The sequence below is a fragment of the Caloenas nicobarica genome, chromosome 8 (assembly GCF_036013445.1).
Source record: "Caloenas nicobarica isolate bCalNic1 chromosome 8, bCalNic1.hap1, whole genome shotgun sequence".
Taxonomy (NCBI): Eukaryota; Metazoa; Chordata; class Aves; order Columbiformes; family Columbidae; genus Caloenas; species Caloenas nicobarica.
Window position 1 is genome coordinate 9299706 of NC_088252.1, and position 72089 is coordinate 9371794.

At 40.5% G+C, this 72089-nt stretch overlaps 1 protein-coding gene across 1 annotated transcript; it reads left to right on the forward strand.

Annotated features, from left to right (window-relative positions):
* The first annotated feature begins 7725 nt into the window (after positions 1-7725).
* PXYLP1 (2-phosphoxylose phosphatase 1) lies at positions 7726-56922 on the forward strand. The gene is made up of 6 exons (XM_065640221.1): positions 7726-7807; positions 21529-21660; positions 41498-41659; positions 42585-42711; positions 51970-52109; positions 54637-56922. Exons 2-6 carry the CDS (start codon positions 21582-21584, stop codon positions 55566-55568), a joined length of 1440 nt encoding a protein of 479 aa, XP_065496293.1. The 5' UTR covers positions 7726-7807; positions 21529-21581; the 3' UTR covers positions 55569-56922.
* The last annotated feature ends 15167 nt before the right edge of the window (positions 56923-72089 follow it).

The following is a 72089-nucleotide window of genomic DNA, read 5'->3' on the forward strand; positions in this document are numbered from 1 at the left end:
ACCTGAAAAGAATCAGGCAGTGTTACTATCACAGTTGCCTCATCTGGATCTTCTCAGAATACTGTGTCTTGTCTGTTCATCATGGTGGGCTCATCCAGGTTGAATCAAACATTAAAATATGGCTTTTTTTTTCTTCCCCGCCTGAAAGCAAGTCCCCCTAGGGTTGAAGCTACTCTTAAGTTGCTGGATTTGTTCGTTTGACAAACCCTGAAGTAGTGAGAAGGAAATGAATACTTGAAATACCCTATGTGGGCATAGAAACAGAGAAGCCCAGCTTAGCCACAGCTGCTTTTCCTTTGCCATACTGAGAAAACACTACACAACTCATTCACTCTCTGTATTCTACCCACTTTCTTACTTACTCCTACAACACTGGGTAGGTGCCTTCTGTACGTTAATGCAGAATTAAGTCCTAAAAATGAGCTGTACTCCTGACATGAATACTAAATACAGTTAGCAATGAATTATATTTAAGTGTCTGGCTTTATATCTGTTTAGTACATTACTATTCTTGCCTTGGAGCAGTTGTATGTAGTAGGTGCGTGTATGTGCGTAGAAGCCTTCTGCTGATTCACAATATATCAGTCAGTGTTACTTTTAAGCAGTAAGGATTAAAAGTTTGGGAAGGTGGGTCTTACAGTACTATCTATCTTTACTTAAACTAGGATGTGGCTCCAGACTAAACATATCTTGCATTCTCAGCCAGTGGATTTGTTCACAGAAATAGGAAGTTAAGATACTTAGATACCAAAATTATTTGGTCTTAGTCATATTTCAAATAGCAATGACCTAATATTCTTATTTTAATGTTGTTTCTGCTACACCCACCCATGTTGTCTGTATTCATGTATACGTTCTTTCCTGATGGAATGTCAGGTCAGTATGCCAAATGCAGCTGTACCTGCTGGCTTCAATGCAAACCGGTGTTACTGACTATAGGCGAAGGAGACTGACATGTCCTGTTCCAGCTGAGTTTCTTGACTCCCTGGTGACAAAGGGTACAGTATAAATAATATTTGTTTGTCAACATGGGCTTCTGTGTGTGTCTCAATTAAGTATTCCAAGGCATCTCTCCTCTTCAGATTTTGGAAAGCAGTGTGGGATGTACATTTGCTATATGGGTGCCCTTGGTATTGGTTTTAATAGAAGGCCAATGAGTAAGGAGGAACAGCCATCCCTTGTTGTGTCTGGCTGGGGCTCATCAGGAGCAGGTTTGAAGTATATCAGAAAACAGGGTAATAAGGAAGTTGGCAGTGATAATGTCAGTGCTGAGAGCTTTTTTTTCTCGGCAGGTTTCCCTAATTAGACTTTTAAAGTTGGCAGTTTCCCTGAGAACTAAGTACAACAGGGAAGTAATATAGCATGCTTAAAATTCACCTGGCTTCATGGACAACTTTTTAGTTCCACCCACCAGAAGGGTGAGAAATCTTCCCTGGAAAAGTACCTGGACATTCCTCAGGTGCAGGGAAGCATTCACATACTCTAAAGCCAGTTTTGCTGGCATCTAACCATCTGGTCCCATTTCACCCAGCAACAGTAGGGCTAAAAGATGTCACTCTGAATAACTTTATTTCTTAACACATTGGCAAGTTGAGTCTGAATTTAACTGAAATCACAGCTTGCAGCAGGAATATTTATGAACTAGGAAACCCTCCTGTGAATATATAAGGGCAATTTTACATATATACATATATATATACATATATATATTTCCGCACTCCCTCCCCTTCCTCCTATTTCCATGTAAGCGGCGCAGCAATGCAGCCACCCTGGTTGCCTAGGAAGCCAATTGCTGCTCTTAAGGGATCTGTTTAAAATTCCGATCCAGATTCTAGTCAGGTTTGTGAGACCCTGGGAATGGAGCTCTTGAAGTGGTGGGTACTTTCCATTTTTTCCCCTCTGCTCAGCTCCTCTGGACTGAGAGAAGGCAGCTGTGCTGCTTTGCTAGACAGAGCAGCTGGACTTGGTTACCCCTAGAACCAATTGAGTGCTGTAAGAATGGCTTGCCTTATTCCAAGGAGACAGAAGGAGCTGTTTAGGATCATAAATGACACTGGAGAGTAGTTGTGTATGTATGCAGTTATTTTAAGGGTTGTTTTTGAGGCTTTTTCAAAGCACCTGCTGCCTTTTTGGGCATTGGACCTTTCATCTGAGTTGTTTGAAATGCAAATAAAAGCAATGATACATATTCAGACAATCTGAGACCTGTGTTTCGGAGGACTATGCAAAATCTTTTGTGGGGAGTTTCTTTTCAGAAGTTGATCCTAGTGGAAAATTACCAAATGGAGCTTTAAATAGATGAAATAATAAGCTAGCCAAATAGTGCACCTACTAGAGTGGCGAAGGTGGGTGCTCTCTCCAAGTTGGTTCCCATCTCATAGACCTACACTGCTGACTACTATTTGGAGAGGCGAAGTGGGGTGATTTAAGAGTAAAGTTCCTCAACATTCAATTTTGGTTTAAGGCTGTTGTTCAAAAAATTGTCTGTCTTGTCTCGTCTTGTCTCATTATATGTACTATTCAAACTTAGGTGTTCAGAGTAACACCTGGATAAAAATCTATGAAGAGATTAACTGCCAATGTAACCAATACTCATTAAATGAGATCTTAGATGGTAACAAAAGCTAGAGCTTGAGTCACTTGTTTATGCTCTAAAATGAGTGTAGGATCTTATTTAAAACTGCTTCGAAATGTGACTTATGAACAGGAGCTCTTTGATCAGAACTGATATATGATGTGTCATAAGGCATTGTGCCAAAAAAAAGCCTTCCTTTGCAGTGGCACTGAGTGACATGGAACTGTGGTTCTCTTATTGTGTCTTATGCTAGCATGTCAATACTCAAGAAATTTGGCTATAAAGACTACTGCCTAACCTCTGCAAAGTGGAAACAGGTGCTGGGTTTTGGGGAGAAATCAGCAATGCATGATATGGCTATTTTCTTAGCATACTTATAAAGTCTATTTATATTGCACACATTCTTTCATGAGTGTAGTCCCACACAGACTTCCTCTTTCAAAAACTTCAGCCCCAAATTTAGTTTGTGGTTTCTGCTGCTCTCAGTATTTCTACATAAAGAAGTGACAACAAGCACTTTTCTTCAAAATATGACACCGTTTGCACATTTAGAAAAAGCACAATTGGAATGTGATGTGTAATATTGCCGTTTGGTGATACCTATTGCATGAATACTAAAGCTACCTTGGTAGGTAGCTGACTTCATTGCTGCTGAATGACTTAATTAACCAGTCTTTGTTATTCTGACATGCACTGGCAATCCTCTTGTGACCATGTAGGGTCCTGTTGGAATAAAATGTGGACCTGCTGGGATGAAATGCCTGTATTTCCATCCCATGGTTGGTATGCATCCAGCTGTGTGACAGTGGGGCTTAGAAAAGGAAGGAGGATGAAGTAATGGACCAAACTAACTATTCAAGTTATATTTGTTCAGAGGCCCTAACTTTTTTTTTTTTTTTTTTAAATCTAAATCAGACGATTTTCCAAATGGAAGAGTATTATATGCCTCTTTATACTTGAGGACATAGTCACGTGCAAGCAGCAGTCTTCTGTCCACTCTGAAAAATAAACAGGGGTTTTTATGATGCTATTCAGAAGAAAGGGAAATATTGGCAAGTTCATCTAGATAAGGCATCTTCTGCTGTGCTCTTTAATACCACCTAGAAACAATGTAGAATTTGTAATTATTATTTGGGGTTTAATCAACCAGTGAAAAAGTAGAGGAAAAAGAATGGAATATGTCGTAATATTCCTAGTATGTACTTTAATTGTTGATTGCTTGATTACTGCTGAAACTGATGGCTGAGTGTGATGATATTCTCAGGAAGTTAAGCCTGAGAGCAAGAGGTGAAAACATAATATTTAACATGTACACGATACACTGCAAAATAGCATGTTTGAAGGTTGAATTGAGTGACTCCCTGCAGAGATAATTTAGATGCTGTAAAGCCATATATGTAGAAATGCCGATGAATAAGATAAAAGGCATCCTCTGAAGAAAACAGAAGCTGCTGTAATGTAATAGAAGAGTTACAGAAATCTGTGTGAGTGGCTGTGGCACTGTGTCCAGACCAGTGGTTATGACATTATTAAAATATCCCAAAAGATCCAATGAGACTTGGAGTGAGGTAATTTAATGGGTAACAATATGGTCATCCCAGAAGGTTATAGGAATTTAATGTTGAAATAAACACAGGTCATCAAGGCACCCAAAGCTATAAAACCAGGGCTGACTTTGGCAGGCATCGGATAGATATGCCACGTGACACTTGGAATGACGCAGGAACACGCACAAAGCCACTGAAAGAGGTGATGTGAGACTTCAGGTATGTGGTGGCAAAAAGCAGGCATAAATAATGGTTTTCAAAGAGGTTTCCTTCCAAAGCTGTCAGCAGTTTCTTTAAATACTTAAAAGCAGTCGGACTGAGGCACAAAGCATCCCAGGCAGTAATTAGCAAACTGAAAACACTGCTTGCAAAGAATTGGCGTATTGTCACAAGTGACCTTTTGCTAGATAGAGAGTAAGGACTCTCTAAAGCATTCAGGCATGTAGCTGAGAAATCTGGCCGAAGTCCAACAATGGAACTGAAAGAATGATTCAGATGGCTGAAACTCTTGTGTTCCTAAAAGAAGAAAAAACCCCACCAACCCACAAATGTGTAGGGCCTGAAACTGTTACGGCAAAGTAACCCTAGAACTGAAATACCATATTCAAATATTACCTTGTATAAAATACTCTCATAGTTCTAATGTACAATATCTCAGAAGCACCCGAAACCCTCCTTTATGAGCCAAACTGGCTGCAAACTTGTGTATAGAGCAGTGACTTGCCTCTCTCTTCACTCACTCATGCTCAGGTACTTGTACTCCATTGCTGCCACAGCCTTCAAGAACAGAGCTGGGATCTAGCTGGTATTTGGGGTAAGGTTTTGGGGCTTACTTCCTGATTCTCTATTAGCTGTTGACTAACCAGAAATTTGAATTATTTTATGCTGTGAAATGTAATTGGTTGTGTACTTTGTGTGTTAGAATTTGTCTGCAGGACAGCCCTGAACCAACCCATACCTTCTCCCAAGAATCTCTGATTCAGAAACTCTGGCAAACGGAAGGATGTGTTGTTGTTGTGACTCGGTGGCTAGAAATGAAGGGGAGGGATTAAAAAAAACACCTAACAGATGGAATATACGTAATTCTCAAAAAGTAGCGTTAGGACCAGGAGCTCAGAAATCTAAGTAAACCATAACATTAGAACTGTCCTCCCTAGGTGACAGGCCTGTGTTTCACCACGACCTGTCCTCTAAAATGCAGATTGCCAGTTTACCTCTTGGGATGGAGGTCAGACAGAGGAACGCTACAGTGTTTTCACCACATGTAACTGTAGATTGTCTCAGTAGCAGCCGGTGGATGCTAGTGAGCAAGCTTAGAGCTTTAGCATCTGCACATGCTCAGGCCTACTGTTTGGTTAATGCAACAAGATTTTTGTTAGTTCATAGCTGACTCACTCTACAGTAAGGACACCCCTCCAATACTTGCTGGAAGAGCAAATTCTGATGATATGAAGTAGCGCTAGCACTATGAGAAGACCATTGGATTTGTAATGGTGTGTGTAGGAGGAAGATCCAATTGACAAGAATATCAAGTGAGGTGATGTGGTGAGACTGTGCATAACTCCAAGTCTTCTCCAAAGACAGTTGTTGCAGTTGCTCTGCCCTGCAAGTATTCTGTTGGTCTCCACTAATTTCGTCTTTTGAATCAAAGTGTATGGGGTTTCTGCTGAGAAATTTTCAGGCTACTAACAACTTTTGAGTACGTAGTCTTTTGTATTATAAATATAATGACTTTAACAAAGTTGATTTCTTTTGTTGTATAGACAACTTTATTTTCCAAAGCAAAAACATTCTATGAAGAAAATGAAATCCTTTTATTGCATGGAGAACAGATTGATGGTTCTTGAATGCCAAATCATTTGTGAATTGCACTTTGTTCTGGATGCAGGTGGAACGTAACTGTCCTGCCACATTTGCTATCATGGTAAATTATTTTTTTTCTATATGAAGACAATTTTTCTGTAAAGTAGGTATTCTGCATTCTGGATAGGGAAAGGGCAGATTTCTTTATGCTAATGTTGGGCATTACGCAATCTTAAAATGCCCTAAAGTGATGTAGTGAAGGGCAGACAGAAGTCCCACTGATCCACATCTAGCATCCCGTAGTTTGTCTACTCTTCTGCAAACCATGCTTTTTCAGATGTTCAGCACTGATTTTGTAAGAAATAAGAAAATCATTATGATGGATTAGCTCTAATCTGATACGATGCTTGTGGCTGTGTATTTGATGTGCAGCTGCCATTTGCCAGGCCAGGCACCACGCTGCTGAGCATCGCTGGGTGTGGTTTGTCAAGAGCAGCAGTCGATAAAGGCTCCAGTCTTCTGATTGGCAGCTGGATGACTGTTTTCCATGCTGCTGTGTAGTCTGTTGGTTAAAACTAGATTAATTCCTGCTTCTTATCCCTAAAGAAAAGAAGATGGAGAACCTGAGCACATTTACAGGTGAAATCATACCAGCCAGGTGAAAGTACCAGTCTAACTAGAAAAACATACCCAACCATTTTACTAGGTATGTTGGCTCTGTGGATGGGCAGCAAAGTAAATTTGGCTTTGTGCTGCTATTTACAGGGCAGTGACCACCGGTCACTCTGACCAGAGAGTAGAGGCCATGCAGAGAAGTCGCTTTGCTGGTAGAGTAGCGTGACAACACAGTTGGAAGCTGGCAGAAGTATCCAGGGTTGCAAGTGGAACTGCAGGAGCACGTGAACCAAATACACAGTATTTGAGGTGACTCCTGACTGCAACAAAAAAAGCCTGCAGCCATTTGCCACAACCACAGGTGCCAACTGTTTAGTGTCAGGGCGTCTACTTTGATCACCCAGGGTTTGCATAGGTTTTGCATAGACATGTCAAAGTGGGTGTGTAAAGGGAATCGAGGAATTTCCCAAATCTGCAGAATTAATTTTAGAGTCTGGTTTAGGGATACATGAAAAATTGGTATATTTGAAAGATTATGCTGGTAGAGAAGAATGGGCTGCTATTAGGGGAAAGGCTGAAGAGCTGAGAGCTTCTTTGTTGGCAACAAATCCTGGCAAACGATTTGCAAGTTACGAAATTACTTCACTTGCACCAGCTATACAAGCGAATACGATTATCCTTTTTAAATTGAAATTTGTAGAATTCGCCTTTGGCAAGGACTTGAAATTGGCATCTTTTACGAAGGGCTGTGACAACTTCCAGCTGTATTTCCCAGTCTACCCAGGGAACTGCTGGCCACCTACTCCAAGGCTGGAAGCAGCAGGAAGGTGAAAAGCGGGACTCTCATGTGAGGAACTCGGACACGATGCCCGCTGTTGGTCGCGGAGTCTCTTGCTGGTCTCCCACAGCTGCGGTTAGGAAAGCAGCGGTCGCCAGAGGGTGAATCCGGCCGGGGACCGCATGTGCCGCGGGCAGCAGCGAGCTCGCTCTGCCCCCGCTCGCCAGGCCCGGCTGTGGGAATGCGGGACCCGCCAGCCAGCCCGTCCCGCGGCGGGGCAGCCGAGGGCGGGGAGCGGCGGCGCGGGCCGGGCCGGGCCGGGGGCAGCACCGCCCCGCGGGGCGGCAGTCACGGCCGGGCGGGGCGGGGCGGCCGCTCGGGGGCGGCGCTGGCGAGACCCGGGCGCTCGGCGGGCTGCCGAGCCGGAGCCGTGGCGTGGCGGCGGACAGTGGCCCTGGCCCGGCGGAGGCGCTGAGCGCGGCAGGGCGGGTAAGGGGGTGCGGCGGGCGGGGGTGTCCACCCGGCGGGGCAGGCGGGACGGCGCCCTGTTTGCGCTGCCGGGGAGCGCTCGGGCTGCTGCCCCAGCGCGACCCGGCTGGATCCGCGGCGCTTCCCTCCCCCCGTTAAATATTCGGCGGCTCCGGCGGGCGGTCGCTATCGACGCCCGGGGAGGGACGGGGTGCGGCCCGGGCGTTTACGGCGCGACGGGAGCGGCTGCTCCGAGGGCCGCGAAAGGTCCGTGCGCTCCCGCCTGCCCGGCGCACCGGGGAGACCCGGGGCAGCGGCGGTCTCGGCCGCGCTGGCTGAACTGGCCCGGCGGGCGGCGAGCTGCCCCCGCACCCAGCCTGGCCGCTCCGTGAGGCCTCGGCAGGATGAACTTCACCTGCAGGATGGTACCCGCGGGCACACACCCGGGGCTTGGTACTCACGGGCTTGGTCCGGTGCGTGTGAGCGGTCCGTGCAGTCCGGCGTGGCGGCGGGTGTGCACGCATCGTGCGCGGCGAGAGCCCGATGGGCTCGTCAGTCCCTCAGAGCCTCTGTGATGACAGACCTGGTGTTTACCAGCCTTGGCTGGCAGATAGAGCAGCGCTGTTGTGGAGCTGCTGTGCTTCTCCACTGGACTGACACTTTGTCATCTATTGTTGGCTGATATACTGTGGCTGGAGTGGAGTAACTTACTTGAATTGATCTTTTTTTTTTTTCCTTTTTTTGGATGTCTGTTATCTTTACTGTAGCTGATAGCAGTCCCTTTCATTTTATATACTTTAACCTAAATATTTTTAGAGCCTTGAACAGACTTCTTAGTGTATTTCTGCATGGCAGGTTCCTGAAGAATAATGCTGAACCTTTTGACAAGCACGTACTTCTCGTTGGAATTGTGTCCTGACATGGAGGTTGTCGTGGCCTTCATGCAGAATGTTGCACTTAAAAAAAAATTACGCTCTGTGAAAGTATTTTTAAAAAATATATATATATACTGGGGTGTAAGGGATTAAACAATGTATTTGTAATACTGTAACCTGAATTTCTGGACAGATCACTTTATATAAAGGCTGGGACCATGGAAATGACAGGGTTGGAAGAGTGTGTGTGATGACTTTATAAGCCTTTATTTTGTCTGGCACTGTAGTCTGAGATGAGCAGCTGGTTCAGACCTTAAATTTTCTCTTTTACAAATTTGTACAAATGTAGTTTCATGTTGATGAAAAGACTACAGATTAAGTGGCTGTATCCTTGACTAACTGCAAAAGCTGTCACATATAATAAGTTATTGTGCCAGTATTACAATAGTAATGGGATATTAAATGAACACATTTTGGCAGTAAGTAGCTGTAATACTTATGCCCTGTTTTGACGTCTGTGGAAGGAGGATTAGTTCAGACAGAATTTGTAGTGGGAGGGTGTGAGTGGGACGAAAGCAAAAGCTGCTTAATTTTAATCTTCTCAAAAAGGTAACTAAAAGTAGCGCACATGGTTAAAACACATATGCTTCTCTCTCTAATGGCTTTTAATTGTAGTCTCTTAGATATTTTATGTAAACTCAGTAGTGCTGAAGCTTTAATTTTATAAGATTCAATACAGCTCCCTGTTCTGCAAAAACCCCTCAAAATATTGAGGAATAGCAGGGTCTCATGTGAAGGTCTGACAACAACAGAGCTATAAAGCTGCTTTGGTGTAACTGCCCCCCTGGGTCTGTACCTGTGTACTCGCACAGAGGTGCACCTCTGCTTAGACTTCAGGCATTTAGTGGTATTGTTTCACTTTCATAATGGTGAACTTGCTTTCCTCTGTCAGCCTTCATTTGTCTTTTGGGCTTTTTTTAGCTTAAAAAGTGGGCATCTTGGAATTAATGCACACAAAAGGCAATGCTTGAGAATGTGCAAAAGTACTCTCCCTCATGAAATTTGCTTTTCGCAGTGGTTTTGCAATAGAGTGTACATTTTTACATATTTATCTTCCCTCACGACCTCCTTAGACGGAAGAAACGTTAGGCATCCTGTGAGGTTTCTTATGTAGGTCTTTGTTCGTTTTCATAATCTCATAGGAGACCTTTGAAACTAGACTTTGGTTGAATTTTTCTGGGTGCTTTTTCTGCTGAAGTTTCAGATTATATTTTTAATTTATTTACTCTTTTTACTTATAAAAGGCTTGTATCTTAAGTGTATCTCTGTCTTATTGCCTGAAAGATGAATTCATGTGGTCCTAAGTTTGGCTTTTATCTGGATTTATGGTCAGTTCTAGTTGCGTATTCTCTTCCTCTCCCTAAGGTTTTTATTCTCTCTTAACTAATGAAAAAACGTTGGCAATTAATATGCAAAAAACCACAATGAGATGCCTATTGCTCACAAACATACATCAAATGAATGTAGGAATTAAATGTTAAGCCACCTACTAATGTATGCTTGATGATTTAGATGGGATTAGATTGATGGTTTATGATGGATGCTACAAAGGAGGTGGTGCTACCTTAGCTGTTGGAGCGGGTGGAGTCTTCAAGTCTGCCTCTACCGAAATGGTGAAGGTTTCTCTCAAGGAGTATTGGAAAGTGCATGTGAAACATGCAGCTATTGCTTTAGGTGTTAAAGGGATTGTTTGGTGAAGAAAGTATGAGAGGATTAAAGAAGATGGAGTTTGTTATAGGTAATACAAGAAGGTTTTGGGAGTTACTGGTAGATGCACAAGATTGTTACTGATAAGATACATGACAAGACAGGATGGCAGCTCAGCTGGGCTGGCAAGCACTTGACTGGCACACACAAGGGCTGCCAGACAGCAGCCTCAAGGGTGAGGAATGATTTGCATAGAAAGAACCTCAGGGGTCCAAATGCTGGACAAACAGGGTGGTTTGGGTCAGGACTGTTCCTGCAGGGAGTCGCATCTGCGGAGCATTTGAGCGTCGCCTGGGATCTTGGCTTGCTGGGAGAGGGAGTCAGTAAGCGAGCTGTGCCTTGATTCACATTCAGAAGGTCGTATTTAAAAATACTCTAGCTTGAGTGGCAAATTATATATAAAAATGAAAACTTAAATGGTGTAGCAAAAGGGGAAGAAATGCCAAATGCCTGAGAGGAGACTTTAAATGTAGATTTCATGCAAGACTTCTACTTGCATTGGATTTAGCGCTGTGGTAATTTTACTGGAATTGTGTTAAAATATTGCAGTACTGATAAAAAGATTGTGTTTTAAAATAAGTTGTTTTTTTTTTTTCTTTGAAATGGTTTCTAGAATTCTTTCCATAATGAATGCAGGCCAATATATGGTATAAATTACACAGAAGTAGAAATAGTAATGGAAACAGTTGATTGTAAAGCCACATATAGGATGCTGATGACTGAAGGCTTATGTAGCAGCTCTCCAGAAAGATACTTGAAATGTACAGATCATGACATGCTTCATGTTCTGTTAACATCAAGCTGCACTTCGGTGAAACCCAAACGGACTCCCTTTAAGCAAGCATTTGGTTTTGCAAACCATTTAGGGTAGGAAGTTTTAGAAATGTTATTGTCTAAAAATTGTAGTGGAGGATACATGAGTCTTGACTTATATCTGCACAGGAGCATGTGAGCTTTGCCCATGTGGCTCCCTTTGTGGCACTTGGTTTAGGTTAGAATTCAAAATTAATGTTCTTGTTTGTCTTGAAAGTATGAGGTGGTCTCTGGTTACAGCTGGATGAGACATGTTCTTGCTCAGTGAAGAAATAAAGAGTGGGAAGGTGTACCGTGAGAATCAGTGCTTATGGTTTTTTTTTTAAGAAATCTGATAATGTCATTTTACTGTGTTCAGATAATGCCTGAATCATAAATGTAATGGTTCATCCTAAGCAACAAAAAAGAGCAATTTTTTCTTTGTGCAAGATGATAATAGGAACATTTGCCAGGAGGGCTACAAAGGTGAATGGTAAGTCTGTGATTATGCACTAAGTGGTTCTGATCACAGGAAATGATTCAGAGCCAGATTGACAGACTATTTTGTATTGATTAGAGAGGTAAACTGGGCATTGAAAAGCTAGATAGCTGTCCTATTTTTTAAAAAGAACTGATTTTTGGAAGCTGAAACAGTTAAGCTTATTTGTTTGTGCCACATGGCAAAGACATTGTTCAGAAATCCTGTTTGGAAATACTAGTCAGTGACTGGTTTTCAGCGGTTTCATCCAGAGTTTCTACAGCCACCTGAAAGTTTTCGTGTACCAGAAATGAAGTCAGGCTCCCATGGAAAGTTTTCATGTGATTCATAGCTTCCCTTGTAAAAATAAGAAAATTAAACACCGTAACTTTTTCTCGATGTCTGCTATGATAAATTCCACATTTACTTACGCAGTGGAAGATACCGTACTTTGTTTCCTAATACTGATAGTGTTTGGTTGTAAAAAGGGAGGTGGTGTGAATACCTGGTTTGCTCTGTTGTTAATGATGACTTTGAAAGGACCAAGCAAAGCTGACACTGGATCTTGCACTTTGCCATATTTTTCATGCTTTGTTCGTCTTCCTCACATCTATGGTTATGATGTGGGTTCACGGATTGCCCCTGAAGCAGAGGTCTGACCGCAGGCTTGCCTTTCTGTCTGTGAAGGCTTTTGGGAACCCTCATGAGGATCTTCTGTGGGGCCAATAAGTTGTGAAAACAACTAAGCACTAAGGAACTAAGCAACAAAAACGTGGGCAATGGGCCTGTCAAATGAAGTGTTAGGACATCATGTTTAATGCCAGCATTGGTTACCTAAACCTACTTTTATTTTTCCTTTTGAAGAAATAACTCTTCTGCTTGCACCTTCATGTTCAGGTTGTCTCAAACTGTGGCGTGGTGTGTTTCCAGAGATGACCTTGCGCTGCTGCCGGGAGGGCCGAGGGAAGAACCAGATGTGCCCTTTTGCCAGCAGCACGGCGGTTTCCCTGCTCTGCTGCCTGTATGAGTCCCCATTCAGCTCTGCAGGGCCGGGGCACTTGGCAGCTGTACGGAGTGTTGTGGGGAGGAAAGGGCGGCAGAAAATGCTGTCTGTCTGCTAATGCATCTGCGTAATCACCATTCTGGGGTTAGATTGCAGGAAGATGACAAAATTGCTGAATAAAGTCCGTTTAGTCTTTTTTTTTTTTTTTTTAATTCAGTATGACCTGCCAGCTGCTGGTGCTGCAATGGGTAACAGTATAACCTGAGGAGAGAAACAAAAGCCTTCCGTTTGGAAGACGGGACACGGAAATGTGTATCTACCCTGTGATTTTGAATCCTTGTGATTGTAATAGAGGTGGTTGATTATGGAAAAGTTGAGTGACCTGGCAGATGATGGTAGAATGGAACAGATCTCATAGCTGGGCCATAGGAGAAAAAATTATTTGAGGATGAGGGTCAAAATACAGCTGGAGCGCAAGGATAAAATAGAAATATGATCGGTAATGAAATAAACGTCAGCCCATCCATCCCTCTTGTACAAACACTTCTAATATCAGGTTGTTGCACTGCCATTTTTCACACGTGTAACTTGGTAAAATGGTGTTTAACTTCATGGAAAGCTCTCAGTAATGCCCAAATCATCTGAAAACGTAGCATTTTACATCTGGTAAGCAGAAGGCATAGCTTGCTGATGGTTACAGGCGTGATCATGGGTGAGTTGCTGAGGAACTCAGTGCATTCAGATTCTGGCAGTTTTCCAGAGGGTGAGGGATAAAGGACCAGCTGAGCAGGGGATGCAAGATGGGATGGTGAGTAGGCTGAAGAGGTTGGAGTAATTAAGTCAGCAGGCTCTTAACAACTTGACTGGAATTTCCCCAAATCCATTTAATTTGAATACTGTGAGCAAATCAAAGTGTGTGAACCTCTGAGAGCTGTGGGTGTGTGACCTTTCAGCATTAGAATACATACATGTGCAGGCAGGTTATAAACAGACCCAGGATAAGATCATCTGGAATTAAAAGAATAAAGACAGATTTAGGAGCTCAGGTCCTATTCTCAAATCCGTCTAACCTGAGTGGAAGGGCAGACATGCAGAGGACAATATTGTCCTTCATACTACCATAATCTCAAACGTTGAATAGGATACATTTGACCTGGTGTGGGAAAATAAACATTTTCCTACACTTGTGAGTTTCTTAACTGATCTGTTTATTGAATGTGGCTTCACTGGTTGATGGCAAATAGCTTTGAGGGCATCTCCGCAATGCTTGCGTTCAAAGTTAGTGCCAGAAGAAGGTGTTTGCAGCAGAATGCAGCCCCTGACACTGGGACAGAGGGAGCAGGTGCCTGTTCAAAGGCATGTTCTAGGGTCTGTATTGGAAATGCACGCAGAGGGGAGTGTTACAGGAGGAGAGGGAGTTCTTCAAATAATTAAACCTGTAGAAAGCAATAACAATTCAAGCACGTGAACTGCTTTGCCTTTGTGTGCTTTTTGGAGCTGTGATGTTATCTGATCAGCCACTGGCTGCGATCTGTCTGTGATTAGGATCTGTGCTGATGCAATTACAAGCAGATGGTATAGCGTTTTCAAATTGTAAGTTTAAAATAATTACATTCTGGTGCTGTTTCTTAAGAATTATTTAATTTTCTGTATGTTCTGGAATGGTTTTGCTGCCAATTAACATTCAGTTCTGGCCTGGAGCCATCAAAATCATAAGGTTTCTTTCAAGTTTCATAATAATGTTAAAAAAAGAGTTGCTCAGTTTCCTTTAGGAAGTAAAAGCACTTCCTTGTTTTTGTTTTTACTTTTCTCTGCAGTTCAGGAACGTGTATGACCCATCATTGCCATAGGGAAAGGAGTAGGAATAAGGTGACATTCCCAAAGTGGATGATGAAGAGTTGGGCTTGTGACAGATTTTCCTATATATTAAAATTTTATTTCCACAGGGCCTCCAAAATTGTGTTATGTTACATTAACTACAACACTAATGCACTAAACATAACGTGAATATAGATGTCTCTACATGACTGTGCTTATTTCCTGATTTTAAGAGTTTCATAGACTTGCAGGTTCTAATTTAAATAACAGAAATGCATTCTAGAGGATGTGAACTGAGAAAAATCAAATGCAAACCTGAACTATGTAAAAGCTTGTTCTGCTTGCATCTCTTGGCTGCTGATCTCTGAAAGAAGGTAACTCATAATGGGGATTTGAGTAGGACAGAATTGAAAAGCTGGAAACTGTCCTTTGAAGGATGTCAGCTGAAATCGTAAGCTGAAGACCGTTTTCCCAGAATTTCCGGTGTAAAACTGTATGACAGTCCTGCTCAAACCTGAAATCTGGATAAGAGAATGTTTAAAGTGTTCACCGTGTTATCTGCTTGCACACCTTGAGATTGAAAAGCTAAGATCTCCAAGTCAAGTGGACCTTTTGTTGTGAGAACAGCAGATTATCTTCAAGGTGCAGTGACATGTCAGTGTGGCTAATGGCCTCTTCATCACTTCTGGATGCTGAGTAACTCTTCACCTTTACTTATTAAATCCAGCATTAAATTTGCTGCATGGTGAAAATAATGAGTGCCATAGAGAGGGACAGAATTGTTTGAGGAAGAGCTTAGTTTGATCCCCTGGCTTTAATGAAGTGAGAGCTTGTGTTGGCTGCTCTGACAGACTGGGCAATACCGCTGTGCCATTTTCAGTAGCTTTTGCACATCTCAAGACCAGATGTGCCACTATGAGGATTTTGGAACTGAGTACATAAAGAAGAAACTTGGAATAGGAGAAAAGAGAAATTTAGATGTAGATATTTTGATGTTCCAAATACCAAAATATATTAAACTTCGGCAATTTAGCTGTGTGGTTTGTTGCGTGTGTTTTTTGGGTGTTTTTTTTGCTCTTTTTTTTTTTTTTTAAATCAGGTGCTTGCTGCTAAAATGTTAAGTAATTTGAAAAATAAAAATATCTTATAAGTAGCTATTCATTTTTACATATCAAGATGTAGCTATGCTCTGTTGGATAGCTGCTGCTTCCTGCTGTTTCCATGCGTGATTACTGTGGAGTGGTACATGTTGCCTTTTTTACCATGGCTTTCCATATCTTCACTTACACTTTTTTAGGAGGCTGCTGACCTGTTTGTACTTTCAGTCAATTTCTGTGTTTCCTGTGGTTACTAACTTCCAGATTAAGTCATGGCGTGGGTTAACATCAGTGACTTTACTGAGCAGGTTTTATTTAATTTTTTCAGTGATGAGCTGGTTTTACTTTTTTAGAAATGCAATTTTTTACGCCAAGTGATGTGACCTACTTCTCATAAAAGCTTTTCTAGAAAAATAGAATGCTTTTTTCTTTCTGATGGGAAAATGAAGACTTATGATTAACAATATTGCAGATGCTAGCTTTATTACTGCGTGATGCTATGCAAAATGTAACTGTAGTGTTGCAGGAATCATATGTCCAGTTTAAATTGCTGACATTACAGTCACCTGCAGGGATTTTGTGAGGGTTTCCTCAACGTGGTGATTACAAGCATGAGTAACTAAGCCGGTCGTGCTGACTGGAGAATTGGTTCTGCTGAGTGTTCCCATTTCCTCTCTGTTCTGCTACTGCCCATAGATCTTCGTAGTGATGGCTGATTTGGTGATAGCCACAAGATCCCAGCCACTCTTTTTCATTCCTGTAGAAAAAAAAAAAGCAAATCCTGTGAAGCACCAAAGAAAAGGTTTGGCACGCACCACTTGGTGACATGACTGTTTTCTGCAATTTCCAATTCAAGAGTATGACATTATTGAGCTATGGGACAATTTTTGGGTGCTGGACTTGTGGCTTTTAGTAGATGAAGAATGTACCGCCTGGTAGTCCGCTGCCACAGGGCTGGGGAGTAATTGATGGAGCGTCATGAGTTAAAATGAAAGTAAAGGCAGAAGCCTTCATTATAATTGTATCAGGAGCTGTCACCTTCATTTCAGATGTCTTCAAAACACGTTTTGTCAGAAAATAAGCCTGCAGATGTAGATGAAAGATAAAAGATGGATCAAGAAGCAATTACAATTAAACTCTTCTGCAGTGTAGAGACCTCAGACTAGTAAGTGGGTCCTTGTGTTCTTCCATGGCTTTTTCTAAAAGTATCTGTGAATGTTACTCCAAATCAACCTTATGTTGCCTGTAGGCTTTTTGCTTTCCCTCCTAGGTTCTATAAGATTGCTACAAAATATAGCTCTGTCTTGGGCATATAGTTAGGTACAGACTTAATGCCACTTTTCTTTTTCAGCAAAGTCACCATTTCTCTTTGCTGTTTCTTTGTGACCACTTTTGCTCACTTGTATTTCAGTAGACAATGTCATTTTGATGTACCGCATCAGATAAATACAGTCATTTTATTGAGGCAGACTTTGAAAAGTACTATTGATTATTTATGGAGACATGCTATTTTAATCAAGTAAATTCATTTAAGCTGTCATGGTGAGTCAGTGTAACAGTGTGCTTCTGCTTCATGCTAGATAGCAGGTTTGTATTCTAGATGGATACAGGTGGCTTAGAGGATCTAACAGTATCAGACAGTTGGCACAGAAGTTTAGCAGCAGTGGTTTAGTGTCGTGTCTGACCTCACAGGCACTTTGAAAGCATTGATGTCACGTTATTTTTAGGATCCAACTTAAAATAATCAAAAGAAATAGCTTAGCTACTCAACCCTGCAAAAAATATCTTTATATTTTGCCCAGGAGGAAGGGATGCCAGGGAAGGTTCCACGTGCAGCACCAGCCAGCACTGCCCAGCTAGTTCTGAACAAAAAGCAGGTTAGTCACGCCAGCTGCTCTGCTGGGAGCTGTGTGCTCAGGCTGGGCTCTTTGCAGACGTGCTGCTCTCCCAGCATTTCTAGGTAGCTGCTAATTTTTGTGGTGAAACGGCCTAAAACAGAGAATGTGACTTGACCAAGTGTTCGACTTGGCTAGTCTCCTGACTCCTGGGCCTGGCCGTCAGTCATAAGACTATTTTGACCCTTGTGCGAGCGTGCAAGAGCCGAGCACCTTCCACCAGCACCTGCGGGCACTGTCTGGTGAGATCAGGTCAGAGCTGAGGGTGCTCTAAATGCTGTGAGGCATTCTGGTCTGTTTTGATGAGTTGAGACTTTTGGATCATGTTTAAAAGAAAAAGGTAGATTCTGTGGGTAGGTAGGTATGCTGCAAAAGGCGGCTCAGAGGTAGCCTTTTAATTATATGCATTTTGATAGAGGATGCTTTATTAATGACTACACTTCAGAATATCCAGACTGGTTATGTGTGTCACGCTTATAATTAGCGTTGCTGAAATAAATTTGGGGTTTTGTAGGTCATCTTTATGAAGTTCTGCGTTCATAGAATCATTTAGGTTGGAAAGGATCTTTAAGATAATCAAGTTTAACCATTAATCTAACACTGTCAAGTCCACCACTAAACCATGTCCCTCAGTGCCACATCTACATGTATTTTAAACCCCTCCAGGGATGGTGACTCCACCACTTCCCTGGGCAGCCTGTTCCAATGCCTGACAACCCTTTCTGTGAAGAAATTTTTCCTAATATCCAATCTAAACCTCCTCTGGTGCAACTTGAGGTTGTTTTGGTCTTGAGCACAAGACCTGTTCTCAGGGATGAGCATAAATCGCTGCTTTTCTGGCACGTGTCACAAGCTGCTACCAGAATGCTGCTGCTACCAGAACGCTGCTGGTCCCAGAACGCTGCTGGTCCCAGCGCCGAGTTTCACCTCTTCTGCAGCGGTGTGGTGCTTACTCACCTTTACAAGCAATAACTACTTAAACTATTTACTTATCTCCAAAGCAAAGGACCCAGGCCCCGGTGTGGAGACGAGCGAGGCGGCGATGTCGGTTGTTGGTAGAACTGACCTTGGAGTGCTGAGCCCTTGCAGCGCGGTGACGGCGAGGCCAGGCCCTGACCTGCATTCTGCCCTGTGCCAGGGCAAACAGATAAGATCGGTGTTCTCTACACGTCAGGTCAGCAGCAAATGCTCTGTGACACCGCAGCTTCTTGCTATGTGGTGGTATATTCTGAAGACCCCAAGCGTGTTCTGCTGGGTGGTTTGTTTTTTGATCTGCCTGCATATAAAAATAGTTTTGTGGGGAGATAAGGTTGGTTAACTTTTTATTCTCCCAGGCTCAGTTTTATCTTTTTGAGCTTAGCAATGCTCACTTCAGTGAGTGCTCACGCTCCTTCTTGCACTCCCTTGGCTTCGTATGTGCTGGCCCAGTGCGGCTTTCCCTGGGTGCAGTTGCTGTGCCAGTGCAGGGGAGCAGTGGCTGCTGCTTGGTATCGAGTAGGAGCTGATGAGAAATTGCATTTACAGGGTCTTATTTACCAGCTACTCAACAGGGCTGTTCCTATCCCTCATAAGCTGTAACACAGTTAATTTGTTAACCGGTCAAAGTATATTTAAAAGAATAGTCTTCCCATGTTTATAATTTATTGAATATTGCATTTAAAACAAAATGTTTTAAAACTTCTGATCTTGCAATTAAGGTTTAAAGCTCATTAAGCTTTTTCTCTAGAACATTTTGCTAATATGAGGTGTCTATGCTGTCCTTTTTTCCAGTCTTGTAATCCTTCCTTTTTTGCGGCAACTTTTTAAAATGCAGCAACAATATTCATGAGTGTAGTCTGTGCACAAGACCTCTTATTCCTAAGAGCTTTTTAATAGATTTTACCTCATCCTCCCTCCTAAGTCTAATTTTGCTTTTTCCTGTGGTTCCCCTTCTGTTCTTCCATCTGCTTGGTTTAACTGCTTTATTATCTCCTGGTGTCTTATATACACTAATCCTTATACCTTCTACCCTTCAAAGCTTTGTTTAGTTTCAGTGGTTTAGTTTAGTTTCGTTTCAGCACACCTTTCAATAAGATGTTGCAGGATGAACTACGATTTTTGTGAAACAGACTGTTAAAATAATTCCTTCTGCCTTGTGTCTCTCTCTTTCTTTAAAACAAAACAAACCCAACAAAACCCAAATGAAACACACGCACAGAAACGAAAAAAAACCCAAATGCAAAACCAACAAAAAAACCCCACAAAAAACCCAACAAAACCCCCCAAACCAAATCAAACCAAAAAAACCAAACCCCATAACCTTTATTTTTATTACTGCTTGCACATGTCGTTTGTGGTGCTGTTGGCATTTTGGAAAAATACTGTAATGGCTCTGGTTTCTTGCTTCTCAGAATCTCCAGTTATTTCCATTTTCCCACAGTTTCCAAAAGCTGTAAAGGTAGTTATCCAAGTAAAATGAGATGGAAAGACCTCAGTCCTGCAAAACGTACATGCATAATACATTTCACTTGCTGCAAGCTCCGCTGCGTCTGTTTCTGGAGCATCACCGTTTATGCTCTGGGTCCCGTTGCTTTGTGCTGTGGAGCTCACCTTGGGCCAACTCGTCGATCCCACAACTCTTCTTACGACTAACCACAATACATGAAATAAGTTCAGTGATTCATGAGACATTTTCAAATACTGATAACAAAATGAATTAGGGAAAAAAAAAATCTGAATTTCGAGACTGTGATTTTGCATGGTTTATTAGTGTTCAGAGACAGAGATTAACATCTTGCTAAGATGCTTAGTTTTTGGAATGCAGAAGAGTTCCGATAAACAAATACCCATTAATTGTATGTATATGTAAGCCTTTTCATTCTTGAAAGCAGGAAAGAAGCAAGAGGGGTCTTTCCTTAAGCAAATAAGTGCCAGGACAAAAAGAAACAGTGGTGGGGGAAAAAATTATTTTCTCTCAACGTGTTTGAATGTGCTGTCATGAACAGACCTCAGTTCAAAGGATCTGGGAATCTCAGATGATTTCTTTCAAGGTTAACCAATTTCCTGCAACATGCTGTCGGTGCTGGGAAAAGGGATCTCTTGCATGTAAAAACGGCTGGTAGTTTAAAAAAAAATAAGAAGTGTGTGTGTGGGAGAACACCTCCCATCCCTTATATAGAGCCATTTTCCAGTGGAAAACGGACATCTGTGAAAACAGGGCACTTCAGCAAATTTGGTGCACTTTTGGATGCCATTTTGCAAGGAAAAGTGTGTTTTTTACTAATAGTGGGTATTTTCAAGAGAGGGCTGTGGTTTTTTTTTTTAAGTCTTTAACTTCTGCAATGAGTTATTTGAGTTTTGAAGTTTTATTAAATACTATTAACTTGAAATATATTGTTCTGGTCTTCGTCACAGTAGTTGTTTAAAAATATAGTTACACGGAATTATCCCAGGTGTTAAATCAATATACTTTTCCATTTTCTGCATAATGGTATTGGTAATTTTTCTTACTCTTTATTCTCTTAAACAAGAGTTCTGAACTTTTTATCAGTAAAAGGGCTACCAGTTGAGAAACTATTTTTTAACCTATATTTAAAAGTGTGTGTGTATGTGTACCTTTTTAACACCTTATGGCATTATTTTTTTTTCCTAGGGATAATTTATCAAATTGTTCTTGAGAGCCCTTAAATAACAATATTTGTGTTGTGATTTGCTTTGCACAGGGGCAAGAGGCTTCTGTTAAAGAACTGCTGACCATGTTATGACATGAGCATTAACCGTGTGTTAGCAGGAGAAAACTTAATTTTATGGGAAATGGCTTTTTTTTTTTTTTAACTAGGAAGTTTGGTCTTGTGGAAATGTAGTTAATCTCAAAAGCAGGGTGAAGAGAACTTATTGATACTGTTGTTGCCAATTTGAATTGCTCGTGCTTGCCTTTAAGAAATAACTCGACACTGTCAAAAGAATATTTGAATTTTCTTTCCTCTGGCTGATGCTTCAACATCTGAAATATATTTGCCAATATTTTGTTGTTTGCAGGAACCATTGATATATGAAGATGAAACCATGAAGAGAAAGCAGAACGAATAATAATGCTTTTCCGAAACCGTTTTCTGTTCTTGCTGGCTTTGGCAGCCTTACTAGCCTTTTTGAGCCTCAGTCTACAATTCTGTAAGTGTCCCCCTCTTTTGTTTTCTATATGTAGTGGTCTATAAGTGTGTTTAAAAATAGCCATGCTTACATGTTTTTGAAGCATTCTTTCTGTGTTTTTTTGTGTTTTGTTTTGTTTTATTTTTTAAATAGGAAAATAGATGTAAGAATAAAAAGTTTTATGTGTCGTATCTGTGTAATCTAGAGACTTTTTCAAGTCAGGCTATCTCAGAAAAAATCTTGATTTAGTAGTGCAATTAAGTAATTGAATGTGATTGAATCTTTCCGTGGAAGTAGACGAAACACATTTGCGTAAGAACTGCTGCAATTCCTATTTTACATGGCATCAGAACAGACAGGATTGAGAAAACTGCTGCGAGAGGGTTGAGCATTGGAACTTTTTATTTGTAACCTCACATTAGGAAACTTCAAACAGTTCAGTTGGCTCATCACAAGTGGCTGGTTTGTTTAAGAAAAGATAAATTATGCTGTGCTTCCGATCAGTTAATCATGGGTCAATCCAGAGGCTGGTTACGTACTGATGGCAAAGCCAGAGGGTTGTGCTGAGCGCAGGTCAGTGTGTGCTGCCACGTAAGCCTTGTGCCATATGGCTGCTTATCGCCTCCCTCGTGAACGTAAAGTGGTGTTGCGTGTAAATAGAGTATGTCCTAATACACACCCGATTTAAGTAGTTGCTCTTAGAAGGCGAGGAAAAATGCATATCTGTAGTATAGGATAACAATCTTTGTCTTGTGTCGTGTTTTAATGTAAGAGCGCAGTCCTCCTGGTCTATGCTTTTTTTGCATAGTGGAAAAAAAAAACCCAAACAAAAACCCCATAACAACCTCCCAAGAAACCAAAACCACATACACAAAACAACAACAACCCCAAACCAAAAACAAACCCGAAACCAGAGGATTCCTTTAGATTTAGAATCGGTCTTTTGTGCACGATGGACAACAACAACAGAAAAGGTGCGAGAATACAGGAAAGGGAAAGAAGCTTTGTGGTTCTGTGTTGTCAGTTTTTGTATGTTTAAACTCAGCTGCATGTAACACAGGGACCTGTGGCTCTGAATTGCTTTTTTTCAGCCTCCTATGGGTACATGCCAGTGGGTCTGATTGCAGCTCATTTGGCCCGTTAGGCTCTTTATGGCTCTGCCATTGATGTTATGTGGTTGGTTTTGAATTGTGTATAGGGTGAAGGTCCTTAAGGAACTTCAGTTGAAATATGAAACTGAATTGTTGACGAAATTGAACTTTATAGAGATGAGGAGGTGGGCATATAGGAGAGTGAATCACATTTCATCAAAGGAGGAAGTTATTTTCCACTTAATTAGAAGATAACATTTGTGCAAGAGGAATTCCAGGAGACAGAGATGTTTGAGGGGAACTTTAAAAAGCACTTAAGCTTCAGCAGGCAGCCGTCATGAAGCTTAGTGTCAATACCAAAATACATATAGAAATTTTTACCTAATAAGAACTGCAATATAGACCAGCAGGAACCAAGTATTTTAAGACATACAGGTAGCCTGATATTTTAACTTCTACCAGCTTCAGCTTATAAAGAGATTCAAACTTGGAACAAAAAACATCTCCAAAGCAAACACCAAACTCTCTTCTTCTATCACCACATAAAACTATTTTGCAAACAAGCTGGACTTTGGAGAATTTAAAAACCAAACTGAGGTCTTAAAGCCAAAACCAATATTTCCCCTCCAACTGTAAAACAATCCACTACCTGCAAAATTATATTAGAGTCTGCAAGTGCTTGATGAGCTGCTTTCAAATTAAATATAGCTGTAAATTTTTAATCTTCTTCAAACTATAGTTCCTGACTAGTTTAACATCTATTATTTGTATTCTGTTGCTATGTTGAGGGTCCTTCCTTGCACTGAATCTGCTCCTTTTAACACATGATGTAGGTCAGAGGCGTGCACGCCTCGCAATTTGGTTCTCACTGTTGCTCTAAGTGGTAGTAATGTAGTCTTTATTTCATGTGTAAAGCTTTTTTTCTGAAAACAGTATGCTTCTTTTCTTTTTATTCAGACTATAAAATTTGGTTTCCAAATTTTGGTCCCTTCTGGGCTGCCTGGAGAAATAATTTGGTCATATTGCTTTATAATAATCGAATACTGTGTTCAGTTTTGGGCCCCTCATGACAAGAAAGACATTAAGGTGCTGGAGAGAGTTCAGAGAAGGGCAGTGAAGCTGGTGAGGGGTCTAGAGCACAAGTGTGATGAGGAGCGGTTGAGGAAACTCGGGCTGTTTAACCAGGAGAACAGGAGGCCGAGGGGAGACCTTCTTGATGTCTACAACTACCTGAAAGGAGGTTGTAGCATGGAGGAGGTTGGTCTCTTCTCCCGAGTAACAAGTGAGAGGATGAGAGGAGATGGCCTCAAGTTGCTCCACAGGAGGTTCAGATTGGATATTAGGATAAGTTTCTTCCCGGAAAGGGTTGTCAGGCATTGGAAGAGGCTGCCCAGGGCAGTGGTGGAGTCACCATCCCTGGAGGATGGGGTAGATGTGGCACTTAGCGACATGGTTTACTGGTGGACTTGGCAGTGCCAGGATAACAGTTGGAACTGATGATCTTAAAGGTCCTTTCCAAGCTAAATGATTCTATGATTCTGTAGTTTATGACAGATTATGGAATGAAAATAAGAGTTTATACATTTAGACTCAGGAAAATGCCCAAGCCATTGATTTTTTTTCTTTGTTTTGTTTTGTTGGTTTGTTTTGTTTGAAGGGAGTTACATCCTGAAGCATTTGGAGTGGAAATGCATGTTTTATGCTGTTGTGAGATTGTGATTCTCTGTTAGCAAGCAGCGCTCGGCTTTGTGGAGGAGGGTGGTCATTTTAAAAGATATTACTGATTTTCTAAGAAGTGAATGTGGAAAATGTCTCTTCTGTGCTAAATTTGTTTAGAGAAGTGAAACAGTAAATGCATAATGGTACAAGTGGTACACATCTTCCTTTTGTAAACTTTTGCTTTAGGGCAGAGCATCACCCTTATAAATGCTTTATCTTTTCTCCTGTCTTGTCCTTACGTGAAACTGTGGTGTTCTGAAGCCAGACTTGTGAGTTGTAGCTGACTCTGAAGCGAAGGGAGTAGTGAAGGCCAAGTTCAGCTGGATTTCCATAGGTTCTAATTCAATATTACAAACAGGCTGACAGGTTTGCAGTCTGTTGAGCTGTGAGGGTTCAGGAATTGCTTGCAGCAGTTCGCTGCCCAGTCGAGCAGGAGTTGATGCTACTTTCCTTTAACTGACTGTGCTGTGAAGGGTCTGGCACTACTCTTTGAGCAGCAATTCCTGCCGCTGTGCTGAAGTGGAGGTGATGGGTGTCATGTCAGCAGCCCTAATGCAGGCCTGTCCTTCCTTGTAAGACAAACTGCCAAGGCAATTGTGTCAGAGCTAACAGTTATCACATCTTGGGTTTAAGCATAAGGAGAGGAATGCTGAGAGAAACAACCAGTATTAGACCTCGGATCTTCAGTATTGGTAGGTTGGGGGTGCACCCAGCATCAATAGAAAACTGTATCCTGTTTTGATGTTTGTTCTTGGTTTCTTTGTCTTCTATTGTGGTTTCCAAGTTTCGATCGAAACTAGTCTGCTTTCCTGTGTTGCTTTTTCACCCCAAGGCTAGTGCCTTACATGGGTATTAATGCCGCTTAATTTATGGGGTAAATAATTAAGAAAGTATCCCCCAAATCTCTTTTGCCAGCAAACAACAGCTCTGAGTGCTGAAAGTGTTGTATCCCACCAGCTGCAGCCAGTGGACTTGTCCTGGCGCAGAAGCTGCCCCTGCCCTGCCGCTGCGGTGCCGCAGTGCCAGAGGGACAGAACGCAGCTCTGCGGAGCGGTTGGTTCACATTTGTCAAAACATCGTGTTGCTGGATCAAATGCCAGCTGAATCGTCTTAATTCTCTTATCTTGAGAAGAGAGAGACGTGTAAGCAGACTGTACTTTGCCAAACAGTTGGAGAAAGGACTTTCTTTTTTAACTGTAATAGTCCTTCTTCAAGGTGATGTAGTTGCCGTGGATCCCATACGACACCTTGCTTCCTGCTGCCAGTGTCCTCTGTCACATAGGTTTTGGGCAATGGGGGACTTGACCCATTCTGCTCTTTATGCCCTTGCACAGGAGCCAAAGGCCCAGGGTCTGAGCACCATCTTTTCATGTGCTGCTTCCCACAGCGTCAGGGGCCAGGCTTGGGGGCTCGCTGGCTCCCTCGTATTCCACTTGGAGCAGCAGGGAAGGCAACTTTCTTCTAGAAGTCCTACTGTTTCCAAGCTATAGGTATTTATTTACACAAACGATGCCTCAGGTTCTGTTTCTGAACGTATCTGGTGGATGAAAGGAGAATGTGATTTGAGCTCTAGTAAGTTTGAAAACCTATTCACAGTTTTGCAAGGGTGGTTTACCATTTCTACTGGGCACATAGAAGACTTTTATAAAGAAGTTTATGCTTGATGAAAATGTAGAAGTCTTCATAGTTCTAGGCATCTTTTATATAATTGTGTGGCCTGCACTTGGAAGCAAAAGACTGGAAGCCAGATGTGTTGCTCAGATTCATTTTGGCTGTTAGTAAATTGTACGGTGTGAAACCTGGACCAGATCAGCAATAGAGGAAAACTCTCTTGAATGGCCTCCGAATTTTGTACATGTTTTCATTTTAAATAATATAGAAAAATGACAGTGTTAAAAGTTAAAATGTTCCGCTGCTGGCTGAAAGCATACTGTGATGTCTCTGGTGGATAATTATAGTGATGAGAGTTTTTATTTGGGAAACCCATTGGACAGGGTGACTGGATGACTTCCAAACCAAATACGACTGGCAGCTTACAGTTTTATTGGGAATTGCCATTGTTTCCCTCTGCTTTTATGTTTGGGGCCAGATCTACAGAAAGCACGGGAGAAGTATTTTCCTTGTAGTATTTAACACTCCACGCGTGTTTTTATTTTTCCTCTCTTTGTCTGTTTATGTAAATGGTCACGGTTCTAAAATGATTTTAAACTTCATTACTAAAGACAAAAGGAGAACTAGTTTTGATAGACTTTTCAGTTAGACTGTTCTAAAATGGAATTATGTTGGTTTTCTCTTAGAAGACTTCAGTGTTTTGCTTTGTCAGAAAGAATGGAAAAATGACCTCCGCTATTAGATTGTGGGCTGTATTTTTGTCTCTGTAAATATTATCTGTCATGCTGTTGACTAAAACCAGGCAGTTTACTTCCGTACAAACAGAATGAATGCAAGTTGGGATACTTTATTCTTTTTTGCCAGAGGAAAAGGTTGCAGTGGTCGAGGTCTTCCTTCCTACCCTGTGCTGTGTGAAATGCCCAGAGCAGTGCAAAGGCATTCTAAATGCAGCACTTGGGGGAGTTCCTATAGCACAGAGAGGGAGGATGGTAGCACAGTGAGATTCGAGTGTGTTGTAAGGGACGTGTCAGAATCCGGCTGTGGTCCTGCAGCCTCACACTGAGGGGAAAACACATAATTTAGGACCCTGTCAATGTTAATTACATTGCTTAGCCCTTGGGTCAGCTTAGGAACAAGAGGTTGCAACTGTGCCTGAAGAGCTGCTTTCTTTTTTCCCCTTAAGACTGGTGTAGTACAGGAGACCCCAGTTACTGGGCAAGCACAGACGTTCCAGTACATTAGAACATCTGTGACTGACTGGAAGCCTGAAAGTGGCTCTCCTCAGGATGTTCCAACTATTTATCTTTGAGTTACCTTGAATAAACCAAACTGAATGGAAATTTAAAAGCTAGCTGTTAAGATGCCATAAGTAATCCCTGTAAAGCTTACTTGACAATGACTGTGGGTTTTTATTTTTTAATCGAATGCATGTAAATAAATTTTTGTACAACAAAGTAAATACCTTTGGTTTACTTTGTGGTAGGGGTTTTTTATTTATTTATTTTTTATTTTTGTTTTCATTTACTGAAAACCTAAGGAAAGTAAGAGTCAACAGAGGAGGACTATAACTATAGTGGGAAAGCATCTCTCTTTCGCTGCTGTCCCAGCCCGCGGCGGGCAGAAACACCAGCCTTCCCTTTGGAGCCTGCCTGCTGCAGGCACTCACAATCGCCAAGCCCTGGGCTCTCAGGCAGATCCTGCACACGGAGCTTCTCTTCGCGTTTGAAGGTTGTTTCCCTAAATACTTTGATAGTGTGGTCAGTGCCTCAGGCCTGTCATTCGATGAATTGTAGTATCTGCCACTGCTTTTTAGGATGTCGGCAGCTACCCAGGCAGGGTGCTGGTTCTTGTGTAAAGTGTGGGGAGTGGGTTTTTTGGTTTTGTGGGGTTTTTTGTTTGTTTGTTTGTTTTTGATGTCGTTTGTTTGTTTTTGGTTTTTGGGAGGTTTTTTTGGTTTTGGGTTTTTTTTTTTGGGTTTTTGGGGTTTTTTTGTGGTTTTTTTGTGGTTTTTTGTTGTTGTTTGTTTTTTGTTTGGTTTTGTTTGGTTTTTTATTTTGTTGTGTTTGTTTTTGTTTGGGGTTTTTTGGTGTTTTTTTGTGGTTTTTTGGTTGGTAGTTTTGTTTTGTTCTGTGCGCCCCCCCGCCCCCGCCCTGCAATGCTATCTCTGCCTTGATGGTCAGGCTGGGTGTTGGTGTTTCAGCATGTCTGGAGATGACATTTTACTTTTCCAGTAATAATTTCCCTCTACTTTCTGTCATCTTTTTTTGCACTGGAGGTTTTTGTTTTACAGATGAGTCACAGGAAACAGAAATCGGGATTCTCCACATGGAGAAGTAGTAGACGCAGCTCATATTTTCTGCGAGCAGCTCATATTTTCTGAGGACGGCGCGGGCACCATCGGCAACCCCAGCAGCATGTTGCCGGGAGGAGGCAATCGCCGTGTTCCTGCACAGCCCCCTTGGCAGCCCCTCTGCTTCAGTGGTGCTGCCCCTCTGCTGGGGGGGCTGCTCTCTGCGTCCCGGCTTGCTGGCCCAGTTCAAGAACAACACTGAAGGGTTTGGGGCTTAGCTCGGTGTCCTCACCGCTGCTGTGAGAGCAGCCGTGGCACAGGGGGTGGCTGCGGTGCTCTGGGGGGAGGCTCCTGGGGAGCGTGTCCCAGTGCCAAACGTTCAGCAGGGACTGGCAGGTGGGAACAGAGGTGGAGGCCGAGGGGGTTGTAGCATCCAGTTCAGCCTTTCTTGTGCAAAGCAGGATGTGCTTCCTCAACATGTGGAGCTGTAGCTGTGGTACCACAGAGTTGCCACCGTCCCCTCCTCTCCACCCCAAAGCAGAACAGGGTGTGAGCTGCACCCACAGCCCCTTGCCCAGAGACTGCCAGTGGGATGCTGAGAAGAGCTGGGATATGAGAAGTCTGTGGGAAAAATGGGTGAGTTGGGTTTTTCCACAATTTAATTTCTGAAGGAGCAGGGGAAAAGTCCGCAGGGTGTTCAGTAAAAAGATAATCTAAGCTTCTGGTTGTTTCTGGACAGAAAATGTATCCTTACCATCTCTCTGAAGTGAATTCCTCACCATCTCTTACTCCTCCTTATCAACAAACAATAGCTACTTATATTTCACATTATAAGAATATAATTTTTTCAGTGGAAGAAAAAAAAATAGAGCTCCATTTTGCTGATTTATACAGCTAACTATATTTAAAAAGCCACAACTTTAGAATTCTTGATGTGGAGAACTTGTTTTTGTCATGTGTTACAAACATACCAAATTAAAAGGAGACCAAATATCTCCCTTCATGAATCTTGCCTTCAAGCTCATAAGCATGGCAGATTTTCCACTGATGAGAAGTCTCTCTGGGTTTTTTGAAAGTACTAATTTAATCTGAATTTAAGATTAAAGGGAGAAACAACCCACAAATAATATATTCAAGGCTGTGAACACTTTAATAGTGGGTGAAGAAAACTAACTGTAAATATACAGATTTTTGTTAAAGATGCTTTTCGTGTTGTAATTGGAGATTTAAATAACTTTTTTGTGATTCTCAAAAGCGGTGGTATAATGTACTGCGCCAGAAATTATCCCTTGAAGAGGGAGGAGACATGACGAATACTTGAGAATGATACTATGGAACAGTCTTATTTTCTTCTACAAAAATAAAGCAATAATTTTTAAATATCTGCTTTAAATATAGGTCAGGTCAAGTTGCTTCGTACAGGATTTCCCCAGTAGAAGTTACTTGGCAGGCTACAGAACTTTATAAATCTTCTTTAAATATATATTTTGGCTTTATCTATGATGGTTAATTGAACCATGTTTAAGCAGAGATTAATATGAGCTGTTAACACATACAGTTGAAGGTTACTGTAAATAAAGCCTCATACTTCACAAAAACTAACAAGTTATTAGTTAGGCTTCTGCAAATCCTTAATGCAGTGTTGGGTTAAATCCTAGAGGGAAGATACAAGACTGGAAAATAATAAGCATTTTAACATAATTTCTCTCAAAATCCAACTGAAAACTTGGTCCTAATACTTGCAAGAAAGTTTGGGAGTGTTGCAATTTGTGCTTCAGTCTTTTAATAATTATGGTAATGCATATTGCAAGTATTTTAAACATGTGAAAGTGTCAATGGCCTTTTGTAGGGACAGTCTCATGGGTATGTACCTGTCCTTAATTGTTTGAGTTTTGAACGGAGAGTAAACAGCAAAGAAAAATGAATATTCTCAGTAGGAGAAGAAATGATATGCTTATAGTAATTAATGTTTCTGACAGTATTTATGTAGACTAAGGCATTGATTTTAATTTTCTCTCTGTATGTTTAACCTGGGAGAGAACTCTGGTTTGTTGCTAATAGTTAAGCTATCTTTGAAATATCTGTGCTGTAGTTAATCCTTCCTGTTCCGGCTTGCTGCCAAACTGGGCTCTTGCCCTCATTGCAAATAATACCACAAATAGGTTCCACCAGAAAATGACTTATATGTAGTTGTGTGTTATTTAAACAAGTTTAACCTACGTTTCTTTCAAGGATGTGCGTAATACCTTTGTCTTTCTATGTACCATGGAATCCTGCTAGCTTGAGATACTTGGGTTTATCATCGGAAAAGTAAATGAGGGTAAAATATGAAATGGTAGAATTAGCTCTAGACCAAGAGGCTCCCTGAGGCGTGGGTGTTTTCCTTAGTGATCTGGACTACTCATTTTTTTGCAAAGTAATGATGTGCCAGTGTAACTGCTAGAAGCTCTGTTGCAGCTGAACTCTTATAACCGCGTGCATAGACAGTCTCCTTGAAGTCTGTGGAAGTGTAGCAGACTTTTGGGGGAGCTCATGGAAGATGATTGCACAGTGTTTTCTTCTGGTGACTCACAATTTTTTGTAGTTTTTTTCTCCTGTCTCTTCAGATTCTGCAGTCATTTGACAGTCCTGTGAGCTTGTTTACATTGCATTAGTCTATTATAAATTCAGTAGTGTTTTTTTGGAATCATCGCTTAGGACTGTCTAGCATTGCAGTTGCAGACAATTTGAGAAATAGTACATAGAAGAAGTAGCTTGACTTTTCTGTAGAGCTTTAAGAAATGCTCTGATTTTTTTTTTTTTTTTAAGTACGGAGTATTCCTTTTGTTCCTTTTCCACTTTTTCATCCTCCTTTTTTTCCTTCTGTGAGCCAGTAATTGCTTGGCTCTCTATGTCCACTGAATTTCAGAAAAGGGCAGTTTGTACTTTAATGTGTATCAGCTCGATGATGGCCAGTTTCACTTAAGACATGGGGCAATGAGGAAATCTGGACTTTTTTTTTTCTTTTAAGAGTTGCTTAGTCATAACCAAGCTTTAGGCTGATTCTAAGTTGTAGGTGGTTTTAGCCGACGTGTAACTTTTAAACCGTTTATAGTTGACTGGACAATGCCTTGGCCTGAGTTAGCCCTGCTTTGACTGCTGGGTTGGAGCAGATGACTTGCAGAGGTCCGTTCCAACCCAAATGATTAGTTTATTCTGTAGCAGTAGATCAGGTGAAATATTTATTTATTAGCAATTTCTTTTGTTGTTTGATAGTTCAGGAGTGTTACCCTTATCAACACAACAAAAGCTCATTAATCCAGTTCTCTGCTGTTCCTTTTTCATGCCTTGCAGATAACTGCACATGTATTTTAGATGGAATGTCTGTCTTTTAAAGCCAAAAACTTGTTCATAGGATTTTTGTTCATCGTATACTGACCTGAACTGTGTTTTTTTATTACTTTTTTTTAAAGTAATCTCTGTTCCTGAACTTTATTCCCTTTTAAATTTTCAAAGCCTACTCACTGAGAGAAAAGCAGTGCTTGCACGTATTAAACGGCATTGTGGTTTATTTGTTAATGAGGTGGGCTTGCTGCAGTGAAATATGAAGTCTAGGAAAGTGGAAGTGATGTCCCTTTGTGATTTTGTTTGTGAGATGATTGGATTAAGAGAGCTAGAAGCCCTAGATATCTGGTGTAATTTTGGGTTTACCAACTGTGCACATTAATGTTGGACAAAGACAAGAAATGTGATTCACCATCTTAATCGAAGCTGGTTTACAGCAAGAGTCCCAAAGACATCAATGGTTCTCTGATCCAGAGATCACTGTTCTCAGTTTCTGACACTAGTGACTACACCTGCTGCTACAGGCTTCTCCAGCATGAAAAGCCGTCAGGCTCTACTGTATTAAATATGTTGGTTTGGGGTTTGCCTCTAGCAAATTCACGGCAGCTTTCTGTGCCCTGATGCTGACAAGGACAAGCAAGCAAGCAGGCTTGGTGTGGGTAAGCAGTGGCATATGGTGCAGAGATCCCTCCTCTGAGCGGGTCAGTTCGTGGATGGAAAACAGTTTGGATTAGATGTGAAACAGAAAAGTGCTAATTTAATGCGGTAGTTTAAATATTGATTTGAATGTGTAAGGCTTTTTATCTTGGAAGGACACTGATGCAGGGAAGTGCCAGATGTCTGTGGATTGTGTCTGACTGATGTCATTAACATATTAAACAGTTTTTGTCCTGTGCCTTTGCAGAGGCGGTGGCTGAACTGCCGACGTGCTGGGTTTTCCTGCCTTTTGGTCGTTGCCCTTTGAGAAAAAGGGACATGACTCGATCTGCCCCAGGTGTGCAGACATAGAGACACTGCTGAGAAGTGCAGAAAGTAGCTCTGTTGAGAAGTGATAGAAAGATGCTTTTACTAGTGAGCAAATGTACAGAATTTGTTGCAGCCCCAAAAAGCCACTGCCTTGGTGTTCTGAAACCAGGGGATGTAGTAAAGATGTAGTGGGCAGAGTAAAGGTGTGTTTTTAGTGTGCTTTTATTTCTGTGGGTTTTTTCCTCGTGTATTTTGTGATGTCTCTGTCAATATCTGGGTCTTCTAGTACATGCCCTAATAAAAGTTGACTTGAACTTCAAAAGCCATTCCGAGTATTTTGGGATGCTGTCTTTAGGAGAGACTTAAGGAAGAGACAATGACATGTACTTGAAGCTCTGGATGACTATACACTCCTGTCAGTTGGTCTTTCAAAGGAGGGAAAAAACATTTTATCTAGGTTATAGAAAAGAATTGTGCACGCTTCCTCTTCATATCCATTCGAAGAGCAAGACCTAGTAGCAAGAATCAGTGAATTCCTTGAAGCACAGGCGCCAGGGAGCAGCCGTGTTCCAGCAGCAGAGCGCCCTTGTCAGAGATGTGAAGCCTTAGTGACAGAGTGCTGGAGACCGGAACAGGAGCAACTGTTGAACCATCTTGAACTCTACTGTATTGGCCATATTTTTGTATCGTTCTCAGCTGCTGTAGATGAAAAGATCACAGAAGCCAGAGGATTTGCTGTCCATGTTCCTGGGAAAATACTTTTTGCCATGTTTTCTTCTGCTTTGTTGAACACTGAGTGTAGTTGGCTTCTATGTTTGTGTTCAGTTCACATGTGGAATCTGCCAAGTGCCTTTTTTTCAGTCCTGATGTAATCTCTGCTGCACAGCTTCCCACTCCAGTATTTGTGAGATCCAAAAATTACACAAGACAAAATGAAAAAACAAAGGTCACCACCCACAGGCAAATTATGGCAGTAGTGTTTGGTATATTGTGTCCTGCAGGTACCTTTTCATGTTGACCTTTATTTTGAGACAATGCTATGGAAATGGGAAGAGTTGCCAACAGTTTCTGAACACAGCTGTTCCAGGACAATTCAGCTGGATTAGTTCATTTACCAGTTGCTGAGTTCTGTAGACAGAAGCAGGACAGAGCTTAAAAATTTTATTGTAGTGCTCATGAATCTTGTTAAATAAGTAACAATGGCTGGATCTACTGTATTTATAAAAATGATGCTATCAAGCCTTAAAAAATGCCTATTTAGTCTTTGTATGCTTAAGCCTTGCTTGGTAGCCTTTGGGACACTGATCTGATGTAGTCGAAGTCGTCTCCCAGCCTCATGAGACGTGGCAGCTACGCAGGTACACCGACAGGAATGAAATCATGTGTAGCATCGTGGTGCCATTTCTGTAACACACCTTGGTGTGAATCCTGACAAGCCCATGGTAGAAAATGGGCCACCGGAACCACTGCATCATAAGCATTGATGGGGCTTTTTTTTTTTTATTTGCATCTTGTCACTAAATAATGGGGAGCGTGAGCAACCTCTGACTTGAGCGACGTGTTTATAGAGCAGGAAATCTGTCTGCTTGTCTAGATGTTGAGTAGGAACCTCCCCCTTCCTTCAAATTGACTGGAGAACCAAGCAGTAAGGTAATTAGTGAGAAGCTGGTATGGAAAATCTTGATTATACATATATATTTATTTTAAAGGAAGGAGTGCATTTAATTGATGGAAATAGAAATCTTTTCCATATTAAACAATGTAGTGTTCCAGTGTAGTAGTAAAACAGAGTAATATATAGAGAGTAATTTTTCACTTTGGGAGGAGAAGTAGAAAATTTAGTGTCTTCTCTAGAACTTGAAAAGGCTTGGACTTGCAGTCAGCATTGCTGTGTTACTGCTGTCAAGCTGAACAGCCCAGAAGCTATTTAAGCAGTGCCATATGCCCTCTGAATTGTTGACTGAAAAACAATTCAGGGGAGAAAAACCCTAAAACTATAAAACTCTTTTCAGAGCCACATCTGGACTCAATACATGCAAGCACCCATTGTATAGTTTAATGTGTTTGAATAAATTTGGTCTCAAAAACATAACAGGACAAGGTCTGCCATATTGTGCTTTGGTGCAAAAAATATTTTCTTAACATATTTTTCCTTGTGCAAGTCAGATTGGGACCCTGTAAAAAATCAGCAAAGCATGCAGCTAATGCAGCTGGAAATAAGAGATTTGTTCTCAGAAATCTTGGCGTGAGTCATGGTGGTCAGGTGTACTTGTTCTTATTTTTGAGCACGAACACACAGACAAGGCAATCTGGCCTTTTCCCCTGTGTCTGATAAGGAATAAGGTCCTGGGTCAATACCTGCTGGCTATAGCTCTGTGGGCAGAAGGTTACTTTGGCATTTGTCCCCAAATGAGGAAAATTTTTAAAAAATTACCAACTTGCGATCCCGAAAACAGGCAGACGAGTAGGCCATGACCCACTCCTGGAAAGGGGTAGGCCAGGGGTGTCAAACACATTTTCACTGGGGGCCACATCAGCCTCGTGGTTGCCTGCAAAGAGTCAAAGGTAATTTTAGTTACAACTACTCCTACATTTACATAGTCCTAAAATTGCATTCGGCTCTTTGAAGGCAATTGCAAGGCTGATGTGGCCCCTGGTGAAAATGAGTTTGACACCCCTGGGGTAGGGGATTTTATTATTTCTGACCAAGTCTGTGAAAAACAGCTAAAAAAAGCAGCTGATTTACAGTAGTTCTTGATCTCCATATGGAGATCTGCATCTCCAGCAGAGAACTTCAGGGATCCGAAAACCAAGAAGGCTGAAAACTCAGCTTGTGTTAGACTGAAGAATAAGCTTTTGGTTGCATGTAATGCAGTAAAATTACGTCAATATCAGTTACTGAAGTTAAGAGTTTGCTTTTCTGCTGCACACATCTTCACCTTCTTCCCTCACCTCCGTTGTTTTGAAGCATTCCTGCCTCTTTCTCCTTGTTCTTCCTGATGCTCCTTTTCGAGCTTCCATTTTTTTTCCAGAGAGAGAGCAACCACAAGAGGAGTCTACATTCGTCATCAGAATTTCAGAAGTTCTCCTCTGTGCTAGGCAGCCTTGTTAGTGCCCCGCTAGGAGCAGAAAGAGGAGGGGGCTGGAAAAAAAAGGTGAAAGAGGGATAAATAACTTTTTGTGCTCTCTGACATGCGCATTTGCTTTTCTTTACCCATTAGCATAAGGTTACCTACAGTGGTTTGGGGTTTTTTTGCATTTCTGCTGTGTTACTTCATTTCCATGTGACTGTTTTAAATAGTATGTTTGCGTGGGGCTGAAAGGACCTTCTGTTATAAGACGAAAATTTCAGGTCTCTGTTCAGTCAGAAAATTGAGACTAACATGGCTACTTGTGCTGCTGCTTCTCAGGCTGGTTGGAGCTACAAGGGAAAATGGAAAATGGTTTTGTTGCCTGTCTTTCTGGTTTTAGGTAAATGTTAGTGATCTTTTTTTTTTTTTTTTAAATGGATAAATCTTTTTCTTCTTGGTAAACAGTGGTGATACGTTTTGTTTTCCAAGCTGAAACTAGGACTGCAGGAGGGAGAAAAACTGGTAATGGAGTGATTTAGCATTTAATTTGGTGTTTCTTCTACATAAACTGCAGTATGCTTTGTGTTTGTTTTTCTGCTGTACTGAATTCTTGTCAAACTCATGTCAGTTTTGTAGCATTAATTCATAGCAGTCTGGCTCCCTGCTTGGGCTTCTGAGTACAATAATTGATTTGATAAACTTGACATTCCTCCAGAGGGGATTAGTTGCTATGTAGTTATTGTTACAAGCATTATAGTGAAAGCATTTCTGAATTATTCTCTCTCTGTCTTAGAAACTACTTGTCTAATATTTGTCTTTTTGGCATATTTTGTGGCATTTAGGTACTGGGCAGTGTGTGGAAGTCAGACAAATTAGCTTCTTGCCTGTTAAGTAGGTCATATTTAGTGTACACTGGGAATAAAACCATGCGTCATAATATTTCGGATGCCATTGGTTTTGTTCATAAAGCCATTTCTTAGTCAAACTCTTAACTTAGTTTTAAAATTTGGTCTTCATGTTGTGTGGTTTGAATTAAAAGAAAAGTTACTGGAGGTTTTTTGTTTAACTTAGTATCAGAGATTGGATTTTATTTCCTCTGAATTTTGTCAACATGAAAAAATTGGATTTCAGTTCGGAGCTGCAAAAATTCTTGAAGGAGTGATTGTGCAGCAGTATTTGGCTGCTCCACTGTGTGACCGGTGCCCCGCCGTCTCTCCCAGGACTGCTTTTGCTGTTTGACTATTCCATCCGCTCTTACTTTTGTCTGATAACAGCCCATGTGTTTAGATTTACTTCAGTGTTTCAAACAATTTTGACTTGGTGGGACACCAGGCAGAGTTCTATTGGGGTTTCCTTTGTTTTGCTGTTTCTGTAAGCCTTCTACTTTTTCCCTAGATACAACTTTTTCTGAATTAATGTTTCAAAGTAGTTTCTATGTAGCTTCTATAGTTTTAAAAATAAATATATGAATATTGGGAAATAAAATATATTTTCTTTCCCTTTTTGTTGACAAACTATGTCTATGATAGTATGTTTGTATTCTTTATAGTTTCAGTGCTGGTAAAGCTTTCAGTTAGATCACCAAATATGTTTCAGATACATTTTATTAACTGCCCTGGCTGTGGGAAATGCACATCAAAATCATCTGTTTCATTTCTGTTTCACATTCTTGTATTCCTGTCACAGTAAAACATGAGCTTTGAAAGGCACAGCAGTGTAAAAATCCTGTTCAAAAATTCGCTTAAGCAAAGATGTGTGTCTATATACACATCGGCAGACTTCTGTTTTGGGCAAGTGCATGTTACTGTGAACTGATAGAACAAGTCATATAAAATAGTGCTAAGCTATAAAAAATCATGTGAAAACTACATAATAGAATTCTGATCTTTTAATGATTTACAGCTGCAAGAGCAGAACAGAGTTTGGAAGAAAAGATTAATTTCAACTCCGTATGACCATATGAGGGACTTTCAAATATTATGATGATTATGATTATGATTATTATTACCTTCCCCCTCTGAGCTATGTCGGTCCAATACTATTTGTAGGTTTGCTGGTTGCATATGGACCAGAAAACCCACTTGGGAGACAAAGGTGGGATTGGCACTGCAGAGGAGGACTTTCAGTAAGGAAATACTTGGATATGGAGAGTCAGCCAGCTCTTCAAAGAGCTTTAAGTAACTGCCCCGTGTGGTATAAAAGGTACTGAAATGAAGGAACAAACTGAACCTTCTGTGCACTCGGGAGCTGAGAGGATGAGGTGCGCAAAGAAGGACTCGAAAGCCTGGAGGCAGGATAAAGGAAGACAGCACGGAGCATGAACTCAAGGACTGGAATGGAAAAGGGAGGCAGAAAGGAGAAAACGTCGTAACGCGAGGCACTAACAGCGTCCAGGGAATGGCAGAAGATAAGAAAACAATTGAGAGACAATGCAGGCTTCAGCTGTCGGTGTGGAAGACACCTCTGGTGTTGGCTGGAGCAGGCAGAAGAATGACAAGGGGCTGTGTCACTTGGGGTCCTCATCCCAAAGTGCTGGAACCGCGGGGTCCTCCCAGCTTGTGAGGAGTTGCGCCCAGGGGAGGAGGAGCAGCCTGGCTGGGGGCGCTGGGCTCCTCAGGCCACCCTGCTGGCAGGGCTGGCAGACACAAGGCAGCTTTCCAACTGGAAGCCTTCTCTCCTTGGTCTTGTTTTCCCCCTCTTCTGAAATACTTGCTCTCTGTATGTGTATGCATTTGGTGGAAATTTCCAGTGGATTGCCTAGACTGGTGCCCAAATCATGTGATTTTTTTTTCTGTTTAACGTAGTTAAATATTATAGAAGACCCAGATATTTGTCTAGGTAGTTTGGTTGATTTTTAAATTATTTCCCTCTCCAATATGTGTTCTTTCAAGTGTTCTAAAAGTAAATAGCACTTGTTATGACAGTGCTTATTTAGATGACTGGAGTTTCTTGACCTTGATTATTTTCTTTGTCAAACCTCCAAACAATTTGAATCATTTAAGTTGAATCATAGAGTGGTTTGTGTTGGAAGGGACCTTTTAAAGATTCAAATGCTATGGGCAGGGACATTTTTCACTGGATCCAGTTGCTCAAATATGTTCAGAAATTCAGACAACATGGTCATACCCCTGGTGGGTTCAATGATTCTATGAAAGTTATAAGCTCCTCCAGCCTGTCCCTGAGATACTTGGATGTGGGCAGGGTGCTGGTAGCTGAGGGAAGAAATGCTGTGTCCCTTCTTCCCTGGTATAAGCCAGGTTTATTCACTGTACAATAAGGACAATATTTACCAGCTATGACTAGGTAATTAATAAATGTAGTTAGCAGCAGCATTTAGAATGGGATAGTTTTTAATAAGCTATTGATTTTTTAAAATGAATGACATGAACTATTATTATTCCTAATCTCCGAGTCCATTTCCAGTCCACAGAATAATCTTACAGTGCACCCATAACTGCTCTGTTGACTTAAGAGTCTTCTTTAAGGGTGTTCTGTCAGTGGCTTTCTAAACTTCAGACATGTAATCTGATAAACCTCTAGGTGGTATTTTTAATATTCAATTTTATTTTTAATATTTTAATTAGAGTAGATTCTTCTCTTTAAGATTTAGTGCTTTTCCTTATTTGTCCGGCAGTGTTAAAGTATTCGTTCAACTAGTTTGATTAGAAATGAGACTTGCTATCTGCAAACAAAATATTTGGCCCCATGAATCATAGCCATTTGATCTTAATAACATAACATATGCATCTGTTGAGTGCTGTACTTAATAGTCTCAGTGCAAAAATGTGATCTGTTCAGTCTCTTGTAGTTAAAACTTCCCTGGATAAAAAAATTAGGTTCCTTATTTTGCTTTTAAATCTCCCAACCAAATTTTAGCACCAGAGTTTGTGGCTGTTGTTATTGGCGGATGGTTTCCCCATCTTCTGAAACGCTCATGGGTCAAAGCCGCATGGAGTTACGTTGCCTCCATGAGGACTTAAGCCAACTCTGTCTGTTTTGTGACATTAAGCAAGCAGTAGAAATGTTGCAAGTTGCTCTAGAGACAATTTGTTAACAGAAAGCTGGAAGTTGTTTCTCCTAACCTTTTCTGGCTGGGAAACTTGACCAATATAACATAACTGCTGTCATTTCCCATTTTTTCTCTTTAGGCAACTACTGTCTTGTAATGCTGTGTATTTGTAGAGTCAAGAAACTGTTGTAACACATTCTTAGGTTTGAGATCTATAGCCCAAATACAAATTTGCTGTAAGCCTACTTGAAGCCAGGCTTATCAACCTCTGATAGATGTTGCCAAGGCTCTGTCTTACTGCTGGAGTTTCTTGGTCAGTGGTTTGCAGCATCTCACAATAATGTGAGTCTTAGCATGGAAGGAGCTAAACATTGAATCTGATAAATAAATGCTGGAATGACTGCTGAGCCCTGCAGTTTAAGTGGCTGAAGTCAAAATTACAGGTTAATGTTCTCACCAAGCAGAGTCTTGTGGGCGGTCATATGCAAAATCTGGAACAGTTTCAGGAGAAGTTTAAAGTCACTGCATTTTGCGGGTATTTGCCATGTCAACAGCACTAGCGAGGATATGGAAAATGCCTGAATTCTGGTTTTGGCAGGCAAAGAGAAACCACATAATAATATTTAAAGTAGTGTATTGTAGTTTAAGAATGAAGAGTCTGTGTTATATTAATGACTATGTGCTCTTAAAAATCTTTGCGTGCTTCACTTCAGTTTGTTGTCTTCATTGCTTTTCTTTGTCCACACAACTCTACTGCAGAACAAATTTGCCTCTAAAATTAGAACTGGGAGTCAAGATGCAAGATGAGGAACTGACCCAGAAGAATTAGTAAAATTCTGCTTTGAAATTTGCTCTCTCTTCCCACTCCCTGCCCTCCTCTCACCACAGAAAACTAACGGAGTAAAAATACAAACACTTTTCCTCTTCTTTTTCACCTCTAAATCTGCCCCTGAAAATACTAATAGAAAAAAATGTGGGCATTCATTATGACAAGTGTAGTTTTGTAAGGCTGATAAATTAAGTAGTGCTTTCACATCAAGGCCCAGTAAAAAGACATTATCAGTACAACTCTGGCCTTAAATTCAGATTTGCTTCAGCGTCCTCTACATGCTGGAAGACTGGTGGCGGTATTTCTGTTAATTTTCCTGCTGTGTGTAAGCGTTAACTGCATTTCTTTGTATTTAACATTTTTTGTGGTAGGCTTCATTACATATATGCAATGTTTTGCGTGTGTTTTCTTTAGATAAGTCAGACTATTTAAGTCTGGCAAGGTGGCCATGTAAGTGCGAGAATTAGCAAGGAATATGGTGGACTGTCCAGCACCTTCAGTCTTGACCACTTAGTTTTCCCAGTGGTTTGTAGTACCATCATCATAACTGTGCTGTGTCTTTTGCTGAAGTCCTTCAACATCAGTTTTTAAGTTGAAATGATGAGAGACAGCTGGGCTTGCCATGGCCCTCTTCTTCCCATTAATATTCCTAGAGCTTCCTGAGGGACTGACAGAAAAAGCAGCTCCAAGCAGAGTACAAGAGGCAGTTGTTCTACATCCAGATGGATTTCTGCACTCTCAGCTGAGCACTGACTTTGCTAAAGAGCTCTCTGAGCTTGTCTTCTAGGCTGCGTAAATAATGAAAAATTCACAAGAAAGGTCTGTACCGTAGAGTGGCATCCTTTCACGGAAACTGTACTCTTTGTGCACAGTTACTTTAAAAAAAAGAAACAAGAGTCATAGTCCTAGATGTCCTTAAAGCCTCTGTGTATGTTCTGTATCTTTCAGTGCATTTAATCCCAGTAAACCCCATCAGGGAAGATGGGTTGAATCCGAAGAGCCGAAAGAGAATCATGCCTGATTTGCTGACTGAGCCTCCTGCAATAGATCCTGTTTATGAAGCTCGTGTTTACTGCAATATTCCCACCATTGCTGAGCGCAGTATGGAAGGTAAGCTTTGTGAATGCAAACGACAGCTTAGTTGCATGTTTCTACCTGCTCTCATTGGAAACGATAACTTTGTGCATTGTCAGTTCTTTGGTGCTTGGAGAAGGCACAACAAATGCCAGCTGGTTGCTGAATTATGTTAAATCATTCAAAATATGCTGTTCTTCTTTCCTTCCATTTGTATCCTCTCTGTTGTCCTGATTTTTGGAAGCGGTTCTGTTTCTAGTCAATGGTCAACTGGAGGTCTAAAATTGAGAGAGATAGATATTTAGTATTTGAATTGTAATTCTTATTACAAGTAAGCTGCATTGCAAACAGTTGACCTGGAATTCTGAAAAAAAAAAAAAAGACCCAGAAGTAATTAAATTTAGAACTCCAATCCATTAGACATGGCAAGAAAGCACATTTGTGTTCTTCACCCCATAGCGGCTGCAGCAGTAGGTTAGTGTGAATGAATTCCCTCGTGAGCATGTCCCACTAATGCATATAAAATAAATCACAAACTAGTATATCAACAAGCTCCAAATTAGACATGCTGCAAAATCCATCATTATGATAGGGATCTGGAAGAGACGTATCGTAAAAGTGGGGTGACTTTCTCGTGTTGGCAGAGTTCAGTGCTTGAATGATGTCTGTATGATTGTTGAACTTCAGATGTACTATGGAGAATGTGCTAAGAACCTGAGTCTTGTATAAGTTAGCTTGCAATTTCAAGGGAAATCTTGAGACAGTAACTTACCGTTTCTTAACAGGGATTTTCTTTCATTGCAATACCAAAGCTATCAAGCTAGTTACACCCGTGTGTTTGGTGGTGGGGTTTTTTTGGTTTTGTTTTGGTTTTTTTTGTTTTTTCTTCTTAAAGGAGAAAGATTTACCTAACTTTTTACATTTTTTTTCTCTCTTTTTTTTTTTTTTCCCTTCACTTTAGGTCACGCACCTCATTATTTTAAGCTAGTGTCAGTTCAAGTGTTGATTCGACATGGCGATAGGTATCCGCTGTATGCCATTCCCAAGACAAAGAGACCTGATATTGACTGTATGTTGGTGCCTAGCAGGTAAAATTCTTGGCTTTTATCATTACTGTGTGTTTTGCCTGATAATTATTTTGTTCCTCTTCAGGGAAGAATTTGTACATTGGGACTTCTGATCTTTGTGTATTGTCATGGATTAAAAAAAAACCAAACCAAACCAACAAACACCTATATCAGTGGTGTACGACTTTTCTTTTGAAAGATGAACTATTACCTGTTACCAGTCCAGAGCAGGAGAAATACTTGGTATTTCTTTAAAAAGCAAAAGCTGTGTAATTGAATATTTAGGTTACCGTTCCTCTTAGATAAGCTTCTACACATTTTCAAAATGTAGGTGCAGTGTTTGGGAATGTCCCATTTCAGCTAAGCATGCTTTCTTTTATGTGAATACAAAAAGGTCTCAGTTCATCACTACCATTCCAAAATTGCTCTTTATGTTTGATGTTGTTTTTTCCTGCATTTTTTAAGAAATATAGGTTGTCAGAGTTCCCTTAAATTAAGATTTGTGTTCAAGTTCAGGAAAAAAAATGGGGGTTGTAGATTTAACTATTAAAATACAAATTAAACAGAAAGTGCAGTGTTTACTACTTGAAAACCACCCTTTCCTTGTAGTTACCACTCACTGTTTAAAACTGTCACACGCAAGTTATTTGTGTCTGACCGCCATTAAAACATCATTTACCTTTCTGTTTCAGTATAGTGTGCTTCTGTCTAACATCCTGTCTGTAGCTTGCTGATTCTTGTCTTCACACCCGAACCAGTGTGAGCTGTAGATATGATCCGAATTGCTGCTCTTCCTTGTGGAAGAACCTTTCTTTCTTGGTTAGAGCTTACTCATTGATAAAGATGAATGATTGTGTAGAGCAGTAGAAATAAACAGCAATGATGTAAATTATCAACCTTTGTCCCAGATTGCTTGATTACATGTGTTTATTTTTTTTTCTCCTTTTAAGTAGGATCTGTGGTTTTTTGTTTTTTGTTTTTGTTTTTTTTTTCCCTGACTGGGAACTTCCCAGTGATCCTACTGAATACTTACAGTCAAAAGGAAAATATCAAGAAAAACCATCACAGGTGTTAGCAAAAGCTCTGGGCAAATCCACAGCTGGATGCTGCTGCCCACTCAGGAGTGTCAGGTATGGAGATTTCAGTGGCTGGGGCTGCATCAGCTCCACGTACCCACAGAGAGTGCTCAGGGAAAGGGACACAGGAGGTCTCCTGATCTGGTACACAAAGCAGCGTAGATATACCCTAAGTACCTTTTTCCTAGAATAGCATGGAATCTTCTCTGTCTTTAAAGAAAGGATGTATGTATATATTTTTAAGAGAAAAGTGGAAATAATAGACACGAGGAATCTGTTTTTTATAGCTAACATGTCATTGGAATTGTCAAGATTCAAATAGCGTCTAATTTCACTGATTTAGAGTGCATGTATGTACTGATACCTTTCTTAGCCCCTTGGTGCAAGTATCAAAATCAGAAATTGAGCAAAACCACATCCTCCTTTTTTGAAAGGAGACTCCTCTTTTGGAATCCCTGTCTATGAATGCAACCCAAAATATCTGATTTCCTGGTAACACTGAAAAACCTTTCTAAGTGGTAGTGGTCTGGGACCTTTTACATAGTACATTAAAAAAAAAGTTTCCTCTGCTATTATGTTGGCTGTTGCTTTTCCTGTATTCATACTTCAACTTCCACCAAAATGCTTGTTTTGTCAAGAATTCTTATCCTCCAACAAAAATGTGAATTCTTTGAGAGGCGCCCAACCCCAACAGCGCTCTGTGCCCACTGTGAGCTGAATGGCATTCTGAAATCAGTTATGCAGCCCTGGGATTGCAGACGTGAGACCAAACTCCAGTTATCTCTGCAATAAAGTTGAGTGGGCAATTAATGTCTCTAAAAGATGAAAAATTAATAATTTGCTAATAGTTATGATAACATTTTTAATGAACTGCCTTTAAGGGGTGAGATTATTTTCAGCATGAAATACTAAGTAAAGAAATATCCAGGTTCCTTCTGGAGTTCTAAAGGCTCTGAGCTTCTGATCTCGCTCAGTATCTGTCATGTTAGAATGTGTTTGAGAAAACTTTATTGCAGAGATGTTAACTGCAAGGGATGAAGTTGGATGAGTAGCTGTATTTCTCAGTATTAAAGTGCCCCATGAGACCTCAGTTTTGTATTTGTCAGAGAAGCTTTTATAGCTATTTCCACTTCAGTTTCAGGCAAGGAATGCAATATAAAGGCCATGAAGTCAGGAAAACTATCCATAAAAGGCAAGCAAGTAGTGCAACTTTCGACACTGCCAGCAGAATGACCAGGTCAAGCAGTTAAGGGGATGGAGGAGGCCAGCAGTGTAGATGCCTTTGGTTGTTACTGATTTATGAAGCATTAGAGTATCAATATATAGATACATCCACTACTGTTCAGAGCCACTAGAAATGAGCGGAGAACCAAAAAGACCTTGTCTCCTTGAGAACAAAGTTTATGTAAAATAGAATCTCCTGGCCAGCTTTGGCAGGACAGCAGAAAGATGAAAGGAGTTGGCTCTGAACTGTGCTGCCCAGATGTGCTAAAGCTGACCTTTCTGAATACAGCTGCAATTGTTACTCTTTTTGCTATTGCTTTGAAAGGAAAATTTATTACTTCAACATCAGGAAGCTATTTGCTTCCTTTGGCTGTCAGGCTTATATTCCTTTGTGATGTAAATTTGGTGCTTGATTGTAAACCTATTTATATTGAGAGTAATATAAGGTAAATAATTGCTACCTTTGAACTGAAGGTTTCTTGATACTGTATAATTTAGTGGAGATGTCTGAATGTCTGGCTTATTTAAGCTTTCTGGACTTTAGTTCCAGATATGTATGCTGCTCATATTCAGTCTGTGCTTTATTTGACTTGGCATTCAGCTGATGGAATTCATTAATGAAGCAGATTATGCTACAGCCTCATGGACTTCTAATGGGTATGCAAAATAGCCTTGAGGTCACGCTTTGGTTTTGTGAGTTATGGATTGTGACATGAGTGTGGAATGAATATAAGCAAATGGATTAAATGCTTTGGAGATTTCTTCCATCTAAAACTTCAGTTATTATTATTACTTTCATTGTTCGGGATGCAAATTTCCAAAGGGAACTGAATAATATATACTTTTTTCCTCAAGAAAATTAATTGAATGACGTTATGGAAATCCTTTCATTGTAATGTTTGCTTCTGGGGGGAATAAATTAATCTCCCACTTATTTTTCCTTTTTATCTTACATTTATAGTGTCAAAAGTAAAAAAAAAATATGCAGTGTTTCTTCATTGAGTTTGTATGCGATGTAGAAAAGAAATGCTTTTTGGAAGATGCTACAATGATTTTGGAAGACTACTATAATTTGGTAGTATGCTAGGTAAATTGGCATATGCTTTAAGGCATTTTGAGAGGTGTCGATGTTACTCATAAGCCTAGTAACAAATATTTGAATTTTAGGTTCAATATGAATGTCTTGAAACTGCCAGAAAAATGATTTAAAAAAGCGTGGGAGAGGCAAGTATCACACTCTGAGCTAAAGAAGGTGTGGCTTGCACTTGGAGCGAGGTCAAAGCATGATCCAGACCAGAATTAGGTGAAGAAAGGTCTCCTGAGTCCTCTTCTGACTTCTCTGAAGACTCAGAAGGGCAGTGAAGTAGACTAGAGCACTGGAGTTTGTTATAGAAATGTAAAAACTGTAAGACTTTTATGAATAAATAAGCCCCAACAGTACTAAAGATCCTTAAGGATCTCTTCTGTACACTACAGTAATCTGTTGGTTTTGTGTCTCTTTCCACTCATTTGCCTTCTGAAAAGGAAACGGTATAGACCTTTGATCTAACACCTTTTTTGTCTACTTAACAGAAAACACATTATTTTTGCCCTAAGTTATAAAATAATTTTTTGCATTTTAAGTAAAGAGAAAAGGCACTTGCTTTTGGTGTAGTTAGCAGACAGAATCTGGTGTCATGCGATTACAAGAAGGTAACATTCCTGCGCCAGAGCTTGGCGTGTGCCTGGCGGGGTCACATTTCCTCACCAAATGACACACTGAGGGTTCTGCAGCTCCTGGTGGGAAATGTGGTCCTCTTGGCTTTTGCAAATTCTCCTTTTGCTAACAAAGGTGATGTTTGCATAGATAAATGCCATTTGGGAAGAAAAAAGCAAGCAATATCTCCTTTGTATCACTGTCTACCTCCACAAGTTCTTTCCTGAGGCACATAGGTCTGCACAACTCTGGAGTGCAGTGCTGTGAGAGGACAGCACTGTGCAGTAATGGAGATAAGATGAATAAAAATTTTACCCCTCCTCGTTTCTGTGAAGCATTCATAATCTACTGTTAGTTTTCTACTTGATTAACTATTCAGTTTTAGCTTTTAAATAAATGACTTTTGGTAATTTATCTCAATAATTAAAATATTTCTTCTATCACACTTTGTCTTTCAATCATAACCTTGACCAACACATTAGTTTTGCCTGTCAAATCTTATATTGTGGTGAAGATACATTATTTATGCCACTCTTGAATTTTTATGAACATGTAAATTATTAAATAAATTGTAGTTGCATGTAGTCTTGTCAAGATAATGTCTTTCCACAGCTGTTTCTTAAATACTGTACTTCATCTTAATTAGACTAACTTTGCAATTCTCATAGATACGTAGTCTGAAATTTGTAGGTGGTTCAAAAGAGCGTTCAGTTTAATTAATTGGGGGACAGATTGAATGCTGTGGTTTGACCATCATGTGTGTTGAAGAAACAGGGCTTACACTGTACTTGATTTTACAGTATACATAGTAGAAGTAAAGCAAAAGTTCAGTGGGTCCAATAGTTTTGATAAGAAAGAATGTCAAAGGAGTCTCAGCCTATTCCTATCAAGGAATTAATTTTGATCAAAATTAGTCCTAAAATTAATAGATGTAAAGATTGAGGGGTGGGAAATTTTTACCAAAATTGACCTCCTTGGGTCTGATTTGCAGCTTGGGTCTAAAAGAGGAACAAAACCCTGCTCTAGATCGAATTTCTATTTATGTTTCAAGTCTTTAATAGAAACAGTTTCTGCTTACAATATAAATCAATAGCACCAGTAGTGGTCTTGAGAAGCAAGGATGATTTTCTTCTTGCTCTGTGAATTACCTATCAAGTCCAGCAATGGTCTTCATGCTGGGATTCTTCGTTATTGTTATTACTATTATTTAAACGAAGGCAATTAGCTCAAAGAGCTAACCTCTTAGCAAAAGAGGCTTTCATGCACTCAGTCAGTCTGACCAGCCCTTGGTATCCAGGGGCAGAAAGCTCCACTGTCTCCCCAGAGCAATTCCCAAATCCTCACCTTGAAGTCCTGAATTCAGTCCGCCTCGCGGGGGTGGCTGCAAACATGCCCTAGAACAAGGTTTCTGTGCTGCTTTGCACGATTTGAGACTTTTCTGTATGTGTTTGAACTTAATATTGAGTTGCATGAGTTATTTTTCATAGCTATGCACATATATAATAGATGTGGTTTTTTTGCATTTTCCTGCATGTTTCTGAGATGGTGTATTGTGCCATTATAGCCAAGCCACCCAGAATCTATCGGGAGATGTTCTGAGGTGTCGTGTGCTCACTCTGCTACCGGATTTCTCACTTTGCTGCGCTAATTCAGAACAACCAGCAAGATAGTGTTTGCTTCTCATAACAACCAAACAAAAACCACCAAAAACCAAACCAAACCAAAACCAAACCAAACCAAAAACCCCACAAAACAAAACCCCAAAACAAAACAAATCCCACCCAAACCCACCAACAAACAGAACTAAACTAAAAACCGAAACCAACCAACCAAAAAAAAAAAAGGACACTAAAAAATACCTCTACATTTTTCTATCTAAACTTCTCAAGGAAAAGAAAATTCTTCATTGAAGGATGTCAGCTCAGTTACTGACAGAAATATACATACAGTTGAAATAGTTGCACGGTACGATTTCTTTCCATGTACACTGGATACAGAGTAGCAAAAAAGAGATGACATTTTGGTATTTGAGCTTTTTAGGACCTTTACAAGTAAGATATTTAAATGATAAATAAGGATTTAAATGTTGATCCCTTTTAATGCTAGTGCATGAAAACTACACTATTAAATCTGGAATCTGTTATCCCAGTGTTTAGTTTGTAAATAACAAAAAGGCAGGCTGAATTCATTATTTGAGGGAAAAGAAGCATCCTCAGTTTTGTTACAGATAAAACTGATGGGATTTTACAAAAATAAAATAATTAAGAGGCAAATTTACAGAAATAAATGTTCTGGGAAATAAATGTTCAAACTTAGGAAAAAGTATGGTGTTAGGTGAAAAGCCATTCTATGTTCTGACAAAATTTGGAATATTAATAAATATTGCATTAATAAATTGTATTAATTAATCATTTATCAACTAATTAATTATTGATTAATTGTATTAATAAGTTGTATTAATAAATAAAAATCCAGCGAATTACACAAGGATATCTCTTTAGCCCATTTTTATATTCTTGTTACTTTTAGGGAAGTCAAAATGTAAGGATATTTCAATCTTTTCAACTCTAAACTGGGTAATTTTCTTTGCTTCCTGCTCCAGCAGCCCCAGCAGTCTCAGCTGTGTTGCCTGGATACCCCAGCTCCTGCAGCAGCTGTAAATTGGCCAATTCAACAGGAGGATTCAGCTTCTAAAGAAATGAGAAATCTTGGAGTGGGGAGGGAGAATCATTTGTTAGCTGATAGCTTGAGTGGTGCTGTAACTTTTGCTGTTAAGAAAAATAATTTTTTATTTGCTCAGTTGTACAGGGTTAATCAGGAGAATTGCTGGTATGTTCAGAATTGGGTTCCATGCATGAGGATTACATTCAGGATAGAAGTATCTTGTAGCCTGAGATGTCTGACCCCTTCAGGCAGAATGGTTCTTAATTCTATTGTTTGATTTTTCCCCTGGAATATATTTAACAAGTAGTAAGATTTGAATTTATATCCAGAAATATGTCTAGCAGTTGTATTTCATAATTCACTTTTGCAAACGTGCTTAACTTGTGCTCACTTTTATCATTTTATCTTGGATTTTAGTTTATCTTGCCTGCCTTTTTTTAGATAAATCTTTTTGCAAAGCATTGGTAAATACTTTTCTTGTTCTTTCTTTACCTCCTTCCCACAAGTGACTGATGGCAGTTTCATTAGTACAGGTTTGATTCCATTAGAGTTCAAGTTGTTGTGAGCAAAGCAGCAAAAGAAGCAGAATGGATAAATGTGCAAAGTTCAGAAAATTGGTAGTTCAGCCTGCTACGTCTATAATGAGCTTAAAAAGCTTTTTTGCTAACGGGTTTAATTTAATTTTCTCAAATTAATTCTTCCATTTTTAGATTGCACTGCTGGGCTGTGAAAACAGTACAATAAGTTCTTTTGGAAATTCACATCTGGAGCTGGATTTAAGCTGTGTAATGTGTGCGTGGTACAACAGGAAGCCTCCACTGCTTTAGAAAGGAACAAAGCCTTTTTATGTACCTCTGCTTCTCAAATATTAATCTTCATTTGTGTTGTTAATATTAAAATATGCAGAAGCAGCTGTGGATTTAGCATGTCATAAATTGACTGGTTTTCCTTTCAATTTGAAGTAAAAAGGAAAAAATGATTTTGATATTTTTCTCTGATCTTGCATTTTTTTCTTACTGGCAGCTTTTTCATAATTTATTGTAACATTTTCCCGCCAAGGTTGTGTATGGTGTGGGCTGTTTCGTTTTTGTTTTTTTCCTAAAGGTAAATTAAATACTGAAACGTTCAAGTTTTTATAAAATGATACGACAGTGAGGCTTTCCGTTAACAGAGGCACTGATTGCTGTGAGACCCCTGTATGTGTGTGCTGAGAACACAGCTGTGCCAGAGGTGCCTTCCCATTGAGGAGAGTTTCTCCGTGTCTCCTGTGTTAGCAAGAATGCCTTTGTCCTGCTCAGCTTTGTTCCAGACACTTATTCGTACTTCAGCAGTGTTATTGCTCCCTCTCGTGGTTCCTGCAACTCTGAAAGTTTTCTTTAGACCTGAGGTTTTTGAGTCAAATCAGTTTATCATTCCAGCAAAGTCTATGTATGAACAATAAACACAAAGCTCAGGCTTCTGTAAAAATTCTCTGAGCAAATTTATCATATTTTTTAATATAGATACCTTTTTTTTGTGAGCAACATAAAAAAATGTTTACTATAATCAGGCTAAAAGTCCTACGGAAATGAGAACCATCTGGGGCAGAGCTGGGTTGCCAAACAGTTTCCGATTTAGTTCTGCACAAAAGTAGAGAGGTGACTGTGTGACATTTGAGTGTTGGCATTTAACAAAGAAATCCCTGCTTATGTCATGTATTTTTGTTGAAGAAGTGCAATCATAGAATTTTTTATTAAAGATTTATTTAATTTTGATTACATTGTGGACTGTTTGTATATGTAGTTTTTAGCGCTGCAGTACAACAGTGAGCTGAGCCTGTAGCGTATTTGAAATTTGCAGAACAGTTTAGGAGATCTAAGCGTTTTTCCACTGACTTGAATTCTGTTTTGGTGAGTTAACTTAGACATTTTTGTATGCATCGCTTTTCCAGTTGTATTCATCACTTGCCATGTGGGGAGATCGTATCTGTTTAAGTGTCCAGCAGTGTTGGACTCTTTCTTCCTGGGTAATAGTAGAAAACCAAAACCAATGGCTTCCAGTTGGAATGGGGCCACTGGATACTGCTTTCCAGGTACCACTCAATGGAGGCTACATGTGCTATTCGATTGGAAGCCTGAAGTAATTAGACATAAAGGCCGAGATTGTAATCAGCATTGTATATTACAAAACTTGAGAATTCCTTCAAGATCATCTGCTTAAAATATGGTTATATGAAGCCCTTTCGATTGTCAGTGCCTTTGGCTGTGGTGTTGAAGTGCAATGGTACTTCAGAAAGTGGAGAGAGTGGTTTTCTTGGTAAGGATTTTTTTTTCTTTTTAATTTGCAAGAGTATTAGTGACTGTGTTTGTAAAACCCAAACAAATCTTTCCAAATTACTTACCAAAAGGTATCATAATTTTACTGTGACAAGACATTGGGTTCCCTATAGCTCTTAGGTAGTAAGTAGTTGGATTTCTTTTGCAGACTTGCAGAAGTCCTGAGTAAGAGCAGATGTCGTCCCAGTGGGAAATAACCTCGCACCATGAAATCTCTGAGCTGACATACTTCGAATGCTTGACTTTCTTGAGCTGTTTTCTCATCTGCTTTTGGAAGTTTTCACATCTTGGTTTACCTTTCTAGGAAACCTTCTCATCCTCAGCTTGAAGCTTTCATCAAACAGATGTCCAAAGGCTCTGCAGCCCAAATGGACGGTCCCCTGAGCAGCCTGCCGCGCTACCCCAGCCATTCCTTGTGCGAGATGGGAGAACTAACGCAGACGGGTGAGTTGCCACAGCAGCTTTAGCTTTTCCTCCGCTCTGTTAAATGCAGCCTGCTCAAAAAGGGATCTTCTTGTTTTCTTTAGATTGAAATAAATGCTTTTTTATGAGAAGCTTACAATGTTGGTCACAGTCTGGGTTATGCTGGGGCGTGAATGAAGTATTCGACTCTCTACCATAGCAGTGGTAACAGTTCTAGAACCATGCTTGCCACTTCTGTCACAGATCGATCACGCTTAGCATCTCTTTTATTTGCAACAAGTCAGAGCACCTTTCCTTGAGAGTGCTCCACACCACAAAATTACTTCGTCACCCTGATGAAAAGTGGCATTGCTCAGTCCCTCCTGAGCAAGATCTGGTACTCTGACTGGTTTATAACTCAAAGTGGCTCTGAACTGAACTTAATTGCCAGTTTTTAGCTGTGGTGTAACTACTGTGTCCCCTGCAAGAGATTCAGATGTGACAGACTCATTTGATGCTTGTATTATGGAAATAGAAAAACATCTGGTGCTTTTTTCCGTCCTCCCGACCCCATCCTAAGCTTTGTAATGAAGTGCCAAAAGTGTGTTTTCTGGTATATTTGTTTCTGTATGTTTTCACCACAGGAAAATTAAGCTTATTTTCTTATTCTGTCAGTTCTGCTGAGCTAGTTATTGGGAGAAAAGGTGGAAAGATCAGCAATTACATTCCATAAAACTTCTTTAAAAAATGAAGTTTTGAGACTTCATCAATACTACCACTGAGAGAAAGGCTGCTGAATCCTGCTGGTGAACATATTTCGTTTATTGGTACCAAAAGAGCACGGGAGATGGGAGGTAACTGGAAGTGTTGCAGTCAGGGATTTGACTATGTAGAAGAAAGTATGGGGAGAGCTGGGAGTATTGTGATGCTGGGGGTACTGGGAATAGGAGAAAGAAACAAAGGGTTTGGGATTGGAGAGGGAAAGTGCAGGTAGTTCTGGATCAGAGCAGTGATAAAAGAGCCTTTGGAAAGGATCTGGGACTGCTGTCAGCAGGTGATAGAAAATACGAGGGAACAAAAGGTAAGAAGACACAAGTATAGAAACAAGTTGCCACTTTGTAAGAAATAGATTTTCCCAGATTCCACAGCTCTTGGAATTTATTTGTGTTCTCCACGCGGAACAGCCAGCTGAACTGGTATGAACTGAAGTCTGTTTGTTTGCTGCACTTATTTTTCTGTATGTATTCATATCAGTGAGTCAAAAATAAAAATAGATAAGTGCCTTCCCACAAACATGTGGAAACATACTGTGCCCAGCTAGGTAGAAATGCGATTGTGAAAAGGGTTAGTCACATGGGGATTTTTCTCTTCAACATTCATTAAATTATTTGAAAATTCACATTAATAATACTTTCATGTTCTCCTGTCTTTTCAAATTTTAACATTGATCCATTCCATTTTATTCCCACACCTTACTTTTAACTGTGTTGCTCTTTTTATTTTAAATACCAGTGACTGGAAAGGCGTATCGCAGTGGATCTGGGTAGCCAATGGGTTTTGAGACTTGCTAGAGAGAATGAACATAGTGTTGAAGATTTGGGGAGCTGGCACCATTTTTCTTTTGCCAACTGTCTTTCCAGGAATCTCCTGTATTTTTCAGTCCAAAACTTGTCTGTCAAATCCTCGTGTGTTCCAGGATCCCATCAGAAGAAATACTTGTGTCAGGCCAGTGTCAAGTGTTGCAAAGGAACCTCATGAGAAATCTGGGCGGGTTACCGAGGAACTCCTCCTAACACAGCACGTTGTGTGTGAAACTGGATTCATCACTGCACACAGCTTGTAACTGAGCTGGTATTAATATTTGAGGCTCCTATGGCATGTAGCAAGCTATATAGGTGTTCTAGTGCATAAAGGGTTCATGCCTGTTGCTTTGCTGCTGTGGGAGGACAACACAAGCAAGGTGGATGCTGGAGTAAAGGTTTTGGCATGTGAGAAAGACACACCCCCTCCTCCTTGCCAGCTGGATAAGGCAGAGCTTTAGTGTAAGAATCATCAAGCTGTTTGAGTGCTACACCTCACCACTCTGGTTTGTGAGTTTACACACCAGTTCACATTCTGTGTATTCATTTCCTCACTGCTGGTAGTGCCACTGGCTGCCATAAATGTTCAGCATTCACAGCCTGTCCGAAAACCTGGCTCAGGTGCAGTCTGGACCCATCTCCATAACCATCTTACTTTTATAGTCATGTTAGACCCATTCAGTTTGTGTCTGTAATCCAAAGAACAAATTTTAAACCATTGAGGTTTTAAACAAATTTTATGGAACCAGCTTTCTCTATCTATATCTCAGTTTAGCTCCTAGAATCAGGGAGATACTGAATAATAGCAGGTATTTCTTATTTCATGCAGTTTTCCTAATAGTCAAGCATAGGTGAAGTTCAGTTTTGAATTTCATAACCTTTTAACTAATTGTGCATTTATCATTAAGACGGCTAGCTGTGTAGTTTGTTTTCTCTAAAACTAAAAAGTTTCTAATCATGTCTTGTAACTTTAAAAAATTCTCTTCCAGGGGTTGTACAACACTTGCGAAATGGACAACTATTAAGAGAAATTTATATAAACAAACATAAACTGCTTCTGGGCGACTGGACAGCAAAACAGCTCTACTTGGAGACAACAGGAAAAAGTCGAACCTTGCAGAGTGCCTTGGCGCTGCTCTACACTTTTTTGCCAGATTTTGACTGGAAGAAAATTAACATGAGGCATCAGTGGAGCACCATTTTTTGCTCTGGAAGCTGCGACTGTCCGATGCGAAACCACTACCTAGAAGAGGAACAGCGCAGACAGTACAGCTTAAGGGTGAAAAACAATGACTTGGAGAAAATATATGTGGATATGGCAAAGATTGTAGGCATTCCCACCAGGCAGCTGAGAGCTTCTAACCCAATAGATTCTCTCTTGTGCTATTTTTGCCACAATGTCAGTTTTCCATGTACCAAAACTGGCTGCATTAGTATGGAACACTTCAAAGTAATCAAAAGACATCAGTTGGAGGATGAGAGAGAAAGACAGGAAAAGAAACTTTATTTCTTCTATGCACTATTGGCTACTCATCCTCTCCTCAACCAGACTGTTAATCGGCTGCAGCGTATTGCAGAAGGCAAGAAAGAAGAAGTATTTGTTCTTTACTCGGCACATGATGTCACTTTGTCACCTGTTCTTAGTGCCTTGGGCATTACAGAGGCCAGATTTCCAAGATTTGCTGCCAGATTAGTTTTTGAGCTGTGGCAGGATGGGAAGAGACCCAAAGAACACTTTATCCGCATCCTGTATAATGGTGCCGATGTCACATTCCAGACCTCGTTTTGCAAGGATTATTATAAGCGTTCCAGCAAACCAATGTGCCCACTAGAAAAATTTGTCAACTTTGTTAAGAGGGATATGTTCTTAATTTTTAATAGCACTAGTTATTATGATGCATGTCGTAGAAGACCACTGTAGGGAAGGAAGGTGAACAGGAAGCAATGTTAGCTTGTGTATCAGTACAAGTCTGTTCCAGTTGAGGCACAGTTCGGTTTTGTTATTTCTTCTACTTTTATGTGTAAGTACAAAAGGATATTGCTTGAAACATTCTTCAGATAGTTTTATTTTCATTCAGACTGCAGGTGGTCTCCAACAGAAGAACGAATGCTGAGGAAGTGTTATGTATGTGTGTATGCTCACATGTGCTGTGTTAACTGTAAGGAAACGATAAATCACATGGGCTACTGTAACCTGGACGTCACTTGATAAAGGGTGAGAGAGCATAGACTTTGTTTCTCTGTATTCCAGAGCAATACTTGGATACCGTAAGTTTAAAACCAAAACGATTTTTTTTTCACCACCTTCTCAGTCATTTTAAGCAGTTTGTATCAAAGGTATTTATGAATTCCAAGCATCTGCATTAAACCGTTCGTAAGGAATTCTTGAAGGTCCCTACTCATAAAGAAGCATTTTACTATGTAGGAGCAGGTCTTGAAAGCAAAGTGCATGTGTGTATCTGTGCGTGCTTACCTGTGTACAAACGAGCATGTGCCTTTTTCACCTCACAGACCTAGAAATACTTGGTTATTGTTGCCAGTGCCAGAGAAGGGTGTACTGGAAAACAGATACAAAACTCCGTTCTTTGATCGCACTTTCAGCACTTTGAATAGTTCAAACACAGTCTAGAAATATGTAAAGGACTTGTGACATGAAAATAGATTGCAAATGCTAACATTACCACTAAACCTGAGTGGGAAATTAGGATTAGAAGTCAGTTTTATAGTGGAGTGTTGGGCTTTTTCCCATTGTGAACATGTTCAAGCTGCTGTGCTATGGAATAAATACATTGTTTTAGGAATTCGATATAGTGACTAAACACTAAGAAAATTTTGTAGTTGCGTTAGTATTTTTATGGACTAGAAAGCTCTTATTTTGTAAGATCAGACTTGTACATATTGTACTGTGTATATTTATAACACAGTAGATTTTTCTTACTTGTTTAGTTTGTAAAGACTTGTGAACCTGACTTTTAGACATTTTTTTCCCTTTCATCAGGATGTTTAGACATAAGAATAAACTGTCTTTTATGGGTAACTTGAACAATGAGTAGATAAAACAACTTGTACTTCAAACTGCTTTCATGTCTTTAGCAGTAGTAATCTGAGAAACAATTTTTAATAGATCTTATAGGAATTTTATAATGGTGAAAGTTTTTTACACCTCTAGGAATGATTTAGTCTGTGATTTGTGATTCAATGGTGCTAGTTTATCAAAGAAAACATAACTCAGCGTGAGTTCTCTGACTATTTGCATTCCATTCTCTGTTTTCAATGCTGCATTTGAACGTGTTTCTTTAAATAAAATTTTGGGGACTCTTTGTACACTCATTTGTTATATTTATTCTGGCTTCCTTTGCAGTAAAAAGATAAGTGTATATCGTTAAGCTGCTTGTTGCGTTAGTAATTTCTGCACTTTCTACGTGCTGGTTCCCAGTCTGATGAAGGAGCAGGTAAACGTTTCATGAATACTGAAATAGAAATCATGACAGAAAATGTGGGGGTTTTGTGCCACATTAGAATGTGTAGCTTCTGGGAATGTTTTCTGTCTAAGAGACCAGCTCTCTTAGTCATCACACAGGTTTGTGTGCTGGAGGGAAAGCAGGAAGAGAGAATCTGAAAGTTGAGTTTGCTTTGTGTAAATTATATGAACTGGGCCATTTATCCAAGGTAAGTACGAGATACTCCAAGGTGCTGTTGAGCTGTCTGCAAAAGGCAGCTAGAGCTCTGCAGAGTGTTATTTGGTGGAGCTTCGATGCTGTTCAGTGACCATTTGCGGGAATGATGTTGGTGTGCAGAAAACATTACCTCAGGCATATAGCATTGGTGTTTCTAGTGTGGTATTTAGAAACTTTGAACCCTTAACAGCTTCTGCAAATGCCAGATGGTGTCTCCAAAAGCCTGCGCTAGGAATAGCATCTAACCTTGCATCGTCTTCTTCATCACCATAGAAGTGTTTTGTTTTGATTTCCTTGTGCAGAAAGATCCCCTTGGTCTGTTGTAAGGGTTTTGAGATGCAGCCGTGGATTAGAGGAGACGTAAATTGCGATGGATTCCTCATTTGTTTGGCTCAAAGAAGCAGAGATCCCAGATATAATGGATGTTGTAGCTGTTTTCCAAACTTCTATTTAACTTTCTTGTGGAGCAGCAAAAATGCACTGATTTTCTGGACCTTTGGTTGCTGGTCAACTGATAAGCATTCTGCTTGAAGCCTCAAGTAGACCTTGGGGTTAATCCTCCTCAGTAAATCAGTTCAGTTGGGTGCCAGGAAATGTGTTCATCTGTAAAGTCATACATCAAGAAGAAAGTGAGACCGATGCAGAAGATCAGATTCCATTAGTTGCTGCAGTTCCTCAGATTGCCCCAGATGTCAGCTTTTTGTCCTTTCTGGATGTCTAATCTCAATCAATGCTGCCATGTTGAAGGGTGTCCCTGATGATGACGAACATGAAGTATTGCTGTCCTCATCATGCCTAGAGAGGCATGGCAACTGGTATTTCATTCCTCATTTCTGTTCTCCCTTCCTCAGCCTTTGCTTCACCATTACCTGTAAACTTCCATTGTGTTTAAGGAGGGTGGAAAAGTGGGTTTAGGAATATGTCACGCTCTTTCTAGCATTGTTCACGCCAAGTGGCCCCCCTGCTGTCACTGCGTGCTGCGCAGGCTCGGAATAAAGGAATCATCCTTAACATAATGTTTTCAAGAAAGTCAGTGTGGTGCTGCGTGGCTTATAAAGAACAAAGAAGTATACAGTATATAAATGGAGGAGTGCAGGCTGAATGTATAAGAAAAGAGGTGTGAGGCCATAAAGGAACAAGGTGAAAGCAGCAGTGGTTTAGTAGTTGTTGGTGTCAGTGTTTCCTTGGGCACTCGGTCTGTAACAGTTTGTACAACCAGGGCTATGTGCATGTGTTGTGGTGAAAATGTACCCATGATATTTTCACTGTTTCCAGTCGTTGCTCTTCCTGCATGCTTTATCCTTCCTGTGAAGAAGAATCAAGGTTATATGAAAATTAACATGTAAGTAATTACTTTTTTTGGTTTCTAGGGGAAATGCAGATCGTGTTGTATTCTTACAGTTTGCTTACTTTAAACATATGTATACTTTGCTGTTAATGAAACTTCTCCAGAACTCCAATAAGAATTAATACCTTTATAATCTTGCAGTATCTCTGCTGTCCCAACAGCTTTTGAATATCTCCAGGGGTAGAGACCCTACAACCTCCGTGGACAACCAACCAACCAACCAAAAAAAACCACCACAACTTTGCTTATGTTCGGGTGGAACCTCCTGTGTTTCAGTTTGTGCCCAGTGCTCTTGTCCTGTCACTGGGCTCCACTGAAAGATCCCGCTTCTTTACAGCCTCCCTTCAGATACATGCTTTGATGAGATTCTCTTGAGCCTTGTCTTCTCTGAGCTAACCAGTCCCAGCTCTCTCAGCCTTCCCTCATATTAAGAGATGCTTCGGTCCCTTCATCACCATGGCATTACTGTAGGCACTCTCCAGTAGCTCCATCTCTCTTGTACCGGGCATGATAAAGGGCAAACTGGCCTTCCATTGTGGTCAGGGCAGAGGTAAGAAACCTGGACTGGGGAATTTAGGGGAAATCTGGAGTAAAATTTCCAAAGGAACACAAGGATCAGATTCTTTATATTGTTTAGATGGCTGAAGATTCAGATCAGCTGCAGCACAAGGTATCTTTTTCTGTCTCTCCATATTTTCCTGCCAATGTCATGAATAATTTCCCTTTTTTCCTATAGCAGTCAGCATGAACAAGAACTAACTTACCATGTTGCTACCACCTGCTTACTCATATGCCTGAGGGTCAGTGGATGGGTATTACCAAGTCTCTAAGGTAAAACCCCCAGCTAATTATTCTTCTCTAAATGCATAGTTCATTAAGATGTGCTCATCTCTTCTAAGCCACATACTCAAGGGATCTGCAGCAATGAAAGACTTGGTACATCTCCAGTGCCACTGGAAGAGCTAAAAGAAAGAGCTGCAGGGCTGAGATCCTTCTCGCAAACTACTGACTTGGAGACAAAATGATAAGCAAAATGCATTAACAAACTTAATAATGAGTCACGTTTTAAATTTTGACCCAATTTATGATTCAATTTGCAATTACAAGTGGATTTATATTTGGACTAAGGCAATGAATTTAACTACCTGAACAATGGAAAGGGGAATTGGTGGGAATTTATTTATCTGGGAGTTGAGGAATACTCTTTCTATAGGGATGCATTGATGAATTAGACCTACCAACTGGGAAACATTGACTTGTGCAGTTGTACAGTTTAAACAAATGATAGAGCAGAAATAAAAACTTCTGCTTTAAGGAGTGCTGTTTGAGATCTTGATGTTGCCTTGAAAATGATGTAGGAGTGGGATGTTTTGTGTGTTAAACACAGTATTTAGAAACTGATGTGTAAACACGTTGGGTACTTGTAGTGTGTGTGAAATGTGTGTAGTGTTTCCTCAAAAAATTCAGCTTATTTTTTCAGTGTAGTGCTGATGTGCCATCTCTCCCTTTGTTTCAGTTCTGATAGGTATAATAGCTTCAGTTTGAAATACTCCTTGAACATTATGAATACCAAATGTCTTGGTTTGAACTGTTATATTGTATTTTTGTATTTGGGAGTGGCTGAGAAGGCATCTAAACACAAAATATTCAGGCGCAAAGTAGTATAGAAAGAAGGTTCTCTTGAAATAGCTGGGAGTAAGAGATTTGAGGAAAGAAAGAAAAAGGATGCCCTCTCGTGGCAGTTCTTTGTTGTACAAAAATGGATTTGTGTGACCTAAACCGGAAAAAAATACACCTTTGCTCTGAAATCGTAACACTGGAAAAGTAGAGTTAAAACCAGGTAAGTTGTAGATGGATTTAATCCTGCAGTCTGAAAAAGAGGCCTCCTTCTCCATGGTTTAAGTGAGTGGTTATTTATTTATAGAAGATGCTCAAAACCTTGTGGGGTAATAGCAATAATGTAGGAATAACAATGACAACTGTGATGGTTATTTTGAAGCAAGTCATTCAATTTGCAGAACACAGGCTTGTTCTCCAAGTCGCTACAGCTTTGCTATCCTCTGTACCAAATTCAGTCCTAGTCTTTGCAGCAGAGCAATTTTTGAAGTTAGTAAAGCCTGTAGTATATGGAATTACAAAGCAGAGTATTTATTTCCCTCTCGGTTTGCTGGTTTGGTCTCGGGTAGTTTGCCTGCCTTGTGGTTTGGTTTCTTCCCTTTTTCCCCATGAAAGGAGCTGTGCTAAATGTGTGTACTATGTCGTTATTCAAGTAGCTGAGATATGACAGGCTCTGAACTTTGCAAAGTTGCTTCTAACTGAAAACAAATACCATTAAGCCCTTTGTTTCCAAAAGTCCTGGACAGCCACTTTCAAAAGTGCTTTCCAACTACTATTAAGCTATTCCTTTAGGATCCCCTGACAAAAATCACCATTATAAGTTTTTCTTCTGTTGAAAGTGATGGCATTGGAAATGTAAAGTGGTCCAGATCTCATTCTAAGAATAGTCTTTATGGTAGAGGGAAAAAAATACATCCGTTTGTCAGTCTTTAAGATGCCATTGAAAAATGGTCGTTGCAGAATGTGGCAAGGAAACATTTATGAGCTGAAGTTGATGCTGTTGAAGGCCCCCGTGAAAGAAGACACACAAGATAAAAGAAGAAAAACAGATAACAGAAATAGAAAATGTGGCCTCTGTTGCAAATTCTTGCACACGTCCTCCCTGGAACAGGTACAAACAGGCTGCTGTTTTAAGCATGGTAGCCAGGAGACTGAGGATCCAGGAGCAGCTATGGGACAGAATGAATGTCTAAGGCCAGCTACGGCGGTATCTGTAGTGCATATATGTGAGTGCTGGCATGTACACTTGGGTACATGTGGTAATGGGATGATCAAAGGGTCCAGGGCCAGCTACGGGATGTGTTGAGTGCTGTCTGCTGCCGGCTGGACCTGGGTACGCAGAGCTGCAGCAGCCTTGCCTCTGTAGGGCTGCTGGATTGGGCAACTCAAATCAGTTTTGTCATCAGAAGCAGAGTGATTTAAAAAGGGATTCTGCAGATTTAGATGATGAGAAGGATGACTGTAATACCAATAAAACTGTTTCTTCCTTAAAGAAACCTGTCTGCCCTCCCCAAAAGTGGTGAGCAACAGAGAGGGAACCAAGCCTAGTTTCTGGTGAACTGATATTGGCCCACTGGTTGCTAATTTCTTTTTCCTTTTTGAACTGGTCACATACTTAATGTTCTCCTTTGACAATACTAGTTGTAACAGGATTTTGACCAATTCAGTGCCTTTTTAATTAAAAAAAAAATCAAAAATTTTTGTAAGTACCAGGCTATAGTGCTTTTCTGCTACATCCATCCGTGCGTAGTTCAGGCATCAGAAGGGTAGTTAATGGCTACTGACATTACTAGCTGTCAAGTTTGGCAACAATAATGTCTTGAGTGTGTTCTTATTCCTATCCCAGGTGCCAAAGAGGTATCTTTTTGCTTAAACCTCATTCATAGGGGTTTAAATGATGTCCATTACTATGTAACAGCAGTGGTGTAAGATCATATTTGTCAGCAATTACTGTGCTCTCAGCTGTGTTCCCAACCCATGAGATGTGAGCCCACAGTTAAGTAGGATTATGGAAAGTTTTGCCTGTTAATAATTAACTTCTCCTTCAGTCTGCGATGTGGTAATTGGGTTTTTGGTAAGAAAGAACACTGAAATGCATCAGCTTGCAGAAGAGTCATAAAAATATTTTCGCTTTTAATAGGGGACTGGAACCAGCCAGTCATGCTCTGAAGTGGTGGTTGTGAGGAGGAAGGCAGCTGGTTTGAACACAGAGAGATAAACAGGGTCTCATTAACTGTAAGGGCTTGTTGTGCATCTGCTAGTGCTGACAGTGCTTATTCCGATTGGCATAGAACAGGAGTTAATTGTCATGGCAGTATACATGTGTCCTGATATCTGTGTGAACCTGCAGGATTTGATCAAATCTTGCCTTTTCTCAAAGGACTGACTGCTTGCCATCCTTAATTTTTGTAAAGCGCTCCACCGGCACACTGACCTTCCACTCTGTCTGTTGGGCTACCTCTCTGCTAGGAGGAAAAATTGCTGCAAATCCTGGAAGCACACGACAGGAGGGAAAACAGCCTTTCGGTGTCCTTGGCAGGGCAGTTTTCCGGCCACAGGTCTGCCCCTCTGCTGTAGCCACTGGAATTGTCACTTGCAGCCCTGCTGGGGATCTGGCCCTGCATCTCATCAGCTGCACCACTTGTGTCCCTGTTGCCGCGTTCCTGCTGGAGACACAGTTAAAATCCAGCTCATTTGCTCCGGCTTGTTTTTGTAGCTGCTCTGCTTTTCCTTTCTACCAAATCTCTCATGGCCGTGCGGGAGCTTGACAAATGCTACCTCTGGACCTTGCAATTGCAGCACACGCTGGCTGCTTCTGGCCTTTAAAACTGCAGTCTTCCTTGCAAGCAGAGGCAGCCCTGGTGCTGTTGGGGTGCGAGGCTTTTCCCCGGGCATCTCCGCCGCAGAGGAGCAGGAGGTTCTCCTCGGCACAGCCCGGCGGCAGCGCTCTGAGCGGCGGGGCGGCCGGGCCGGGGAACGTGGCCCTGGTTCTGCTGGCCACACTATTCCTGAGACAAGCCAAGATGCTGTTGGCCTTTTTGGCCACCTGGGCACACTGCTGGATCATATTCAGCCGCTGTCAATCAACAGCCCCGGGTCCCCCACTGCCAGGCAGCTTTCCAGCCGCTCTTTCCCGAGCCTGTAGCGCTGCCTGGGGTTGTTGTGACCCAAGTGCAGGACCCAGCACTTGGCCTTGTTAAACCTCGTACAGTTGGCCTCAGCCCATCGATCCAACCTGTCCTGATCCCTCAGTAGAGCCTTCCCACCCTCCAGCAGATCAACACTCCCACCCAACTTGGTGTGGAGAATGTGTGGAGAAAGTAAATATGAGAACAAAGTGGAGTCCTTCTACCTGCTATGGCTTTGGTAAGTACATATAATAGTAGGATTATGGTCACCCAAAAGGCAAAGCCTCAGGGAACGTGGGAGGTTGTTGCTAAAGTGTGAGGGAGTGAAGTGGGAGCTGGGCCTGAGCAGACCTGTGAGTCCTCGCTGTGCCCGGCAGTGCCAGCCCCCAGCACTGCTGCCCACTGCCGTGGGCGAGGGGGCTGCCACACCCGCCCTGCTCTGCTCCCACCTCTCCTCCTGCGCTTTGAGCATCACTCCGAGACTGGGACAGACGTTGGGTACCACTGCAGAGATCGGCACAGCTTTGCCAAAAAACATAATCAGGAAAAAATGCTAAGGTCAACCAGGGCTTAATTTTTAGGTATGAAAAATGGTAGTAAAATAATGTCGTAATAGAGCACATTAAAAGGTTGCTAGCATGTAAGCTGTGATGGTAGAGAAATTGTGGAGTCTGATTGTGTGAGTGAATGATGGACTAAGATGCATGTTTCTTTCAGTTGCATTTATAGTCCTGTGTATTTGTGTTTGCTTACTTACTATGCGAGCAAAATCTTAGCAGCAATAATGTGCGATGAAATGTACAAACCAGGGATTTATCTGGAGAGAGGGGATCTCCCCTCCCTAACAGCAAATCCCCAGAAGGTATTTCCTCCACATAACTTGAATGCCACCCCAATCGGCCTTTTGCTTCATCCAAAAATCTGTATGCAGGTTGAGTTCACGTCCTGTGCTGATGTTGTACCCCAGCTCCAAATGATTTTTTTAATTGCCTAAGAGTATTTATGCTGTAACTGTAGAGGGAGTAAACCAGCACACTTTGGCAGGAAGTCATCAGCTTTTTTTACAAATATGTATTTCCCTAGAAATGTCGATATAGATTTCATCCAACTTTGGCTTCATGAGGGTATTTTCGTAGTTGTATGAAGGGCTTGGATCCTGTCTGATAAGGGAACAGAAATATCAATAGCATGTGAATGTGATGAGAAAGCTACAGAATGTCAAATATTAAGAACTGGGAACAGCAGGTGCAGGGAACAGTTTGCATGAAAGCTCAAAACTGAAATGTGTCATGGAATCTTTTTGAATACTTCTGGATGTTGCACTTCAAATTAAAATATGAAGTTGGATTGGGATTAACTTGTGGATGGAAAGATGATGGACTAATAAATGGTTCATTATGTGAATACTTCCAACTCTCAATATACTGTGAGCGATTTACTTACTGTTCTGGATTTACTTACTGCTCTCGCTTAATTTACGGGAATATCCCTACTGATGAGACCTGTTAATGAGCATAGAATGTAGCTTGAATGCCCTGGGGGCAATTGTACCCATCACAATTCTTTTTCCTTTTCCATTTATGTAACAGTCTAGCCTATATGGTGTATTTCAATAATTCCATACTGAAATCCAACAGCTGATTTGTGGGCCATAGTTCTGTCCTTGTTTGGTTTTTTTTCTTTTGTTTTCAGAAACAAGGTGTGTTCTGTATAGCAATTACTTTTTTATGTACACCTATGCTGTGAAGTACCTTTATTTGATTTTAGTTTCCTCTTCAACATGAAAGCAAGGTGCCTTTTTATTCTTTTCTCTTCAAGCAGTGACTCGTTATTCAGATGCATGTCAGCTTAATGAAAATTTGCATGAGCCTGTAGAAGTCTGTCTAGCTGATAGTTATGGAATGAAATTCTGCAAAATTTATTTGGGACTTTAAGTTATTTATTACAGTTTTGGTTGTTATTGCTCTTGCGAAATCCTGGCAGCTGAAGAATGAGAAGAAGAATAAGCAGAGAGAGGATCGATAACAGGAAAATTAACTACTAATATAAAATGACAGCTTGACAGTGAACGTATTTGGCATGATTGCAAATGCAGCAAAGACTGGGAATTGTAATCTGGTCATCTTTTTTTTTCTTTTTTTCCTAATTTTATATCATTCTTTTATAGAATGTCTTATATGTACTAACACTATTTGTGTCGTAAGAACTTTAATATAATCAATATTGTGCTGCAAAAGCATTCCCTGGATAGTCACGTGTGTCTCATGCCTCCTCAGTGGCATTTGCAATTCATTTTTGCAGTAGCAAATGTTAATTTTGGGGGAATCCATGTGAGTTCTACATCAAGGAGGTCTTCTGTACTTGATTGAGTCACCTCATAAGAATAGATCATCTCAAGAGTTCTGTTCTCTGGTGCTCAGATGTCACAGAAGTAGCTTAAGTTGGTATTATTAGAACTGAATCAAAGCACTAGCCCAGACTTGTATGATTTGTAGCTGCAGTCAAATTACAACCCAGATCTTCAACGCTTCAAGGGATAGCTCATAGCAGTGGATGTGTTGTGTTCAATTTCTGCATTGTGGACCTGGCAATTGTGTTTCAGTTGTTCTATGTAGTGTTTGGGTTTCTTTTCCAGCTAATTCTACTTCTGTTTGCTAGACCTGATCCTTGCCCGTTCTCTGTATTGAAATAACGAGCACACCTTGCATCACGTGTGAGCATGAATGTAGCTCCTCATGATCTTTTCTTCTGCGTTTTTTTGTTTTGTTTTTTTTTTTTAACCATTTTGTCCCCCAGCGTTTGCTGTGTGACAGTCTCAAAGGACCACTTGCAGAGTGTTCCTTCTGATGTTCCTACAAAACAGCCACTAGTTATTTCAGATATTTCCTACAACTGCAGAACATTCATTTGGACCAAATGAACTTGATTGAAAACTAGGGCGATGTTTAGTTTAGAAGCAATAAAAGGGTAATGGTCTAACCTAAAATAAGGATTAGAACTAGATGTGGTTTTGTGACATGAGCCTGTTTTATGTCTGAAGCTTAACATTTTATAGAATACATGGCTGAGAGGCTCACCTTGCTGTGGTACCAAACACATTCCTTTGCTTACATGTGTCCAATGGAAAAGATGACATTTGAGGAAAACCAATGCTTGGCTGTGTTCACTGGAATTTCCTAATGAGGATTAGTACCAGTTTTCTGAGAATGACTTGCAAATCCTGTATATTACAATGATTCAGATCTTCATTCACAGCTAAAACAGACCCATCAATTGTAATGCTACATCTAAAGAAAACTGGTCATTCCCTCTGCCCCTGCTTGACTCTTTGGATATGGATCACAGCTCCTGTATTTGGACTCATTTTAGTTTCTTTGGTTAGTGCAAATGAAATATCACAAGCCAACTCATTATGAAAACTGTGATGATGTATCTTGCAGAGGTTCGTTAGCACTCGCTCAGCAAGGTTCCCTAGCATGCCTGTACTCTTTGGAAGTAGCAACCAGATTGCATATAGGTGTGTACTGTGTGTCTGTCAGCAACAGGAATCAGTCTTTAACAATTGTGATTCTTCTCTATGAAAAATAAGTACGAGATTCCTTTGCTGCTTTATGTCACACACACTTTATAGCACTAACAACACTTGCTGCACATAAGGAGTGTGCATAGGCTCTTCTACTTGCTTAAACAGCCCAAAATGAGATGGTGTTAGTGTGCTTGCTCATGTTCAAAATTATGCTGGTTATTTTGCCAAGTTAGACGCAAGAATGTCAAGACATTCCACAAGTCTAGAAAGGATAATAAAAGTAGTTATGAATATTACTGTTGTAACTTACATTTTTTTAAGATCGCCACAGCTTGGATTGATTTATGGCTGTTCAGCTCTTAAAAGAAAAAAAACCAACACACCAAAAAAAACCCACAAAAAAAAACAAACAGAAAAAAACCAAACAAACCCCCCCCCCCCAAACCCCCAAAATATATTACATACAAAAGAAATTAAGGAAGCCAGAAGCTATGCATTCAAAGAATTACCTAAAAATAAGAACTACAGCTGTAAACCTTAATATCCCACTGAGCAAAGGAGAAGGTTTTTCTTGTCTGGCTGCAGGAGTGTGTGCAGTTCTGCTGAAATGTAGTTCTCATTTTGCCTCATACAGTCTCTATGGCGGTGACAGCTATTTTTATTTTAGATGTGGGTTTTTAAAAATTTCCTTATTTATGTTTCCATTCTCATCAAAAGGGGTTGTATTGCAACTATTCTCTGCGTTCTGCTTGTTTAATTCTAAACTGTGACATGCAACTGTGGCAACTGGAAATTCAGTACAACTGACATGCAGTCCCCAAGTCTGTAAAGGAAGTTGAGTCACAAACCCACAAATTTCACAACAGAAGAAATGAAAAAGAAATCTTCATAGAGACCAGCTGATGTTGTATTATAACCACATTGTGACTGTTGTCTGTCATTGTGCGCGTGCTTGGTAGTTTTGTACAATTTTTGCTCTGTGTTCTCAGCCGGTGTGGCAAGGATTCGATGTTACAGCACAGATGTCCGGATGTGAAAGATTCATGTCTAATCATGGCAGTACACAGTCAACATAGTATGCCCTCTCTCAGAAATATAACAAGTGTGTGACAGAGGTGAAATTAACCTTTCGGTAGCCTATAAGAACAATCACTAGGAGAGATTCTGGAAGTCAATTAAAAGAGTAAAGCAATAGAGTGAGAAACTACAGGTTCCCCTCAAACAGTCCATGTTTTTGCTGATTCTCCTGAAGGAGTTCACATCTTGGAGAGAAAATTCTAACTATTGCATTAAGTCTCTACTGAAACAAAGAAATAAACTTAACAGCAGAGTCAATTATGCTGTTAAGTGGCATCTTCCATAAGTGCTCCCCCGACTGGATGCTTGTGTTGCTTATATTCACATAATTATTACATATGCATTACAATTTTTGGGAATTTTGACATACAATACATCTCTACTAAGAAATAATTGATGATGTTAGTTATAATTGTTTAGTTTCTTACTTACAATACACCTATTAATTATTAGTTAAATATGAACTAGGCACTCTACTTCTAAACAATGTATCACTTCATCTTCTGTCTCCCTCTTGTCATGCAGAAGGATCTAAAACTTGAAAAATATCCCTGCATTTTGCAGGTGGTCAGAAAGCATTTATCTCACATCAATTGGTTAATGATGGGTACATCTTTTGTAACTTAATCACAGTATACATGAATTCGGCAGCTTCTCTTCACCTCCAGCAGTGTGAGGAAAAAAATGATGGAAGTTTTGCTTCTTTTCAGAAGTGTACTTTGTTAAATTACTCCTTGTTTTATTTGTCATGCTGATAGTCCTGTAATCAGTGGGCTGCCTGAGGAGAAATATGAAATTTAGTATTAATGTTCTTGGATGTAGAGTGTAGAAAGCAATGGAGGATTTTGGCTGGTCAAGATATTCTGGCACCTTTGAGAGGTCCGACTTTCAGAGACAAAAAGTATGTTTGTTAACAACCACTGAAAATGAGACATCAGCAGGACAGTGAACAGTATGTGTACCACTTCAGGTTTAAATTTAGGATACCAGACCAGCAGTCTTAGCCTAATATATGAATTAAATAACATATTTATTTTAAAATGCTGTATTGACAGCTTGTAAGAGGCCAAATTATTTTGAACATCCACATGAGATGCAGCTCTCAGAAAATACCCATGCTTGCCTTTTTTTTTTTTTTTTTTTTTTTAATTTAGCATGCCTTCTTCCCAAGATGATTTGAGTAGCCTCAAGCAAGCTTGATAAACAGCCCGAGATCTGGTTAGATTTGTATTGCTGATGTGCCTGCTTAGCCATGCAGAGGGGTAGCAATGTGATAGTTGGTTAATTGTTTCCTGGAACCAGTTTCAGGCTCGTTTTGTCAATGCTTGATTTCAGCCATTTCTCAGGGAAGATGATAGGAAAAAGCAGGGTTAAAACGTCAGCCTCTAATTAAATCTGCTGGAGTTTTATTTCTGGCATTGCTTTGTATTGCTGTGTGTCCCAAAGCAAGTAGCTGTGTCTCTTGGAGAGAGGTGATGTAGGCAATGCTCTGCTTACAGTAGGTTCCAGTAGGAACCAGTGGAGCAGTTGTGGACTTCTCTTCAGAAACACTGGCCACGCTCGGTTTCTAGAACACTTCCATGTCCAAGGTGTGCGTGGATAAATTAAATGAGGTGTGCGCCAGAAAAATGCGGTGGAAATTATGTATTTGAAATGCTTAGATACTGCAGTGGTAAATCCTATATAAAAACTCTCTGTTTAACTAGGAAAAAACACAGGGTAATATATAGACTTGCTGCTTTAAGGTTTTTCCAAAGGCTAACTACATTTCACTTTCTCCTCATTAGTCAAATTTCCATGGTCTCCTTTCATCTCCTTTATTCCATCTGTCACATGTGGCGATCGAAATCTGAGACTGGTTTTTCAAACATAATTCTAGGAAACTGTGCCCCCTTTAGCCTCTGCCATGAAATATAGCACAAAAGAACATTTTTAATTAGACATTAATTATAGAATATGTGCAAAAAATGAAATGCCATAGACCTTATAGAGTAGACTTGCAGACATCTGTTACTGTTGTAAAGGGAAGTGACAAGACCCCAAGTTGGCAAAAGCTTTGAGAGAAACATGCCAGGACCTTCTCTCCTAATCTCTTCTTCCTAAAGAAAAATGAAGGCTAACAAAAACCAAAAGAGTTCTATTAAAACATGAGCTAGAATACTTTTTAAATAAACAAAATTCATAATGTCCAAGTCAGCCAGGCTGTAAATAAATCAGTTTATTTAAACAGACATGTTCTCTGCCCCTTCTCACTTCCACCATGCTGATGGAAGGTAGATTCTTGATTCTACGCTTAGTTTAGCTCATTTCAGTTGTCTCGTGGACTGCAAAAAACCTCTACCTGTCCCCCTTGGTTTCTCAGAAGGTTTACTAATTATGTCTCCGTTTCTTTCAGTGTGCTTCTGTTTGCTCTCCGTTTGACCTTAAGCTTTCCAGCTCTGTCCGGTGACTCTCACTCAGAAGTCCTCAAGCGTGTGGCTGAGTGGCCGTAGTGCTGTGTATGTGGTGACTCTGAGCTCGTAGGATGTCGCGGAAAAGTGACTCCTGCCCCATGGGCCCTCATGCAGCTTTTGTCTGGCAAGGTGGAAGGGAACAGCTGCACTGGAGGGATGAATGTGGGTAGCTCCAGCTGTTTTGATCTTTAGAAACCTGTTAATATCTGTGGTTATGCTCTTCACTGTCCTTGCAATACTTTTATTTCTGTTTACTCTGTAGCATAATCAGAACATAACTGAGTATTCCACAGCAAAAGTTAATGGTAACTGATGCAACTTGCAATATTTTTAGTATTCATATCCCTACCATCATTTAACTAGCTTCAGGTTTGCTTTCTTAAACGCTTGTGCACATCGACTGAAGGTATCCATAGATACATGTGTGTTGTCGTGTGGTGGTTCCCCCCGCCCGCTTCCCGAGTGGTTGCAGTTACTGTAAAACCCAGTCATTTCTGTTTTTCAAATGCTGGACTGCATTAAGCAAGTGCAGGCTTCTAAAACATTCAGTCCAGAAAACTACCTGCCAGAAATGTCAGTGACACTCCTAAACCCTGCTCCCCATCCCTGCAAACTGTTGGTAGACTCCTCTGGAGAAGGCAACAAGATCAAAACCATATGAATGCTCTGGAGAGGGGAAAGGCGCTCAGCCACTCAGAGCTGAATCTAAAGCATCACTATGAGCTCATTCAAACTGCTGTTTATCAGTGAATGCCGAGTCTTGTACCGACTTGCTAATGGTACTTCTAAACCATTAACACATCATCATAACACTGTAGTAGTCTGAAAGGGAGAAAATAAACCACAAAAATAGTTTTCCTTGACTGTAACTTGATCTGGTGAATGACAATATGTTCTGAATGCTGTTTGTGTAACTCTCATTATGATTGTGGCCTTAGATAATTAGTTAATTAACAAGGCTATGGCAGAGCCTGTGTCACTGCTTTCATCATAAGCTGCAAGTATTTCAGAGGTCACGAATGAATGGCAGAGTCAATGACATCTCTTTGAACTCATTGGCCCCTTATTTCTTCCATGATCTTTAAATCTGCATTCCATTACCTCCAAAACATTTGCTCAACATGACTGTGTCTTAGTTAAGACACATATTCCTTGGTTCGAATAACCTCTGTTGCCCTCTCTTCCTCTCTGTGCCCTCCATTGGGTTCCACTTCAATGCATTTTAATCTCTCCAAGATTTGGTAGCTATTTGTTGAAGCAAAATCATGCTATTTATTCTTTTGTGATAAGGTCTGGCTTCTTGAGTGGTTTCTGTCAGGTCTTGATTTTTCTCGTTCAGTTTTCCTGTTATTGATGACTTTCTTTATTCTTTGTATGAAAGAACCACTTTAATTTCACTCTTCTGTCTCACCACATTCTGTTCATATCAGTGAAACTATTGATATGAGTAAAACAGAAGAAGAAGGACAGAACTTCTGCATGATGTTATAGTCAGTGTTGGAGTTTGATCAGCATTGTCCATTCATCATACTGTTTTCTTAATCTGATGATAAGTGATGATGCAGTGTTGACATTACCTCTAGATCGATCTCCTTTTTTCCACAACCATGTGGTAT

Bases quoted from the DNA above. Each gene is read 5' to 3' on its own strand.
- PXYLP1 (XM_065640221.1), top strand. From the start codon at position 21,582: ATGCTTTTCCGAAACCGTTTTCTGTTCTTGCTGGCTTTGGCAGCCTTA. The intron at 21,661-41,497 runs GTAAGTGTCCCC...TGTATCTTTCAG, and splicing joins GAGCCTCAGTCTACAATTCT to TGCATTTAATCCCAGTAAAC. The intron at 42,712-51,969 runs GTAAAATTCTTG...TTACCTTTCTAG, and splicing joins TGTATGTTGGTGCCTAGCAG to GAAACCTTCTCATCCTCAGC.